At 39.8% G+C, this 72,089-nt stretch overlaps 1 protein-coding gene across 3 annotated transcripts; it reads right to left on the reverse strand.

The window, feature by feature from the left end:
- Positions 1–24,045: 24,045 nt before the first annotated feature.
- On the reverse strand, positions 24,046–60,132 carry macir (macrophage immunometabolism regulator). Of its 3 annotated transcripts, none has more exons than XM_039758889.1 (2): positions 59,971–60,132; positions 24,046–28,164 (listed from the first exon to the last, which is right to left on the reverse strand). In XM_039758889.1, exons 1-2 carry the CDS (start codon positions 60,101–60,103, stop codon positions 27,524–27,526), a joined length of 774 nt encoding a protein of 257 aa, XP_039614823.1. In that variant the 5' UTR covers positions 60,104–60,132; the 3' UTR covers positions 24,046–27,523. The 3 variants fall into 3 exon arrangements, with proteins under 3 accessions (XP_039614823.1, XP_039614824.1, XP_039614825.1); XM_039758890.1 differs by having other exon boundaries at positions 24,046–28,160; positions 59,971–60,042; XM_039758891.1 differs by lacking the exon at positions 59,971–60,132 and adding an exon at positions 59,429–59,788.
- Between the last annotated feature and the right edge of the window lie 11,957 nt (positions 60,133–72,089).

Consider the following 72,089-nt stretch of genomic DNA (forward strand, 5'->3'; position numbering starts at 1 on the left):
ACCTGGAGGTGAAGACCATCCCCAGAACAACAGACTCAAGGCACAAAGTGACACCATCTGGGCTACTGAATGTTTGTTTATTAAGGAGCCCTTTTCGCAGGGCTGCCTCATGACAAGGATGCATGGCTGATAACACCAGACTTGTTTCACTCCTGGCTCCGCTACTGTTTTCTGCTAAAAGGGGCTTCTCTGTCAGTAACCCAAAGTTTGCAATTTGATGTGGAACACCTTTAGGGTTTTATACTGCGTAATTAATCCTATTTCACGGACAATTCAATTTAATACAGCATATTCTTGTCAAGTGAGATAGATACACATTGGAAAGACTGTGGAACCAGATGGAGTCAGTCTTCAGGTTTTTAAGGCCTATGCTGACCAACTTTGTGGTGACCTCTGTCACCTGTTCAGTTGGTCCCTAAGGCAACTGCTGTGGAAAACATCCTACATTGTTCCTGTTCCAAAGAAGGCAGGCGCCTCTTCACCTAATGAATATAGACCAGTGGTACTTCATGAAGACCTTTGAGAGACTGTTCCTCTTGTGATGGAACACCTGGACCCTCTGCAGTTTGCCTATCATACAAAAACTGAAGTGGAGGATGCGATTATCTATCTGCCCCACAAGGCTTATTCTCACCTGGACAAAGCTGGTAGCACTGTGAGGATTATGTTTTTTAATTTCCTCAGCACCTTCAGTACCATCCAACCATCACTGTTAAGGGATAAACACCAAGATATGCAGGTGGATGAGCCTATGGTGTCCTGGATAATGGACTATCTGTCAAGCAGACCTCAGTTTGTGAGACTCGAGGACTGTGTTTCTCATATGGACGTGAGCAACAGTGGAGCACCACAAGGAACAGCCCTGTCTCATTTTCGTTTCACTCTGTACACTCTGTTTTTTCTGTCTCCATACTCTGTCTTTCCTGTCCCCCCTGGCCATTGGACCTTACTCTTATTCGATGTTAATTAATGTTGATTTATTTTGTTTTTTTTATTGTGTCTTTTATTTTTCTATTCTTTATTATGTAAAGCACTTTGAACTACTGTTTGTATGAAAATGTGCTATATAAATAAATGTTGTTGTTGTTGTTGTTACACCTACGACTATGAATATAACACCAAGTCATGTCACTCTGCACTTATGGGGTGTACTTATAAAGGAGAGGAGACAGAGTATAGGAGTCGGGTGAAGAAGTTTGCTTCTTGATGCAAAGAGAATTGTCTGCATCTTAACATCAGCAAAACCAAGAAACTGATTATTGGCTTTTGCTATACCAAAGAGCCTCTATGTCCAGTCACTATTCAAGTAATGGATGTAGGGGTGGTCCTCTCCTACAAGTACTTGGAGGTACACATTAATGATAGGTTGGACTGATCTCATAGCAGAGAGGAACTATATAAGAAAGGGCAGAGCAGGCTCCGTTTCCTTAGCAGACTGTGTCCCTTTAATGTGGGAAGTGACATTCATCATATCTTCTACAACTCTGTGATCACCAGTGTGATTTTCTATGCCGTGGTGTGCTGAGCTGGAAACATCACTTCAAGAGAGGCCCACTGAATCAACAAGCTAATTAAAAGGGCAAGCTTAGTCATAGGACACCATGGAGGTCGTAGCAAAGCATTAAAACAAAACTGAGTGCCATTCTGAACAACACTACACGTCCTCTGTCTGACACACTAACACTGAGGACTTTCAGTCAATGAATTATTCAGCAGAAGTGGGTCAAGAAACGCTACTGGGCCTGCCAAATCAGAAATTTTCTTTCTTTATAAATTTTCTTCCTTTTTAGCCATTCTGATGTGTGTTCAGACAACATAGTGTGCATATACCTGATATATATATACTATATATATATATATATATATATATATATATATATTTATTATCTATGTATTTATTTATTGGAGCTTCTGTAAAAAGCCAAATTTCCCCCAGATAGATAGATAGATAGATAGATACTTTATTAATCCCAAGGGGAAATTCACACAATAATTACCAATATAAAATTAAAAAAGAAGAATTGGAACATCTAAGCAAAATATAGTGTGAAAACAGGATTAGAAAAGCAGTATATAAAACTAAGATACATAATGTACTAGCCAGAGTGCCTGTCGCAGACAAATAACAGAATAACTAAAAAATATTTGCTCTTTCTTGCCCTACGTGTATCTTCAGCACCTTTCCTCTGTATTTGCATGTGTCTGAACATCTCTTCACCAAGTGTGTTCCCGTAAAGCCTGCTTCTCAGAGTCTTATCGTTTTTTTCGAGACACCCATCTCACCTCCTGTTCGGTTTTACACTATCTGGCTTTGAAGGTGACTCTCTCAGTGTGTGTACCTTTACTCCTCTTCATGGGTCTCAAACTCACACTTCCTCCTGTGTCACATCACCAAAGCCAGCCTACCAATCCCAACAATCCCAAGCTGATCAATCAGATTGCTTTGAGGGACTGGACGCAAAGACCTTATTGTTTCATTATACAGTAGATTATGTCCACATCTCATAAATGCAGGTATTAAGTCCAATCGTCAGAGGAAAGCATAACAAATAAAATTAAAAGGTGATAAAATGTGTGCTTATTATGAAATTAGTAAGTTTGCAAGTTTGTATTTGTATCTGCATCTACTCTCAGTGAAGAGAGCTATAATATATAAATGAAAAAGTATAAATGAAATGAATAAAAGAATTTAGCAGGGTGGCATTGTAGTAAAATTACCAGCATGGCTCCCTCTCTCATTTAGCATCCTGATATTATCTAGAGTTTGCACTTCCTTCCTGTATCTACCTTTGTTTTCTTCATTTTTTTCTCTCACGTCCCTAAAGATGTGTACAGTATGTCTGTCCTTGAGATGGGCTGTTGCCCAGTCCAGGTGGCCTTCTGCCTTGAGCTCAGTTCTGCTAGGATAGGCTCTGGATGCTAATGAGTAGGTTCGACAATATTATTAAGTTAGATTACGGTGAAACAACAAAAATGGTTGAGAATTCCGCTACAAGGAGAGATGTTGTAAGACATAATGGGTTACTGTGTGTGCATGAATGTGTACGTGTATTTAGTTATATTGTACCTGCAAACTGCAGCTATGAATTGGACTAACCAGACATGGGAGTCTTACAGTATATATGTAAAGTCAATCCATTTCAACCTCACCTATCCCAGCAGCACCAGATGTGGAGCATTTCATTTGATTATTCTATTTAATTTAATCATTTATTTTACATTTAATAATTTAAAGAGGAAAACAATTTTGTCATGGTTTCATTTGCTCCGATATGTAAAATACCCCACAGTAATCAGAGGGTCCTGTTACTGCCACAATGTTGGAATATTCAAGAAATTAATTAAGAATGCCGTTTCTTAGGAAATGCCTATCTTTAGTAGACAACTTGCATCATACAAGGATAAGCACTACTCAAACAAAAGCTACACCACCCTGTATTAGCGACAAGCTTCACACAGAAAGGCCTTTTTTAATGAGACATATACATTTTGACGCTTTATGTGACAATTCTGAAATTGCTGTTTCAACATGTAGCTTAAGGTAATTTAGTGCCATGAACTGATGTGTCACCCAGCCGCATTAAGAGCACAGAAGACATAAACTCGGTATTTGATGTGTAAAGCAGTGTTAACTGTTGACATGAATTCTGTCAATATCTCAGTATCAGCGCTCTCCATCATTTTCTACGTGTCGCTATCACACTCCTCCTCAGCATCACTGAGAACCTGGCAAGCCCTGACAACCATGTAGGGCTACTTTTCCTTCACCTCTCCTTTTACCTGAGCCCTCCTGAGGCCTATCCTAGGATGAACTCTTCTTCATTGCTGAACAGGCTACTGCCACTCAAGCGTCAGGTCCAATCAAGCCTGAGAAGATCTAAATGCTAATTAACTACTACAACGCTTTTTCACTGTACCAGACATTCACTGACTGATCTAGAATACCACAAATACATTTTCAGAGATTCCCCACCAGTTTGATTTTCAGGCTTTCAGGTGTCCAAAGTGTTCATTAGGGGGTCCTTGACCTGCTCCTTCCTAATTCCAGAGTGTAGTACTCACTCCTTTCTGTAATAACCAAGTGACTACATCATGTAGTTTAGTATGTAATGCAAGAAAATGGGGTACCTCTTTCAGTTAAGAGCTGCCCAGGGGACCCTTAAAAATGGGGGCCACTTAGTCACTTAGTGCCACATAACAAATTCAACAAAGGCTGAGCTGGTGTTTCATATCAGAAGTGACTAACAGTGAACACTCAAGGCCCCCACTCTGAATTGTTCCCAAAAATGGAAGAACTGCTGTGCTCAAAGAGAACTCCTGTGTACTCAGCAGTGTCCATGTCTCACACGGCAGCAGCTCCTGATTTTATTCTGTTTAGATTTTCTTACCCCACATAAACGTCGTTTTGAATACAACTAACTGGCAATGTTTTGTAAAATGCCTCTGAAGTGAATGTTCTTTATTTATTTGCAATGTAAATGAGACTGTTTATTATAGTGGCACAGCTGCTCCATTGTTTCGTTTGCCATATTGGTACTTACTAATTATTTGCCAAGCTGCACTGCTATACAGCTAACAAACGTAGGCAGAGATAACACTTCTTATACACGTCTGTCACATTTTGGATTCAATTCAATTTACTCTTCCACATCATATAAGTACACTTAAAATAAGAAATATCAGCAGAACAAAAACAAGAAACACAACATTGAGAAGTAACAAGAGCTAAATTACATATAAATATAACAGACATAACATTTTCAAGCCCAATAAATTCAATTGTGGGCTGCATGGAGGCAGGCAGCTGGTGGACCCACTGATGCACACACCTAAATTGGGCCAACCTTCCAGCACGTCTTTCTGAGCAGACACAGAAGAAGGTGCAAATCAAGGACCAGGATATATGATCTGTGAGGCAGCAGCGCTAACCCCATCATTATGAAAACGGACCTGCAGCCACTAATTCCCACCTGCCAACACTGCAAAGTGAAAACCGGAAATAATTACATGGATCATTGAAAGTTCCTCTTAGGGCACCTTTGCTCGTTTTACTGCCCTGCACTCCTCTCAATGACTCGGCCAGATAAAAGGCTTCTGTTAAAGTTGGGTGACTGCATTTTTAAGATGCCAGGCTAGGGCTCAGCAGGCGTGGAGGAGGAGCCAGAAGTGGGCATGGCCACACACCTCTCACTCAGAACTGGTTTCTAATACAATGAATGATGACTGCTGCTCCCATATTCCAGCTCCTCAGGTTTGGCTGGTGTTACCAGATAAAGTGTGCTCGCCTGCATCGGGCTCATTTACTATGTTTACATAATATAAAGTTGTTATTGATCTGTTTTCATGTTCTTCATAATAAAGGGCGAGCTAAAAAGAAGTACCATATTTCAAACATTTATTTTCCAAAAAGCTACAAGATAAAATAAATTTCATTATGACACAAGAAAGGGAGTACAAGTTGATTTTTTTCACTGTGTTTTAAAAATGATGTCTTCAAGGTGGTGGCCATCATTAGCGATACAGTCTTCGAGACGATTTCTGAAGGCTCGCTTGACTCATTCGGCCATTTCAAGGGGAATAGCAGCGATTTCATGGTGAATAGTATCCTTGAGGGCTTCAAGGTTTTGATGTTGTTATGTATACCTTTGACATAAGATAACGCCACAAGAAGAAATCACATGGAGTGAGATCTGGCGAACATGAAGTCCACCCAACATTGCCGCACAGAGAGATCAGCTTCCCCAGAAGCATCTCCCATAAAACTTGCATGAATCTCCATGCCGTATAAGCTGTTGCTCCATCTTGTTGAAACCAGGTATCCACCACATCCATTTCTTCCAGTTGGGGCTGCAAAAACTTCTCTAGCATTTCAATGTAATGTTCTGAAGTGACGGTTACCATTGCTTCCCCCTCCTCAAAAAAGTAAGGGCCTACAATGCCAAATTCTGTAACAGTGCACCAAACTGTAACACTCTCGCTGTGCAGGGGTCTCTGATGAAGTTCACAAGGGTTGGTTTCAGCCCAACAGCGAAAGTTTTGCTTATTTACGCAAACATTCAAATGTAAATGTGCCTCATTGCTGCACACAACAATGGCATCTCGATGAATGATTTGGAGAATGTTCGTGCACGACTCTTTACGACTCTCCCTCAGTGAGTTACTGCAGTACCATCATTTTGTATGGGTGGAAATTAAGGTTCTCATGCTAAATCCTCCTCAAAGACGTGTTGAAAATGCCTAAGGCAGAAGCATGTTTGTGCACTGAACGTCTAGGAGACTTCAAGATTGACGCCCTTACAGCTTGGATGTTTTCAGGCGTTCATACAGTCTGAGGATGGCCCGGAGATTTTCTGTTCAATGCTGTATCTGCCTGTCTAAATTTAGCCACCCACTGAAGAATTGTTATCTGATTTGGGACATCACCGTTAGGAGGAATGCTGGAATGAATTTGAAAGGAGAGTTGCGTAGTGATGATGTATTTGTTGTTTGTGAGGAATGCTTTGACAGCAAAACCATGGTGCAACTACACAGGTGGAAGCTGTATATTATCCTGTATATTATCCCAATTGAAACTCCATGGGGAACACGCCCTGGTCTCTAATCTAATGTACAATTAGCATTATACTCAAAACTCAAAACTGAATGAAAACATTATCAAGTAGAATGTTTGCTTCTTATTCATGGATATCTGAGGTGCTTTAACAAGCAGAAGGTCAATTCAGTGGTGCGGATCCACAAACTGCTGATGAAAAACACAGAAATACGGAGTTATGGCTTAATAGGCAATGAATGAGGGGAGAACCTGGCATTCAGTTTAAAAGGTCATTCACATTTGAGCACAGTCCCCAGCCAATTATAACAGGATTTTCTGGAGGTGGTTTATTTAACAATATTTTAGCAAAAAGCACGTTTGGAAACTTGTGAGCGTCACACATATAGATTATATGGAATGAGTAAGTTAAGATTTTTTTCATTATAATGACATCATTTGCTGTTTGCTCCATTCTTGTCCACAGAACTCTGTTTTGTCAGGAATTTTGTTAATAATTTACTTGACCGCTACAACAAACAGCATGGGGTATGTAACAGAAAAAAATATAAATGTATCACTTCTGGGTGGAGTATATTCCTTTAATGCAATAACATCAGTGCTGTGAAATATCATACTTACTACGCTATGTGCCTGACATTTTTACACTGATGTTCAATTCAATGCTGTGATGTCTGATACTTTGCTTTGCTCCTGACGTCCAGTGTTCTGCACAGAGACATGAAGATTTGAGCTATACGGAGTCCCTAAATTAGGGTTAGGATTAGGGTAGGGGATAATAGCCCGAAGGCTATATCAAAAAAGCATTGGTACACATCACCCCGTTCATAAATCTTTTATTTTGCAGTCCCCACCCATCCTACCAATTGTAAAATCACAAATTAGTTAGGAAGTCTATTAATATGTTCAACAATATCTGAAACTAAAATTTTAAATTGGTCCAATAAATTACTAACATTATTTTAAAATTCCATTTTTCAAAAGAGGGTTAAAATTATTACAGAATTGGAACCCTCTATTGAAAGTAGTGGCCCCCAGAACAGTTTTGACATTTCCATAGTAACTGAGGGAAAAAAATGTAATTTCTACAGGTTAACTATGGCAAAAGAAACCTGAACTTTAACATATGCAGCAGCTCCATGTATAATGCAGTATCCAATACTGGAATAAATAATTGCATATTCAGTACATGTATGCTAATGCTACTTTTCCAGTTCCAGTTTTATTTTGTATTAGCTATGCAACCTGCCAAAGACAAGTAATTGAATGAATTAATAAACATTTGATATCTCTTGCTCTATGTGTACCTATAGCACTTTCTCTTGGTATCCTCACGGGTCATAACCTCTCCTGACCGGGGCTCCCTCTCTTGAGAATGTTCCTATAAACCTGCTTCTCAGTCATTTCGCAATTCTCTGCATTTATACTTCCCATCTTTAAAGGGGACTCTCAGCATGCCTCCTATGCCTTTACTTATATGACTCATACTTACACTATCTCCTGCAATCATGTCGCCAAAGCCAAACTGACCATTCACACCAAACTCCTCTAAGGGACAGGACACATATACAGACCTTTAGTGTTTAATTATAAAGTAGATATAATTTCTTTATGAAATTTCACAGCTCACTTAGTTGCTGCTCAGCCTATGAAACCTACATCAATAGCATTAGTTACTACAAAGCTACTATGACACACTCACCGATTGTTGTCAGCCTCTGTCATAAAGCAGATGATAAGATTGAAGCCTTATTAATGTCGTTGTTTGGGTTTTGTACAACATTTCTCTTTTTAAGCAAAATGGAGCCTACAGCATGCTGGGTTACATACAAAGGCTGGACTTTTGGTGATGCTGATGTAGAAACTTTGATATATGCCTGTTTTGCTCCAAATGTTGCTACCTGATGTGATTATTTATTGCTCTGTGTAGCCCCACTGTCTCATCATTCATTCATAAACGTGTTACACTGATGTTATGAACACCCATGAAGCTTTCACAAGGCATGTAGGTCACATAATGAACATTTAAATACAAAGCATCACGTAGGCATCCCCTTTATCTCTTGTTTTGGTCCCACCTTAATCGGATCTTTAAAGTATATAAAGTCTAAAGTCTGGTCAGTTGTGATCACAACAATCTGGGTGCATCTCTTGTCACGATCCAACCCTGGAAATCTCTTGCCTTGCAAGTGTGATTACTCCTTGTCTTCATTACACCTTTGTTCCTTAATGTATATTGTCCGCTATGTACTGATTTGTAAATCACTGTTTCTTATTTACTGGCTTTGTTGTTCACTTGTAAATACTGGTAAGTATATATTTCAGCCTACAATGGGGTACATTCATTAAAGTCCATCAAGAAAGCTCACCTTTGTCATTTTATGTGAATGTGCCGAGTTGTGGCCGCACTGTACAACAGGGGGAATTCACAGACATGGCGCAGAGTGGGTAGAATAATGCCAAGGTATTTTCTTGTGGCTACTCAAAGATAGTGGATCAAACGAGGATCATGTGCAGCATAAAATAATGGAAAGAAAAAATGAGCATAGACAGTAACAAGAAGACACAGAATCACAGACACTTCCTCCATCTCTCCCATATGGGTAAGTACACAGAGACCCTCTGCTTACAATTACTGCAATTACTCACAACTGTATTGTGTATTTACTCAACAATAGATAACATTAAAGCCCATCCCTGGCCCACCTCTCAATCCCATACTCACTTTCTCCTGGTGCCATTCCTACCTTCCACACCTCTTAAGGGAATTTCTAGTTTAGCAGGTTGAAAGAAGATCAGATGAACAAATTCCTGCACTTGGTCAGGGTCTGCATGGGTTTCCTTTACTCTGTTAGTTTATTTGGTGACTATAAATTGGCCACTTGCAAGGGGTTTTCACCTTGTGTCCAGTATGATCAGAGTAGACTCTGGTCGTCTGTGCTCCTCAAGTGGATAATCAGTTTGAGGATGTAACAGGTAAATGAAGGAACATGGCAAAGTTCAATTTTGGAATACTGGCCTAACCATGTTCTAGGTCCTCTTAATCCTGAGCAGGGTCTTGGAAGTTGGGGGGCTGGAGCCAATCCTATCAAGCATTGGGCGCTAGGCAGGATCGATCCCCTGAAATAACAGGGCAAAAGGCCATCAATGAGTGGCCATACAAGCACCACAACACACACACACGAGCCAATCCATCATGGACAGTGGCAGAAAACTGGACCACTCGAAGGAATCCCACACAGACAATGGGACAGAACATTCAAAGTTCACGTAGGAAGGACCAAGGACAGAATTCTGGTCTCCTTATTGCTACCAACACCGACCACATTTGGTGAAAATAAGACAAATCCAGAAAAACTGACTGCAGATGAAGCTTAAGCAGTTCTGTCTTTTAATGGGGTCGGATTTTCTTGTTTATTTCAACTGAGATTACAAACGACAGGACACAGCATACAGATTAAGAAAGATCATTACGTTTTCCCCCTCCATCTGCAATAAATGTTTACTTCTTGTTGGTTGGTTTTCTGATGTTTATGATATACTTTAAACCCATAAAGAAGATCTACACAGTTAAAAAATGTGTTGTAAATACATTTTAAATGTTCTTTAAAAAGGCAAGAGGAGAGAGCATTAACAGTTCAGTTTCTCCCTGTCAAGACCCGCAGTGTGTGTGAGTGAATGGGCAGAACAAAAAAAACGTGCAAAATATACATGACGGGCCTGAAATAACTAATATTTATCAGTTCAAGTGGTTTGCATTAATGAAGAACAGCCATTTAGGGTAGTCTCCTGGAAAATGGAGAGAGCGCTGATAGAATATACAGTAATAATCATTTAGAATTTGAAATAAATATAGGTAAAGGACCACCATCATCCATTAATCCAGGGTTCATGTGTGCCAACATCAGGCACGATTCATTACCTGCCCCTGAAGAGGCCACAATTATTAACACCGGGCCACCTACTAAACCTGCCATAATGCCCTGGATAGCCTGTAAAATTTGTTTTCTCATCTCACACACACACACACACATAAGTTCAGGTTTGAAGCTGCTGCACTTCCGGCACTGATATCAGAACAGACTAGCTATGGCAATTTTCACCCGATCACTTCAAGACGTGCCCAGACTTACAGTAAATGACACAAGTCCCATTATTCAAACATTGTGCCAAAAGTCAGCCGCTAAAAAGGAGAAGAGTTTCAAACTATATGTTTCAAGCTACATCCACAATTACGAAGGTAAGATCTGAATGTGTCAAAAACTTGTGTCTACTATAAAATTACAAATATGTGATTACATTTGGCTTCATTACTTTATTCAGGGACTTGGGAATATGTATGTAAGCGTACTACTGCAACAGTGCTGGACAAGTTATATAAGCCAGGGATGAATCACCAAAATACTGAGCTGGCATTACATCATCAGTAGCAGCAGGAGCGCCTATAAAAACATCAAATCTGAACAGTCACACACATTTTTTCGAAATAGTCCGGCAAAAGGCAAGTAGTCCTTTTAAGGGTAGTGAGCCACCTCAAAGAGCCATCTAAAGGGCAGAGAGTCCATCCATCGTGGCGCTCTGTGCCGATGCTACAATACCTAATAACATGATTGTTATTTATCAGTTCAAGTGAACATTTTAACTTATAAAAAAGTGAATGTCTCTGTCTGAGCCAGGAAAACAGTGAATGCCAAACTGGGGCTTCACTGTAAGGGTTTTAGTTTATTTCCTCAACTGACAATCTCCTCTTTGAGAAACATGTTTTCATCAAGCACTAGGTCGACAACTGCCGGACCTGGAGCTGAAGCAGAGTCATGGTCCTACAGGATTTTATCATACTCCTCCTCACCCTGGTGTGTCATTCACCATCGGTTGCTTTCTATTCTCCCAAATCCCTGGTCTTGACAGTGGAACGGAGAAATTGTTCAACTCAAACAACACAGGTACTGCCCCCTTCTTCAACAGTTGCCACCCTGGCTCAGACCTTGACTCACAAAAAATCTCCTTTTTAAAATGCCAGCTACAAACTGGGGCATGGGGACTAATCGTAAAGCTCTCTCTCTGCCTAGTGATGATCCATTTACACTGCATTTCTGAATAGGAGGGAAAATACTTTGTTGTACATAACTGGAAGCGCGACATAAAGGTACAGAACAATGTTCAGCTGTACAGCTATCCATATGATGAAATTTAAACTTCTTTTTCTCTGGCAATCTCCCCAGTGAACAAAAATCACAACTGCAGTACAGACAATAGAAGTGACTGGCTGGGCTGTGATTTCACCGGAAACATGTCAGCACTTCCGTGTACATGTAGCCTATTAAAAATCTTTTGGGATATGGGAAAACAACCAGAAAACTCAGAAGAAATATCACACAGAAAAAAACGAGAAAATGCAAACTCCATGTGGATGTTGACTGAGCAGGGGATTGGAACACAATGATAGCTACAATTATTTCTTGTATAGCCCAAAATCACACAAGGAGTGCCTCACTGGGCTTTACTTGACTCCCTAAAAAGACAAGACAACACTCCTAAAAACACTTGTAGGGAGAAAATGGAAGAAATCTTGGGAAAGGCAAATCAGAGAGAAACACCTTTCCAGGTATGTTGGGCGTGCAGTGGTTGTGAAAAAATGGGGTATAAATACAATACCCAAAACAGAACGCAAGTTATCTTCTTTACAGAACTAGATGGCCAATCTGTCATTGCCACCACAGGAATACAGAAAAATGCAAGAGTAGCTTATATCACTCACTCACTAAATACAGAACTAACACATATGAGGACACAAATTTGTTCAGAGTACTGGAGACCTCGGCCAACAAGCTGCCTTCCCTTTACTGGCCATTCCATAGCTGAGTCAGTACTGGACCTGCTAATCTGATGAAAGGACACTTCTACCCGATGAATCCAGTGCTTCTTTATCAGAGATGGCTTTTCCATCTTCAGGCAAACAACTTGGCACTAGAGCAGTGGCACCAGCTGCCACATGTGTGTACCGAGAAGAGAAACAGAATAGGCGAGTGTTAGTAACAGGTTATAAATATCATATTACTTATGTTTTAGTACTATTGGCTAACAACAGAGATGCAGCATGCGCAGCTAATCAGCAGCTCTAGTCAGGGTATGCAAAACTGAAGTAGTGAGTCTTTAGCTGGAATTTAAAAGCTGAGACTGACATAGGGAAGCTGGGCCACAACTTCACCCCAAATCAATTTACAGTCACCAAGTGACCTAACATATGTCTTATGAGGACCCTGGATGAGGCCCACAGTACCCGCAGAAAGAAATACAGAGTACATGGCCGCTGGACCCAAGAGAAAGCAATGCTAGCCAATGGGCCACAGTGTTGCCGCAAGTTGAGTCAATTCTTAAAAAGAAAAGTAAGAGACTTTATTTGCAGCACATACAAGGACAGAAATAAAAGAATAGACCATCGAATGTCCATAACGGCCAGCTCATCTACAGAACTGTAACTAGCTGCATGAGGAAAATGAAGTGGACTGTTTTGGGGTTCATTTGTCTCAAATTATTTTAGCCCATTTTAGGGGTCCTGGCAGAAGTTTAAGAAAGTGATGTGGGATTGCAGGCGTGTGTAGAGACAAGTTCACCATGAGTGTTGAAGGACTCTTTGGTACGGTAAGAAGAGCGTCAGTTTTGCTTTCTGAGGATACTTTAGTTGCCAAGATGTCACACTTATTTAGAAATGTGAGCAAGAAAAAAACAGGATCAACTTTCTCTACCTGCGAATCTCATACCTTAGAGTCATCACTGTCTTTGTAAGGGCTTACCTGCCTGTTGTTCGTCTTCTTAATCCCACTGGATTTGCTTCTGTCCTTCAGATCTGCTGCATGAATTTTATTCTACTGGTTGAGACCGAAACAGAACAAAAAACTAGCTAGCCGCTGAAGAATCATTCATCTTTCTTTTGTGTTTTTAAGTTGCATTGAAGGGCTCCACAAATTTCTTACAATCCACTGATTTGCAGTTTTAATTGTGCAATATAAAGCCCAGATGGTGACGACATTTACAATTACCATAACTTTCATAGCTATCTTTAACTCTTTGAGGGCTGAATATTCTTTCCAAAAAACTCAGTTTTCTGAAAAGCATACAATGCAGTGGTTTCACACATAAAATCGACATAAAACGTTTGTTGCTACGTGCTGTGGCTGCTTTTGTCACCTGTTCAGCATCTCTGGCAGCAGTGGCTGCACAGGAGTGGCTCAATGGTCAGCAGGAATGCATGGCTGGCCGGATACCTGACTGTCTTCGCACAGCAGGTGGGCAACGTAGGTAGTCGTAGTGTGACGCAATATGGTTTGTACCTCTTATCATCAAAAGTGGTGGTCCTCCTAGGCAAACGCTGCTGTAGGTGTATCAGCTACATGAACGCGTTCAGCACCACAATCAGCTGGGGACCGATAGGCTGATGCTGGCACTTTTGTTTTCGATATACATCTCCAGGGGCCTCATGTATAAACGGTGCGTATGCACAGAAATGTTGCGTAAGAACTTTTCCACGTTCAAATCGTGATGTATAAAACCTAAACTTGGCATAAAGCCACGCACTTTTCCACGGTACCTCATACCTTGATGTACGCAAGTTCTCCGCTTGGTTTTGCAGACTGGCGGCACCCAGCCTCAAAGCAGTGCTACTGTTCCTGTGTGGTTACACCTTATTTTCCTGACGCAACTTTATAAATACACTGAAACTAACCGCATATTGTTTATTAGTGTAATGCATCTGATTGTAATCAACTTGTAACAATATAATGGTCCAGGGAACAGCCATAGTATTCCAAATGCCATAACTGCTTTAGCGTTGTTACTCTAACTGCACCTTCTTCTTCTTCTTTCAGCTGCTCCCGCTAGAAGTTGCCACAGCGGATCATCTTTTTCCATATTGCTCTCACTGCACGACTCGGAGTATTTATATCACTGTATCTGAGTGTGAATCACAGCAGCAGCGGATCGGAAAGAGAATTATCGGTATACTGCTTCAAGGACATGCTGTGTCAGCCACGGCAAAACGTTTCAAAGCCTTTCCTGTACGGACCTCACGGTTCTGAAACAGTTTCATCCCAAGAACTTTGAACGCACTCAATCAATTGTTCCTTGTAGAACTGTTTGTACTTATAAGTACAATCATCTCACTGTAAACTTGCACTACAGTTATAATATTACACAACCTGCGCCACTTTATAAAGCGTGTATTTACATATGATGACAATATCATTTTTAAAGTGAAATGCAGCAAAATATGTTTATTATATTATACAGATAAAACTTTAACTTCATTTAAATAATCTATATTCTTCACTGGGAGTGTTGTGAAGGACATAATAATTAAACATGTACTACAAAGATATTTCAATGTTCCTTAAACGTTTTGAAGAATCGGCGCTAAGCTTACAGATGGCTTAACTTCTATTACAGAGCTTATTGTGTGGTGATTGGGTATTTGGGGAAAGAAAAGCAAGGACTGCAGGGGCGGCTACGTCAATATATATTGAATATAAAACAGAAAGAGAAAATAACAACACAGCTAAAAACGCAGCAACAAATTTCGGCAAAAGTTAAATGCTTGTGTCATGAGCACAAGGCGGCTATGCAGTGTCTGCAACGGACGTGGCCATCCACCGTGCATAAGCTACCTTACTGACATTGGCGGGCGAAGGAGCCACCGATTCTTCCTCTGCCCAGTGCCACCACAAGCCTAGAGTCTCCCTGAGTACTGCTGCAATAAATTATTTCATCGAAGGTCTCACACAATCACTGCGCCGTGAAACTCATGTTTAATAACGTGCTTTAACTCCTATCATCATGAAAATGATATCACGTATACATCTCAGTATTTTAGATATTCAGAGAGCTATAATATCACGAATGTAATGGATTCTGTGTCCAGTTGGAGGAAGAGAGCCGGTTTAAGAAGGAAGTAGTGATTCACACACATAGAGCACATAGAAAATTAAATACAAAACAAAGCATTTAACGTGCTACTTTAATTACGATGTGATTTGAGAAACTGGTTAATTAAACGATTTTAAGATGAAGTTTATGATGTTCTACTTTAATGACAAAATAAACTACGTTATTAAAGTAGAAATGTCGAGATTGAAGTTGACATTTCGTGCTTTTTCCCCACCGTGTGCCTTTTTTTTCTCTGTACCCTAATAAGCTTTCATATGATACTCAGACAGTGGGCTACAACTCGCCTTTTCACGGCGACTTTGATATGTGACTTCTTTTTTATTTCCGGCACTGTGCGATTTTGTGAACGTGAGCTTTCAAGTTTCTCCAACACACTATGTCACTCGATTAACTTCCTTTTGTTGATTATACCACGGTTTAAATCAACAAATAGTATGTTTTTCCTTTGCCTCCACTTGGTATTCGCTGAAATTCTTATATTTTCCCCTGTGCTTTTCCCATTGTCTTTTCACAGAAGGCTGCGCTTAAGGGCGATTTATATTCATTTGCATATTCAAAGAGGCGTAATTCTGGGAGGAGTTGGGGCGTTACATAAAGCGCGTGCACAAGCGTTACTTTTCACGCTGATCGGGATTTATGTAGCAGAAGAACGTGGAAGTTGGAGTACGCACAGATTCCTGCATCTGGATTTTTCTGTGCGTAAGCACATTTCGGCTTTTGTGCTTACGCCATGTTATAGTGCGAGTTCTACGCACGGCGTTATACATGAGGCCCCAGATCACTTGCATCAAACTCAGAGTCCAAAAAGTCAGAGTCCGATTCAGCGATAATACGTAAAACATCCATAGAGTATTTTGCTTTGCACATTTGCTTTAGTCTTGCCAGATGTCGACGCCATTTTAGAGGCTGTTTACTCTTCACTACTCATTCACGTGTGGGGAATCGAGGTCAAATCAACAAAGCTACGTAACTTTCCTTCAAGCAAAGAGAGTCAAACTAAAACGTAACGGTGAGTTTAGTCGCAGTTTACAGCCGATTACCATCCTCTACTCCTGAATTTCGACAAAAGTCAACAGCCCTGAAAGAGTTATGGTATGGTATGGTATGGCTAAAAAGCTTATGGTGATACAGTCCATGATCCTATCAGAATAAGGTTAACACTGTGAATCATACCGACTTCATAGTAACTAACATCCATGTCACATTAGACGACTTTTCTAGCGACTGTCAGTCATAGCCTTGATTTACATAATCACGTCGGTTTGCAGGCCGTGTGCTCCCATCAAGCCGCAGCGACGAGAAATAAGGAGCATGGTGTTTAGGACCTCACAAACAGAAGAGAAGCTCATCTGTAGGATGGCTACTGTTTTATGTACCAACACAGAATAGAAAAAGACAAGAAAGTGACGAGATTACGGCTCAATTTGCCATACACTCTTAAAAATAATGGTCCTCTAAAGGCATTTTTGGGTTGTGTACTTCTTCATAGAACTATTGCATGAAGGGATCTTTAAATATGAAGTTGGTTCTTTGTGCTTTGAAAAACTGCTAATATGTAATAAAATAACTGCAATCTTTCATATATGGTAGGCTACCTAGCAGGCCACTAACAGATTAAGAAAAAACACCTAATATTTTGTATGCAGTAATAGTCCTTTAAGATCACTGGTAATTCACAAATCTGTGTGCATATTTTCCTTTTTATTTACTGTCGAGGCCATTAAGGATCTAAATATATAAAGCGGATGAGTCTTCTGGGAATCAAAAATGATTCTGTATGGTATTGCTCTGAAGGACCACCTCATTTTTTAGAGTGGAGTTTTTGTTTGTTGATCATGTAAACTGACACGATTTGGCAATGAGGTCAGCAACTGCGGTCAGTAAATCTGAAATATCCCACGACTAAAAGTCACGTAATGAGACATTGGGTTAAGGCACTCTAACATTCCCATGCCTACTTAATGGGCCATGGGACATTGAAGCCTTTCCAAGGTGGGTGAACAGGGTGGTACCGGGTGCCACAGGGTCCAAGTAATTGGCACATGGGGATGTGGAAGAAAGAAAAAAAAAAAAACAGGCCACTCTGAGGACCACCCACACAACACACAAGAATATAAAAGGACTCAAGCTCAGGATACCAGCAACCTGTCACCATGTGAATTAACTGAAAGCTACAATTGTGGAAACTTTTGTATATAAATTGCTTAAAAAAATTAAAGGAACACTTTGAAAACTCATCAGATCTCAATGGGCAAAAAAATTCATGCTGGATATCTGTACTGACATGGACTGGATAATGTGTTAGGAATGAAAGGATGCCACATCGTTTGATGGAAATGAAAATTACCAACCTACAGAGGGCAGATTTCAAAGACACCCTGAAAATCAAAATGAAAAAATGATGCGGCAAGCTAGTCCAATCAAAACCATACTCAGTAGCTTGTATGCATACCTGACAACGTCGGTTGGTTGGCTGGCGACGGGGGATGCATGCTCGTAATGAGACGATGGATGGTGTCCTGGGGGATCTCCTTCCAGATCTGGACCAGGGCATCACTGATAAACCAAAACATAATGTCCCAGAGGTGTTCTATTGGATTTAGGTCAGACAAGAGTGGGGACCAGTCAATGGTATCAATTCCTTAATCTTCCAGGAACTGTTTACATACTCTTTCCACATGAGGCCTGGCATTGTCGTGCACCAGGAGGAACCCGGCACCCACTGCACCACCATAGGGTCTGACAATGGGTCCAAGGATTTCATCCTGATACCTAATTGCAGTCAAGGTGCCGTTGTCTAGCCTGTAGAGGTCTGTGTGTCACTACATGGATATGTCTCCCCTGACCGTCACCGACCCACCACCAAACCAGTCATGCTGAACGATGTTACAGGCAGCATAACATTCTCTACGGCTTCTCCAGACCCAGTAGAGGATGTCGGGCCCTCAGGCCACCCTTATGAAGTCTGTTTCTGTTGTTTGGTCAGAGACATTCACACCAGTGGCCTGCTGGAGGTCATTTTGTAGGGCTCTGGCAGTGCTCATCCTGTTCCTCCTTGCCCAAAGGAGCAGATACTGGTCCTGCTGATGGGTTATGGACCTTCTATGGCCCTCTCCAGCTCTCCTAGAGTAACTGCTTGTCTCCTAGAATCTCCTCCATGCCCTTGAGACTGTGCAGGGAGACACAGCAAACCTTCTGGCAATGACACGTATTGATGTGCCATCCTGGAGGTTGGACCCACCTGTGCAACCTCTGTAGGGTCCAGGTATCGCCTCATGCTACCAGTAGTGACACTGACTGTAACCAAATGTGAAACTAGTGAAAAACAGTCAGAAAAGATAAGGAGGGAAAAATGTCAGTGGCCTCCACCTGTTAAACCATTCCTGTTTTGGGGGTCATCTCATTGTTGCCCCTCTAGTGCACCTGTTGAAACTGATTAACAACCCCCTCTGCTACTTAACTGACCAGATCAACATTCCAGAAGTTTCATTGGCTTGACGCTATACTCTGATTAAAACGTGCTCCTTTAATTTTTTTGAGCAGTATACACACCAAAGGTATTTTAGTTCTATAGAATTTTCTCCTGTCACTTCATTTTTAGTTTGGATCTATGAAAATTTGATCATTTCTCTTTTGGTTTTTATTTTTTCTGACTTTTCATAAAATTATTATTTCGGTCTAGTTTTTGTTTTAGATTTTACAGTTGGTTTTACAATGAGGTTTAAGACAAGAACGCCATTCCTGCTTAGCAAAAGGCTTGTAGGAATACACAGATATTCCCTTAAGGGACCCCAGGAGGCCATCTACACACTGAGTTATCTTCTGCCCGCTTGATAAAGTGTGTCACGCATCTGTCCAAGGAGCAGGCTGTTTACGTTGTGTCAAGAGCTCCAGAGTGCCCTATCACGGCAAGTACTTCACACAATGATGAATGGTGCCAGAGCTCCTCATCTTTTTAGGTTTGATTGACTGAGTTCACCAGATGGCAGCTTTCTGCACAGGCAAAAGTTAAGATTTGTAGGCTACTGTAGCGTCTCATTCTACCTTCTTGTGTTGCCTCCTTCCAACCTGTCAACTCTTCAGAAGGAGACACTAACATTTACTAGGATATTCTTTTTAATATCAATATCATTAATTTAGTAGCAGGATTCATAGAAATAATTAAATAGAAAAAGGATAACAGCAGCCTCAGCCTACACATACAAGCTTACTAAAAGTTTAAAGAGCCAATCAGCCAGCATTAATTTCGAAGAACATTGTACATGAAAAATTCACCGTGTAAAACTAGCAGTTGAACTTTTTGTTATACTCCAGAACATAATATTCACCATGGCTATAGTAACACGGCTGGGGTTACAAAACATTCAACGAGACTTTCTTTATGTCTCTTAAGTTGGTTCGCTTCACGTAGCAGAGGCTGCCTGATAATGTAGGAGTCAGTGCCAGGGTGCTCTGAGCTCGGTCTGGTCTTACCCAGCTTTTCATTTCTCCCCCGAGTTTCCAAGTTGGAAATCCGACTTAAGGGGCCATTCCGTTTGAGAATTCAAAAGGAACGCAGCATTAGTACATATTTATGGTAATAAGGCTAACTTTCAGAGCAGCAGTCTGTTGCTGAAGCTGCTCCTCTGTCTGGAGATGATACTGTTTAGTGGATGTAGTGAATTCTCCATGATTGACAGGAGCCTGCTCAGCAGCCGTCGCTCTACCATGGATGTCAAACTGTCCAGCTCCGTGTTTACAATAGAGCCTGCCTTCCTCACCAGTTTGTCCAGGCGTGAGGCGTCCTTCTTCTTTATGCTGTCTCCCCGGCACACCACCGCGTAGAAGGAAAACCGTCTTATAGAACAACTGCAGCATCTTATTGCAGATGTTGAAGGACGCCAGTCTTCTCAGGAAGTATACTCGGCTCTGACCTTTCTTACACAGAGCATCGGTATTGGCAGTCCAGTCCAATTTATCATCCAGCTGCACTCCCAGGTTTTTATAGGTCTGCACCCTCTGCACACAGTCGCCTCTGGTGATCATGGGGTTCATGAGGGGCCTGGGCCTCCTAAAATCCACCACCAGCTCCTTGGTTTTGCTGGTGTTCAGGTGAAGGTGGATTGAGTCGCACCATTTAACAAAGTCCTTGATTAGGTTCCTATACTCCTCCTCATGCCCACTCCTGATGCAGCCCACCATAGCAGTGTCATCAGCGAACATTTACACGTGGCAGGACTCCGAGTTGTATTGGAAGTCCGATGTATATAGGCTGAACAGGACAGGAGAAAGTACAGTCCCCTGCGGCGCTCCTGTGTTGCTGATATGAGTAAATGTGTTGCATGAAAGAGCACGAGGTACCACTGAAATAGAAAAATGCAGGCATTACTTTTTTCTTGCATATGCCAAGATATCCAGGCGCCCACCCAGGTCACACTGATGATAAATCCGCCCATCAGTTACAGAGACACAATTATGCTTCAGATATGATTCTACTAAAGTTGACCTTCTGTTGTGATTACTTTCCGTATGAGGATTTCAGGGCGTTTTCATATGGTCGAAGTGAATAACATGTACAATAATGACAGCAACACTCATTTTGATCTAATATAGCTTAACAATTGTAGCCATTCTTTAATAAGTTTACATCTCTTATACGTCTCTTTAAATTGAGAGGAATGTGTAGCAGCAACTCGTTAATTGAGAGAGAGAGAGCGAGACATTAATCACCGGCGTGACATTATTAACAGGCTGGTGAGCAGAGCAAACTGAGGAGAAACACGAAATGAAAACAAGACTAACTGCGCATTAGTTAAACTTGAGATGCATTTTGTTCCGTGGTTCACTTCAACAGCACTTAGACCTGAGCATCATCTCCTTTAATGTAATCCACAGCTAGTATGGTACTACTGTATTTCAGGTACACTGCAACTGAGCAGCGGTGATTTTCAAAGTTTAATTTTTGTAGCTCCCGTCTCTATGGCTTGACTATTCAAAATAAACAGCATGGACTGCTCAGGCTATCATGGCAGATAATGGAGAATTATTTAAAACTAGCCAACCCGCGGCGTACCATACACCGCATAATCAGGCCTGTTTTTTAAAGATTTTTAAGCACAGGGAGAAAATTAACATTCGAAAAAAATCGGTAATGTAATAAATCAGCAAGAAAAGCAACATTGTAACAATGCACGAAACAAACCAACACACAATCGTCCGTGCGGCGCTCAGGCGCAGAGGGTGGAACGGGAGGACGACGTCCATCTCACTCCCTCCATCATGCTAGTCTGCCGATTGAAAAGATGGAACTCTGGAGAGAGCAAAATACAACACAATAGTGAACCCGCGGCATAACAAACACCGCGTGGCTCAGACGTGCATGTGGACTCAGCACAGATGAAAGGGACTAATTGGGTGGTCCGTGAGTTTTTGCATCCGGGCAAATGGGCAGACAGTGTGAATGCCTAGAGAGCGAGGGTAGACGCCGGCCGGTGAAAAAGGAGTGTTGGTGGGCAGGGAAACGTCTTCCGTGTTCCTGCAGGAGTATCTAAGAAGACGCATGTTTGTCGCGGATGTGAATAGCTGTATGTAGCGTGTAAAACAGTTTGCAATGGTCCACGCGGTCGTGAGTCGTAACCGAAAACTCGGTTTTTAAAGACTGCTTACTTCATTGTGCTTTAACCTCAGTTGTAAAGAATTGTTTTAAGGATCCCAAGGGATACCCCTCGCAAACCGTTTACACGCTGTATATGGCGATTCACCTCCGCGAGAAACATGCCTCTATGAACAGTCAATGTAGCTTGGATGTGCATGTCATGCACATGACATTAACCTGACCTGCACTGTATGTGGCCTCTACGACAGACGAATATAAATGACGCCATTTTTTCCTGTGTCGTCGCGTCCAAGTTGGTGGACGTGGCCATGCGAGTTGTCGTCGTATCCAATGGTCTTGGAATTGGTGGGCGTGGCCCCTTCCTGGGTGCGCCATAGGGGTTTCACTTGTCGGTGGCTTAGTGAATCCACGCCCCTTCCGGCGTGCTTTTCATGGTTGTCTTGCCTTAGTGAATTATATATATAGATGATACTTTCTGTAAACCCCAAAATAACCACCACTACAAAATGATTCCAAATTAATTTGAACAATCGCAAGTGTGAACATGCAAAGTAAATGGTACAGTCGAACACTGAATAAAAGCAAATTTTCAGAAAATGTTATCATCTCTTTACCTTCCTAGTGGATATTTTAATAAAATGAAAGGCTACTGAGCTTTGTAAGATTTTGTTTGAATATGTAACCATATGGCATCATCTATAATAATAAAAGGCAAAGCCCTCACTCACTCACTGACTCACTCATCACTAATTCTCCAACTTCCCGTGTAGGTAGAAGGCTGAAATTTGGCAGGCCCATTCCTTACAGCTTACTTACAAAAGTTAAGCAGGTTTCATTTCGAAATTCTATGTGTAACAGTCATAACGGTCAACCACGTCAGCCATGTTGAACTTTCTTATTTATGGCCCCATCTTCACGAAATTTGGTAGGGCGCTAACCGAAACCAATGTACATACTTATTTCGGTGGTATGACGCCACTGTCAGCCACCATATTGAACTTTCCAACGTCACTAATTCTCCAACTTCCCGTGTAGGTAGAAGGCTGAAATTTTGTACTTATTTTGGTGATATGATAGGAAAGTTAAGATTCATTGGTTTGAGTGAGATTCCCTGCGCTCATGTGAGTAGCAAGGCGCACACAATGGCAAAAATGGCAGTGACATCTGGCGAGAAATCAAAGCAAATGCGAAAATGGACGACATCTTGCCTATTATCTCTGAACTGGACTATGACTTGTTGGACTCAGATTTTGATACAAGTGATCGAAATCGAATGCGAGGTTCCAGCTTCAGCTGATTAGTCCCCAGCTAGTTGTGGTATTAACAATGTTCGCCAGGGAGGACTGCCACTTAACAATCAGAATGTAATGCGCTGCGACCGTGACTGCCGCTGCTGCTGCCCCAGCCACACAAAGGCAGCCTGGCAATAAGCCTGCCACTCATTCTTGGCAAACTGGCAGCCACAGCATTCAGCAACAGACGTTTTATGTTGATTTCTGTGTGAAACCATCGATTTAGCCCTCAAAGAGTTAAAGGAATCTCAGTTACTGTAAAATAAAATCTGAAACACAAACATGGAGACACAGTTGGAAACTTGAGGGCAGACTTTGCATAAATGTTAGAAAGGCTATCTTCATGCAAAGAACTGTGGACACAAAGAATAAAATTACCAAGTAGTGCGGTAGAGAGCAGGACATTAGCGACCTTGGAAAATACACAAGAATGGATGAGCTTGAGTTCAATGGCCTGTTGTCAGAATGCTTGTAATGTCTAGCTGCAAAATAAATGGAATACTGCTAACCAGAAAATAAAATCCTTGGAGAGAAAAAAAATGTTAAAGCACTGAGAAGACAAACAGAACAGCAAAAACAACTAAAATGGTTCAAAGACTCCATTTATGGTATAATATTTCACAATTAAAAACAGAGAACAAAAAAAAACACAAACTGGAAAGGCCAAGTACTGTTGTAGTGTTTTAATAGGATGATTTTTTTTTTTTTTTTTAAAGATCACAAAAAATAAAACACATGTACAGCCATCCATACAGTGGACCAAACAATATACACACTCTTTCAGCAAAATAAAAACCACTTCACTTTTTTCACATATTTTTTCCCCATTTTTTTCTCCCAAGTATCCTACTATAATCTACTTTGTAATACACATTATCTTAATTACTAAAGATTATCTTCAGCACAATTTAGGATGACAATTAAATAAACCCTTGATATTTACTAAACCATGAAGGCAAGAAAAGCACCAGTGAAATATTACATGGGGGGGACAATTTCAACACGATCTCCTAAGGTGAAACAAATGAACATCACCTTTCTGTTAAAGAAAAAAAATAACAAATAAATAAATTAAAAAAAAAGTTGTAGATTAACAGGAAGAGCTTTAAAATCCAGCTCCAAAAATAGCATTTAGCATATATACTGTAAGATGCACAAAACTATTACATAGTACAGTTTTTATATTCTCATTAAATAGTGCAGTCTTTATTCCAGTTGTTTTACTTTATAGCATTAAATAGTAAGAAAATAGATTATAAATGCATAGGAGGACGAGAAATGGAAACGGCTTAAAAATATATAAACCTTGCAAATGAAATGATAGTCTTTCAATTTATATATACTCCACAAAAGATGCATAACCAATAAATGAATATGCTAAGAAGTATTTTGATTGGAGCGGAAATTCTCAATATCTGCTTGACTACACACTGTTGCCAAGGGTCGCTTTTAACGGCAAATTCTTTAAAGAAATCTGCTTAAGCAAGGCTGAACTTTACCAAACATTGATGTCCAATGCATTAATTCCAGTTGTTCTCATCCAAACAACACATATTACATTATTTTTGTAATCTGGGATTAAAAAGCCATCTGTCTACAAGAATCATTTTTAAAAACACGGCCTGTCTGATCAGAGTAGATGGAGACGAAGTATTGTGCAATAGACTGCTTCTTCCATTCTCGTCACTTTAAATAAACTCTTGTATAATAAAAGTAAACATACAGTACTGACAATAAAATATATTTTTAATTTAAGTTGCTTCCTTTCCCCAAGATAGGTTGTTGTCATGTTATTTTCCATCAAGTTTTCTAAATGATCTTTTAAGTTAGTGTTTTATTATAAAGGTACCATCATACATTACACCACATTTGAGGCTGGCCATTAGCTCTCTATAGAACGGGCCAAAGACAAATTAGGGAAACCACTTCCAATATTTCTAGATTTTAAGGGCATTATTTACAGAAAATGAGGCTTTCATATCATTTATGCATGCTGCATATTATAGACCGAAACTACAGATTACAAAAAGTCTGCTTTGTCCTATTAAAGAAAGCAAAAACCAGTACCTACTATATATTACAGGCTCACTCCATAGCAGCTGATGCTTGACATTATTCAGATAATTTATTGTAAAATTTGCCCAGCCTTGTGCTGCACCTTTTGGTTTTATTTACCCTGCGCTGCCTTCACCCTTTGGTTTCAATAGTGTGTACACAATTTGAGGAATCAAATCTCAATTACTACTATAGATCAATTCATTAAACCTAAATGAAATGTCAGATAAATACGTAAACACAGAACACTCACAAAGATATTTAATAATGAAAAAGTAACGATGCAAAAATATTCCAAAGTGGTAAAAAAAACTGAAATGATCCTATATGTGCTGTTTTACTTTGGCTCAGAGAATAATTCCGCTGTAACTGTTATCTTCTCTATCTAAAACTGAGCTTGTGTCAAATTCTCCAGACCACAAAAGTGGCCCAAATATATCAAGATCAATGCAGCTATCATTATTTGGGACAAGCTACCCTTGATTGCTTGCCATTCAGTGCATTTTAAAATGTATATAAGGCGCTCATTCTCAAAGCCAGCCAAGCAAACATTAAGAGAGCTTCAACAGTGCTTTCTGAACAACAAGAGCAGGCTTTATTGTAACTATATATAAAAATAATCATACAGCAGATGTTCAACGGTTTGAAGGTTCAGAGGATGAACGGTAGCCATTACCTTCATAAAGTTTAATGAATGATTCCCTCCCACCCCACACCACCAAGACCTTACTATCAAAAAGCAGCTTGACAGTACAACAAAAACTGCTCGGGAGAAAAGATCAAAAACGAGTGCAACAAAAGATCTCAAAGAAAGACAAAACGTGATTGGACAGAGCACACGACTTAAAATGGCTGCTCTGCCTTTCACATTTCTTGTTTTCAAGGGGGTGGGAAGAGAAACACAGTACAACGCCATGACTTTGGTTGATTTATGATTTAGCAGTCAGAAAGATCCAGTTTTGTTTTAAAAATTAGCAAAATCTTATCATTCTGTTAAATATCAAAAATACTAACCAAGCGTTTTTTTAGATTATTCAAAAACTTTAATTCTTTCTCTTTCTACCAAAAATGTAATGAAGTCCAAACATACATGTTGGTTTAATTTTGTTATTTTCGCTTTCCTTGGATATCAGTGACATGCACCCTTATTTATCCAAACTGCAGTTCATACTTATGACTTTTGTATTATGAGTCATCGAGGTCTGCCACTTTAAGTTTAGGATTATTATAACATCCCAATTTTAATCAGCTATTGTTAATGTCTCTTTTGAGACTTAGCTAATAGAAAATACATTTGAATTGCTTATTAAAAAAAAACTCTTAATTCAATTGTTTTTTACTAGATTATGAATAATGTGCACATATGCAAGTACATTCACAGCTTTAAAAACGATTCAGGAGTTTTTTTTATTTATACAAAAGTAGACCTTTCTAATAACTATATAAAAGTTTTATTGTTCCAAACCTTCAATAACTACTTTGTCAAACTTTTAATAGCAACAGTTTTTCTGGCAGCCGTAAATCTTACTAATTGATAATTGAAAATGTTTTAACTTATTTAAGATCAGGACAAACATAAAGCTAAGCATTTACAGATTAAATATTCGACAAGAATGTAGAAATGTACTGTACTCGCAAAGGGTGCATGATGTCATGGCAAATATTTAATAATGATATACAGTGCAGTCACAAAAGCCAAAATAAGAGTATAAAATGTGCAATTGGTGCATTTCACAATATTCCCATTACCAAGTTACAGTTCCAAAACTCGCACTGGGTTACATGATCAAGCACAAAGGTTATTGCTAATTATAAGGTTTTCCATTTTCCTGTTCTTTTTGAGTAGAACCTTCTATTGATCGCACACACTATTTATAAAAATTTGTGTCATTAAAGAAATTCATTTAAGTTTCAGTATTACACAATACCTACCAGCTGACAGCAGCCTAGTTATCTATTGATAAAGTCAACCAAGTTCCCCTTTATACTGACATACATCCTTGGTCATTGATTTAAACAGTTTGCTGAGGAGCGAGGCATATCAATGGCTTCAAGATACTCCTGATTAAACAATCTAAAAAGAAATCATTTTCATGTTTTGTTTCGAGTAAATACCCGCTCCCCTCTTAAGGTAAGATGTTGCAGTTGATACTGTAGTACCTCTGTGTCAGCAGGCTCCTTAATGTTCATTTTGTCTAGATTGAGGTAGTCCAATGATTTAGAGTGAGCTCTCTTACCCTTCAAGAGACAAAGGGGCAGAGGACCATGAAATACTTTGCTGGGTTCCAAAGGTAGAGACTTGATGCAGTTGTCACCTGAGCTAGGCATCCTTCGCCTCCTTCTTCCATTCACAGCTGGAATGTCATAGGGCTGGTAGTAGCGGCTCTTTGTTTTGTAAAGACGTGCTGCCCGATGGAGACCCAAATCATGCTGCTTTGTGCACTGACTCGGAATGGACTCTCCAGAAGCCTTCTCTGTGTTTGACCATTTATGAGCAAGTTTCAATAACTCCTCACCAGTGGTGAACCCCACAAGATAGTTGGAGTCCATGTGAAGGATCTGATAGCCTGAAACAGTCCTTTTTATAGGTGAACAGGGTGTGCTTGAGCATCGTGGCTTTTCTGGTTCACTTTTAGACTGTGAGATACCATCCCCTCCAGTGGGAGTAGAAAGAACAGGCACTGCAGTCCTGGAAACACCACTAACATCCACCTCCATGTTTAAAAGGCTGTCTAAGAAAAAGCAGAAAATGGTATTAGGTAAAAATTATGGAAACAGTCAGTCAAAAAAACTAAACCCATCATATCAAAATCCTGTTCCACAACTATTACATCAGTGGCAAAAGATGGCTCTAAGATCATGTTTGCTTGAAAGGGAATGTGATTAAACTATCTACTACTCATCTATTTTCAAACAAGCATTTCCATTGTACAGTTTTATGGGAGCAGTAGACTATCCTGACAGAATCAGGAACAAATATTAGGGAGGGAGGGAAAGAGACAGACAGAGACTCGTACCAAGACAGATTTGACTAAATTTACCCAACAGATGTCTTTTGGATGTGGGATGACAGATAAAATTGTGAAAGTGTTCTTTTGCCATAATGTGACCAAGCACAATAAGATACTAGCATTGAAACTCCAATAAATATTTAAGAATTTCTAAATATTCAAAACTCAACAAAGAGGTGTATATAATAGAGACCATTAGTGAGGACACTGTCTTATTAATGTATAGAATGATCAATGTGCATCCCATCTACAGGCGTGTAGCAATGCTATAAACAGATATGGAATGACTATGTGTCATCTTCTGAAAACACATTACTTTAACATGGCCTTCTCATAACTTCACTTTAACTTAATACTGATACTCTGTATGTTCAATTCTTCATAATAATTATTCACAGTGGCTCTAAAATCCATACTGACCCCTACTCTCTCTTCTGTTTCTTTTTCCTGCCTGCGCCACCACCACCTACTCAAAGCATCATGATGCACCAACATTGATGGACTGAAAGCCAGAAGTCTACGTGACCATCATCATCAGGTCCTTCCATGAAAACCCTAAATACAAAGAGGACTGTTTGACTTATGTTAGGTAGATTGCCCAGAGGGGACTGGGCGGTCTCGTGGTCTGGAACCCCTACAGATTTTATTTTTTTTTCTCCAGCTTTTGGAGTTTTTTTTTTGTTTTTTCTGTCCACCCTGGCCATCGGACCTTACTCTTATTCTATGTTAATTAATGTTGACTTATGTTTATTTTTTATTGTGTCTTCTATTTTTCTATTCATTTTGTAAAGCACTTTGAGCTCCATTTTTTTTGTATGAATATGTGCTATATAAATAAATGTTGATTGATTGATTGATTCTGTGAGATTATGTTCACTGTTGTTGCTGCCATTTTTGGACCCGTGCAAAAAATACGCAAAGGGAAGTGAAACTTATGCCAGATGGTACTCTGCATCATGCTAATTTCAACATGAGAAGTCGCATAAAAAGCCACCGGGAGACACACAAACCAAAATTGTAGACAACAATGAGAAACATCACCGAATATGCTAGAAACAAACGGAACCATTGACAAAGGAAAAACACCCTAAGACCTCATACTGACAAGAAACCTAACAATGTGCAAGAACTCGTTTTATGGGATATGCAGCAACAGTTAAGAATAATGATTTGTAGCGCATCACTGTGGTATGTGTATTTAATATGGTTTGGACTTCAATAAATAGCATGCTTATATATTTATTTATGATTATTATTATCATAATAATACAGTACCTTTTTTTTTTTTGCATTGCATGTATTTGTTTTTATTTCTTGTACTGTATGAGAAAGGATTTATCATACTTTGCTGGGATGAAGGCAGTGTTTTGCTTTAGAAAAATTTCCAGTAAAGGAGTTACAAAAGTCAGAGTTAGACCTTGACTGGTTTGTATAACAAAATATTATTATACTAATGTTAAAAAAAAAAGTGTTACTACACCCTACATCCAATGCCGGACCTTGGGCTTGCTGGAACAACAGAGCTGCTTATTTGCCCAACACAAGCACTCCTGAATTGCTGTCCTCTGTAAATATCCACCTTCACCCTTCTGCATACTCTTACAACATCTGGTGCAGGTAACTACAGAAGCATATCAGCTGACTGCTGAATTCCTCTCCTTGTTGCACACAGAATGTTAACACACGTTAGAAGGTACCTATACACCAATTGGTTTTCTTCAGCAAGTTTAGTAAATACGCTTTAGACTTCTTCCATGTACAGCTGCACACTGTACCAAAAAACCTAAATTTCAAAACAGTATAGTAACAGCTGTTCAGGATTTTCAGTACCAGAAGCCCAGCCCACCACCTTGAAACTGCTACTGATTACGAAAGAAGTGGTGTGTAGTGTGGAGGCTGGAGTAAGATGGGTTTTGGAGTTACCTGTTATTACATTCGGAACACTTCGTAATTTTAGTACCAATCCAACACTACTCCCAAGGCAAAAACCGTAAAACCCATCTTCTTAATTCAAATCAGTCTAGACATCCTGGAAATTATCAAAAAAGTGCAACTCTAACTAATTTTATTTCTTTATTCACTTCTGAATTTTAAGCTTTTGTATGAACAATGGCACTGGAAATTATTTTTTTTAATATACATTTGCCTCATTGTATGCCCAACTGCTCTATTTCAGCCCCTCCAAGATCTTAAATAATGCAGAAATTGTAAAAATGTGTGGTTCATAAATTAACAGTGCAACTTTGAAATAAGAGCTGTAGATGAAGTTGAATACTTTCTAGCGGAGGCACAAGTGTCATGCTCTATATTTTTCACATACTGTATATACATTTAAAGAATTGGCATTCCTATTATAAGAGTGCAGTAGAGCACATTACTTCTGCCTATATACTTGGAAACAAATTATTAGTTTACTTTAAATGTTCACATTTCAAAATTATTTCTAAAGAAATCCAAAAATAAAGTACTGAAGCATATGCATCAATGTAATGAAACACTTAATAGATCATTATTAATATACATAAACATGTATTTCACTAGACAGAGTGACTTAGCGACTTTGGCACTGAACTTTAAACCACTAGTGCCAGTGTTAAATACTCATGGCTCAAGCTGTGATCCTTGGCAAGTTACTTCACCTGGCCTGTGTTCTAATCAGAATTACATGTTAACAAGTGTAATGTATTCTCATACATCACCTTGGATAAAAAGGCATCTGCCAAGTTAGTAAAATATATCTCGGTTCTCAAATTTTAAAGGGTGGAGTGGCGGCTCTGAGGCTAGGGATCTGTGCTGGCATTTGGAAGGTTGCCAGTTTGAACCCCGCAAACAACAGAAGTGATTCCTCTCCGTTGGCCCCTTGGGCAAGGCCTTTAACCTTCAATTGCTTTGTACCAAGTATGACGGTAATTTGCATCCAGCCCTGCAAGCAGGTCATCCGACATACATGGTAAACTTGGGGCTGGTGACAGGACTGGCACTCCAGCCACCGTAAAAAAAAAACGTCATGTCACCTGCTGTACTCTGGTCCCAATCTGGGTGGTTCATTGTGTGGTGGGTGCGGCAACATGCTATCAGCTCATGCTCCCCACCTTCTCTCAAATTCAAAAAAATGGAAATATTAAGCATTTAATGATACTGATTATTAAATTTCAATCCATTGTTCTTGGATTCACAGTACTGTACTTACTTAAAGCTTTATTATACAGTCCTTTTTTCAAAGCACACCCTTGTTTACAAATGTGCAAGATGTCAAGGTGTTAATTCACCAGCTGTGGCACACCTTTATTAACAAAGTCAACAGATGAAAGTCCAAACAGTTACTATTATTGCATTTTAAACAAGCAACTAAACAGGAAAATAAAAAGACAGAAAAACCCATTTGTGGATAATTCATTTATACTATTTAAAAAAAAAAAAAAAAAAGCTCCTGCTCTGCAGCTACTACTAGCTAAACGTGCACTTTAACTAGAAGGAGGTTTTCAGGGGTTTCAAAGTAAATGATGGTACCTTGAAATCCATGAATTCTTCCAGTCAAAAGCCAACATAGTACAATTGAAAAATAAATACTCTCCAAGTTATTCAAAGGGTGGTCTAAAAAAAAAAAAAGACTCATTTCTGACAATTTATCCCTTTCCAAACGTATAGCATCATCTACTGATGAGAAATCTCTGTGGCAGTGGATCATTTTGTAATATTTCTGCATTTAAAAAAGTAATTGAAATAAAAAAAAAAAAAACGTTCTAAATATCCTGCAAACTTTGTTATATTAAAATCAAGTTCTCTCATACATAAACTAGGGCTATCTTCAACTCCATCAGACAAAAGTGCCTGAAAGCTAATTTGCAGTGGATTGTGAATTCACAAACTGAAGTAATCTTATAGAAAGTACAGAAACAAGAAATCCTAGCTAAAATCAATTGGGACTTTAGGCTACAGTGTTTTGATATGCTATGCAGGCACTTTGTTTACTTCTATCATGACTGGTCAAAGTGCATCACCCTGTGAGCTGAAATGGTGGTTTATGTCTAGAGGGAAGAGGGGAAAAGAAAAAAAATCAGGACATTAGGAGGGTGTTTCTTCAAGGTTAACAATCATAGTAGTTTTATCAGACATTCAGCACTGAAAACTGCTCACAACCTATTTTGTTAGTGTATGAAAGTATAACTTATTTTGAAAATAGCCTAAATTAGGGGTGTCAAACTCAACATCAGCAGGTTAGACATATTAGCATCACACTTCATCAATATTCAAAAATATATAAAACAGACAGCCCACAATGACCTTTAGTTTTTCCAAAGACCCCCTTTAACATGCATTACATATATAAACACACTGTTTCAGCAAGATTCCAAGATATGACATGAAGAAGATGGTAGCTTGACTTGACACTCTGATGCTGCCACTGAGCTGACAGGGTCTCGAGGCTGACCACCCTTCCAAAATTTACCTGACTGCTGTCACCACCCTACATCTTTCGCCTTTCCTATAGATTTGATTGTTATATATGGGTAGAAAATGCACTTGTAATTCTACCCTACTTTATTCTTGCTAACTCTGAATGTGGTTTTGTGTTCCATCATCAGCAGATTTGAAGGCTGCCTTCTCCCAATATCTTTTGCTAGTCTTCAGATTTCATGATGCATTGCACACAGTCAAGGCATCCAGTGCCAGAGGCAGCAAAACATCCCAAAAATATCTTAGAACCTCCACCATGTTTGACTTTAGGTACTGTGTTGTTCTTTTTTTCGTAGGCCTCTTTCCGTTTTCTGTAAACAGTAGAATGATGAGCTTTACCAAACAGCTCTACCTTGGTCTCATCTGTCCACAAGACGTTCGCCCAGAAGGATCTTGGCTTCCTCAAGTTCATTTTGGCAAACTCCAGTATGGCTTTTTTATGTTTGTGTCAGCAGTGGGGTCCTCCTAGCTCTCCTGCCATAACGTTTCATTTCGTTCAGATGTCGATGGATAGTCTGAGCTGACACTGTTGCACCCTGAGTCTGCAGGACAGCTTGAATATGTTTTGAAGTTGATTGGGGCTGTTTATCCACCATTCGGACTATCCTTCGTTGCAGTCTTTTATCAATTTTTCTCTTCCGTCCACGTCCAGAGAGATTAGCTACAGTGCCGTTTGTTTTGAACTTCTTGATTATGTTGCGCACAGTGGACAAAGGAACATGAAGATCTCTGGAGATGGACTTGTAGCCTTGAGATTGTTGATATTTTTCCACAATTTTTGTTCTCAAGTTCTCAGACAATTCTCTGCTCTTCTTTCTGTTCTCCATGCTTAGTGTGGCACACTCAGACACGCAATAGAAAGGTTGAGTCAACTTTTCTCCATTTTAACTGGCTTCAGGTGTGATTGCTATCTTGCCAGCACCTGTTTCTTACCACAGGTGAGTTCAAATGAGCATCATATGCTTGAAATAAAACAATTTACCCACAATTTTGAAAAGGTGCCAATAATTTTGTCCGGCCCATTTTTGGAGTTCTGTGTGACTTGATGTCAGATTTGGCTTTTGTTCTGTTTTTTTGTGTTTTTCCAATGCACATAAATGAAATAAACGTGTGGATACCAAAACATTTGTAATTGCAACTATTTTCTGGGAGAAACGGTGCATTTTCTGGGAAAATTCCAGGGGTGCCGATAATTTTGGCCATGATTGTATGTAGGCCCTAAACATTTAAAATGCACTTTTTAATATATTTTAACAATATATTTAATATCAAAATATATTACTGGATGACAGTCCTGTGAGAACAACAGGGTATAATTATGACACCTCTGTCAGAATTAAATTTAAATAATTATCCAGAGTGTGTGTGCTATTGGCATGCAAAAAATAAGATTTAAATTAGATCAATTCAGTCAAAGCTTTTCCTTATTAAGTATAATAGGTTGTTACATGTTTACCTGTATGGATAGGATTTCAACTTTAAGGGATTAATATATTGTAATACATCGTCAGGATTGGTGTGCAATACTTGACAACATTAAAATGCAATAATTTATTATATTATGTGGAGTAGGGATGGTAAAATCCAAGAAACCAGGTAACATTTAGCATAAAGATTCAAAAACAAAGCAAACATTCACAAACAGAATTCCAAACTTAATGACAAATCACAGCAGCTCAGAATTTGCAGGCATAATTTGTAGCATGTTTTTGCATTTTATGCTGAGCACTGAAAGGCTAGTTGTTTCAGGTTTTATTAAAGTTTAATCAGTGAATGCTAAATGTTGGGAGGTGAGGTTTCAAATGTGCAGCATGGACCTCCTGTCTGTTACCAGGATGCTTCTCTCTATTTCCTCCATTATCGCTCTCCCACCCTGTCCAGCACAACAAAATGAAGGGGAGGTTTGGGAGATGCTTGGAGATTCTGTTGGTTTCCTCTCTTTTAAATCCTTCAGCCTCAACTCAAAATTGTTAAAAAGGGAAAAAAAAAAAAAAAATATGGTGGTTTAGGGTAAACTCAAGTAACATAAATAAGATCCACTCACAACAACACAGACCCCAGTTTTTAGTTTACACACACACACACACACACACACACACACACACACACACACACGTGTGCACATCTTCCATTACCAGAAACACAAAGATCTAAAATGATCTGTGCAAGAAAAGGTTGGACTTAGAATATTTAATCTCGTCAAGGTCAAACAAAAGTCAAATAAATACACCGCGTCCAAATACAAGATTTGCTTAATTAATATGGGAACAAAAACACAAAACTGCATAAAAAGTAAACACTGTACCACCAGGGGCTAAAATGAAAACCTGTACCCACAGTAGTGCTTTAGGACCAGAGATGGAGATCCCTGCTGTACACAAAAGTTGGGAAACCATAAGGCAAACCATTCGCCAAGAAAGCATGAAAAAAAACCAATTCAAATACGTGAAATTAAACAAGTTCCTCAATATATTTATCTTAAATTGCTACCTGAAAAGCAACACCTTTTAATTAAGTAAGAAGAAAACGGAGGTTTTGAATGCAGTCACATTACGTGAGGATCACTATACTTGATAAAAAGAAAATTAAAGCACTCACCTGTCCTGGATGCCTTCAGTAAAAGAAGCGCTTACATACCAATTTTTAAAAGATATTAAATATTTGAAGGAAGAAAATTATGCCGATTAACTCATCACACATTCAATAATGTCACAAGCTGCTCAGTAAAATTTCAAAAAAATTGATAAAAGTCATGTTCAGTATAAAAACAAACAGTAACAAATTGTGGCATCTGCACCATACTTTATGATTAAGTATTTAAAATCTTTCCAATACAGATTTATCTCTATATATAATCTTCATTTGGATCTTGATCTTTCTTTGTCCGCGAATGCATTGGAAGAAGCTAGATGGCAGTAGAGAGACAGCTAAAACATAGGCATTGCATTAAGAATCTCCTCCAGGCTTATACTACTGAAGACTGTAGTACGCTAGTCACACCTCAAAACACAGACATTCAAACTAAACAAATTGTTGTGCTTTAAATTAACTAAAGAGATCTTCATATAGATCTTGATCTTTGTTTGTCCACGAATTCCACGCATGCGTAGACCACCTTCCTATTTAGTATGTTGTTGTTACTCACTGATGTCAACAATGTGCCAGAATAACGAAAGGGGTGGTGGACAGTGTTACGCTGGTTAGCTCCTGAGGCCGGGTTAGAGAATGAGATTGCCGAAGATAAAAGGTACGTGCCTATGTAACATATGAATGAAAGAAAGACAGTGGGTAAAATGAATGACAACGTAACAGCACGTTTCGGAAATTTTATTATTGTTACGTTGTAGCTGGCGAGTGCTGTGCGTCTCACAGTTGTACCGTGGCTTGCTCACATGTCAGTGAAGTGATCCCTATTTATGCTTTAAAGAGCCTGGTTACCTATGTCCCCCCCCTTTTATAATCATTGCTCCGTGTATATTGCCTTACTCATTGGACTGCCACAAAGCAACCTGCGAGATTGGAGAAAGGTTGAGAAGACATCGTGAGAGGAAACGATAGTGTCGTGAAAACGAGAAAGACTGAACAGACAGAAGCAGAAATGCTTCTACACCACCACATAATTACTATTCGGACAGTGATTCCGAGTAGGCAGTTCCTATCCAATCAATGTCCAAGGGTTTTCTTTTGTAATTTTGTTTCCCTTATAAAAAAATCATAATGCTGTGCGACGAAGGGCCCAGTTCACGACTGGCAGCCGCGTTCAAACAGGGAGCCCTTCACAGACAACTCTAACATGCGCAACGTAGTTGGGTGCACATGGCTAGTAGCTAATATTGGTGATTAATTCTCTGCAGTCCTGCTTTACTATTCTTCATTGACTACTAAGGTGGTAACTTTCAAAAACAAACCAGGTTCATAATTAGTTGATATCAACTAACAGTTTGTGTCAGAATTAACTGAAAGTAACAGATACTAGTTCTGACTAACTGATATTCACCTTTAACTGGACTAACACATGTGTAACTTTGATACTGTACAGGTATATTGTACATTTTCGCAAACTGCAGTATTTTGGATTTTAATAGGCAACACAGCAAAAATGCCTGTCCTAGGTGCTTTTCAAAAATTTTGTCTCATTATTCTTGTTCTTCCACTAATTTTAAACTTTAACTCTACCAAAACAAAATAACAAGGATACAAGACAAAATAAATGTTAGCCTGTTATATAGACAATTTGTTTAGGTCGCACATTCCCAGATGTGTGTGTGCCAGTTTAACAGAGCACAAGTATAATTTGTTAATTCATCAGCCTGACTGTATATAGTATCTGTGTGCTAGCTAATTGATTTTAATTCCCCTTTTCTTCTTGAATTCACTTCTTAATATTTTTGCAGTACAGCACATTACCAGAAGAGAGCTGCTGTATTAAGAGTTTGCAAAACATGCAGGTTGAAGGCTGACACTTCAAGACAGTGGCTACTGAAAGGTTTTTATTAGCAAGTTCCAATTAAAAAACACTTTAACAGTATTTTTAATTAAAAAAAAAGTTTTATATCTATCTTGGCTTCCTTAAATGTGTCTATATGTTTGGCATATTCTGTTTTTTTCTTACTTTCACAAACATCTGGACTTAAAATCCATTCATAGAAGTGTTAAGTTCAGATGTGCAACGTAGTAGTAAGTTTGCTTCATGAAGCCAGAAAATGAAGTGCTGTCCTCAGTATGGACTATGGAGTATGTATGGCAGTTCAAGTGACAGAATGCTTTTATTTTAATGTCCTCTGTCACGAGGATAAATGCTTTCATATACTGTATATCTGATGAATTAGTAATACTACATCTTAAACATTAAAATTCATTCTTCGCTAAAGATTTTCTCTTGTGTCTGGTGAAGTGCAGCAATGTCAATTTTAATACGCTTTTTTCTTACAAACTTATTAAATACAAACTTTTTTTAGTATGTGCTAATGCTTTGTGTAATCTTGAGCTGCTGCTGGTGGACAGAGCTTCCCTCTTTCTAATGTTAATGCTTGACAGTAATAAAAGGAAGATACAAGTATTCACTCTCTCATTTTAAACATACAAGAGCCTCTTCACAGCTTACTGCGCTAATCCCCAAATCAGACAAGAATATGTTTGGCCATCATCATTTAGAACTCATGGCCGCTAAGAAAGGAGTTAAGACTGGGTTGAAAGGCCGAGGCCAGTTTTTCAGATTTAGAACACATTATACCATTAACCATCAGGACAGTGCATTACAGACACTTGACAATTTAAATTACTTAATATGTCTGCATTTAATTTAGATGTCTTTCATCTAATTTTGGATCTCACACACTTGACATTGAATATGAAATATTTTGAGTTTAAAAAGTACTTTTTTTCTGTCAACACGGGGGATGGCCTATGGTATTTATTTCAGTACCAGTATCATCAATTTAGAGATAAGTTATGAAGATGTTTTTTTTTTTTTATTTAAGATATGAATCAGTTTCATTCATAAATAGGTATGTGGATCATATACACGGTTTCTAATATGGAAAGGTGATTTGGATTCATTACTACAACTGCATAAATATCTTGTGATCACAACCTCTCTTTTACTTTGAATTATAATGAATGTTTCTCCACTTTTCTTGACACTATTTTATGCAGAGGTGGGGTCTTTAATTTTCCCCAATTGTAACACCTTACTTAATGATTTTAATTTTCATCTTGTCTTCATTCAATTCACTTATCTCACTGACAACTTACAACATTTATAATACGATTGGTTACATGCTTTTTCCAACTGGAGTACAAGCAGGTCAAGAGACTTGCTCACAGTCACGCAGTGTCAGTAGCGGCTTCTGAATGCACAACCTCAGGATTTGAAGTCCAAAGCCATAACCACTCCACCACAGTGACGCCATTTCAGTCACTCACTGATAACTTGCCAGTTTCACAGTTGCACTTAACGCCACCTTTCTTTTAGTTCAGAACAATTCATTAATTCTCCACAAGAGATTAAACTGATTTTTAAATACAGTGATCCCTCGCTATATCGCGCTTCGACTTTTGCGGCTTCACTCTATCGCGGATTTTAAATGTAAGCATATCTAAATATATATCACAGATTTTTCGCTGGTTCGTGGATTTCTGCGGACAATTGGTCTTTTAATTTATGGTACATGCTTCCTCAGTTTGTTTGCCCAGTTGATTTCATACAAGGGACGCTATTGGCGGATGGCTTAGAAGCTACCCAATCAGAGCACGTATTATGTATTAACTAAAACTCCTCAATGATATGCGATGTGCTTCCCCGAGCGGTGCTTGATGGTTTGCTTTTCTCTGTATTTCTCTCTCTCTCTGACGTTCTCTGCTCCTGACAGAGGGGGTGTGAGCAGAGGGGCTGTTTGCCTAGAAGATACCGACGCTACTCTAAAAATGCTGAAAGACTACCTTCACATTGCTCCCTTCTGTTGTGGCTGCTTTATTGCGGTGCGCATGCTTAAAAGACCAACAACACATATTGATTTTTTGATTGTTTGCTTTTCACTCGCGCTGCGCTCTCTCTCTCTCTGACGTTCTCTGCTCCTGACGCCGCTCCTTTGAAGAGGAAGATATGTTTGCATTCTTTTAATTGTGAGAAAGAACTGTCATCTCTGTCCTGTCATGGCGCACAGTTTAAATTTTTGACTAAAGGGTGTTATTTCATGTCTAGAAGGCTCTAATGATATAAACTCTCCCACACTGTTAACAAGGGCTTAACATATATAAAAATAACCATACAAACATATGGTTTCTACTTCGCGGATTTTCACCTATCGCGGGGGGTTCTGGAACGCAACCCCCGCGATCGAGGAGGGATTACTGTAGAGAGTATTCTAAAACATTTGTACACCTGGCTGATAAACATACTCAGTATGAAAACAGACTTCCTTCTTACTCCATCAGATATTGTTAATTATTGCCACTAACTAGTATGATCCTTGACCTATTCTAAATAGGCAAATGCTATTCATAAATCTGAATTAACACACGCTTCACCTTAATCCATTACTCAAAACTTGTTTATTTAAAATTTCCACATTATCAAATCTGTGAGTTCAGTCTATACCACACATGCAACACGTAACCCACAACATTCCATTCAGTTTGTACAAACAGGGGCCTACAAGGAAAAGTTTGTTCATAAAGCAATACTGTAGGCACCCCTAATGGTGAGATTACCTTGAAGTGCCAATGGTGTTGTGTCTACTTATCAATTTGTCATTGCCCATTTTTTTATATTGGAAAAATGTTTCATAAAGTTAACACTTGTATAGTTCAGCATAAACTGAATATCCATAATGTGATACAAATCACAGCTTCACATCATTTTACATAGGCTTATTATAGTTTAGCTTACTTGAAATATACTGCCTTGGAGAATTTCCACATCCAAGAAAAGGTCATTATAACAATCAATCACTATGCCACAAGTCCTTTTGGACATTTGCACTAAACACTCAGAACCCCACAGGACTCAACAAATCAACTGAATTATATATTTTTGACATAGATTACTTGCTTGGTCACTGTGACCACTGCGAATTTTGCTCTCACTTCCTTCTCCTTAGTGCTGAGCAGAGAGCGCTCTGATGTTTTGACACATAAGCTAGTTTTGTGAACTTTTCTTTAACTTGATGATCTACTCTGGCTCATTTTTTAACCAGTTTGTGTCATTCTTCTATACCTCAGAATTTCATGACTTAAAGTTTTAAATGTTTCAATACTCCTGAGCTCCTAGACCACATTGATGGCTACTTACTGTTACCGCCTAGAACTTACAAAGTAATCAGCTATTTAAAAAAAAAAATTCTCTTTTTTGCTTTTTCTCCATTTTTACTATCCTCACTTATTTCATCCATCCATTATCCAACCCGCTATATCCTAACTACAGGGTCACGGGGGTCTGCTGGAGCCAATCTCAGCCAACACAAGGCGCTAGGCAGTAAACAATCCCAGGGCAGGGCGCCAGCCCACCGCAGCCTCACTAATTTGTCTCAAAGTTTAGGCTTGGTAAATTACATAAATAACACTCACCATAGTATATAAGTAGTTGATGTGTAATTAACTAGAGCAGCTTAACAAGAGTACTATTGGGGTACTAACGTACGGTGAGGCTTACATTTCTATTCACATAATTCTTTAATAATCCAACTGTGATTATTAGGATTTCAAATTTCACCATGGTATTCATTGTTTCCAGTCTTTCTATATCTTACATCTTAATAAGGAATTATAAATTTGTTTTGACTGCTATACAGGTAAACAAGGCTGTTATGCTTATTATACATATATTTTTAGTTGTACATACTAGTTCTAAACAAGCTGAACATTCACTCAATGTGTATAATCTGCATTTGCTTGTCTTTGCATCATTAGCATTACCGACCCAGCGTAAACCTCAAGCCCTTAAGGAGGAGGAGTGTCTCGTGAACTATGTTGGCAAATTAGTTAACTGCATATTTGGACTTTGATGGGTTCGGCTAAAACCCTCTGTATTACCACACAGGTTAAAGACTGAAACCCCAAAAAGAAACTGAAATTACTTGAAATGATTTCATCTATAGATCAATAACTATATACTAGCAGTAAAAATTTTTAGATCACCTTGGTTTTTCTAGTGTTTCTTCAAACTGAATCAGTGGAAATGCAATGAATGACTTAAAATGGTAAAAAGGTAAGCAGTAACCTGCTGCCAAAGGTTTATATTTTAAGTTCAGGTTAGCAAAAACTAAAAAAAAGGAAGTTTCAGAATATTACAAATGGGCCTTCTTCAGAGAACAACTAATTGGTTACAACATACAGATATTCTGCAGCAAATAATGTAGAGAAAAGCCTTGCAATTTGCACAGGTATCCCAACATCTGTTGATTACTTAAAAACCCTTGGTTTATCTTAAAGCAGAGTTGGAACAGACTGTTTTTATACCCTGTGAAGTACTACTTGGAAAATATTACACTGTGTGTGTATGTACAGTGCATCCGGAAAGTATTCACAGCGCATCACTTTTTCCACATTTTGTTATGTTACAGCCTTATTCCAAAATGGATTAAATTAATTTTTTTCCTCAGAATTCTACACACCCCATAATGACAACGTGAAAAACGTTTGAGGTTTTTGCAAATTTATTAAAAATAAAAAAATTGAGAAAGCACACGTACATAAGTATTCACAGCCTTTGCCATGAAGCTCAAAATTGAGCTCAGGTGCATCCTGCGTCCCCTGATCATCCTTGAGATGTTTCTGCAGCTATCTGGAGTCTACCTGTGGTAAATTCAGTTGATTCGACATGATTTGGAAAGGCACACACCTGTCTATATAAGGTCGCACAGTTGACAGTTCATGTCAGAGCACAAACCAAGCATGAAGTCAAAGGAATTGTCTATAGACCTCCGAGACAGGATTGTCTCGACGTACAAATCTGGGGAAGGTTACAGAAAAATTTCTGCTGCTTTGAAGGTCCCAATGAGCACAGTGGCCTCCATCATCCGTAAGTGGAAGAAGTTCGAAACCACCAGGACTCTTCCTAGAGCTGGCCGGCCATCTAAACTGAGCGATCGGGGGAGAAGGGCCTTACTCAGGGAGGTGACCAAGAACCCGATGGTCAGTCTGTCAGAGCTCCAGAAGTCCTCTGTGGAGAGAGGAGAACCTTCCAGAACAACCACCATCTCTGCAGCAATCCACCAATCAGGCCTATATGGTAGAGTGGCCAGACGGAAGCTACTCCTTAGTAAAAGGCACATGGCAGCCTGCCTGGAGTTTGCCAAAAGGCACCTGAAGGACTCTCAGACCATGAGAAACAAATTTCTCTGGTCTGATGAGACAAAGATTGAACTCTTTGGTGAGAATGCCAGGCGTCACGTTTGGAGGAAACCAGGCACTGCTCATCACCAGGCCAATACCATCCCTACAGTGAAGCATGGTGGTGGCAGCATCATGCTTTGGAGATTTTTTTCAGCGGCAGGAACTTTGAGACTAGTCAGGATAAAGGGAAAGAGGACTGCAGGAATGTACAGAGACATCCTGGATGAAAACCTGCTCCAGAGCGCTCTTGACCTCAGACTGGGGTGACGGTTCATCTTTCAGCAGGACAACGACCCTAAGCACACAGCCAAGTTATCAAAGGAGTGGCTTCAGGACAACTCTGTGAATGTCCTTGAGTGGCCCAGCCAGAGCCCAGACTTGAATCCGATTGAACATCTCTGGAGAGATCTTAGAATGGTTGTGCACCGACGCTTCCCATCCAAACTGATGTAGCTTGGGAGGTGCTACAAAGAGGAATGGGCGAAACTGGCCAAGGATAGGTGTGCCAAGCTTGTGGCATCATATTCAAAAAGACTTGAGGCTGTAATTGCTGCCAACGGTAAATCAAAGTATTGAGCAAAGGCTGTGAATACTTATGTACATGCGAGTTTTTTATTTTTACTAAATTTGCAAAAACCTCAACTAAACTTTTTTCACATTGTCTTTATGGGGTGTTGTGTGTAGAATTCTGAGGAAAAAAAATGAATTTAATCCATTTTGGTATAAGGCTGCTAACATAACAAAATGTGGAAAAAGTGATGCGGTGTGAATACTTTCCGGATGCACTATATATATAACTAGCAAAATACCCGCGCTTCGCAGCAAAGTCGTGTGTTAAAGAAGTTATGAAAAAGAAAAGGAAACACTTTAAAAATAACGTAACATGATTGTCAAAGTAATTGTTTTGTGTATTTGGCGGCAGCGTCACGAAGTTGTTTTCGGTAGCTGCATCAGAAAATGTACCACAACGTTTCTCACAGCTTGGATTGCTGCTGTTATAATTAGTTTGAGTATATATATATATATATATATATATATATATATATATATATATATATTATACAAACCGGATTCCAAAAAAGTTGGACACTAAACAAATTGTGAATAAAAACTGAATGCAATGATGTGGAGATGGCAAATGTCAATATTTTATTTGTAATAGAACGTAGATGACAGATCAAACGTTTAATCCGAGTAAATGTATCATTTTAAAGGAAAAATATGTTGATTCAAAATTTCACGGTGTCAACAAATCCCAAAAAGTTGGGACAAGTAGCAATAAGAGGCTGGAAAAAGTAAATTTGAGCATAACGAAGAGCTGGAAGACCAATAAACACTAATTAGGTCAATTGGCAACATGATTGGGTATAAAAAGAGCTTCTCAGAGTGGCAGTGTCTCTCAGAAGCCAAGATGGGTAGAGGATCACCAATTCCCACAATGTTGCGCAGAAAGATAGTGGAGCAATATCAGAAAGGTGTTCTATCATCATCAACTGTGCATAACATCATCCAAAGATTCAGAGAATCTGGAACAATCTCTGTGCGTAAGGGTCAAGGCCGTAAAACCATACTGGATGCCCGTGATCTCCGGGCCCTTAAACGACACTGCACCACAAACAGGAATGCTACTGTAAAGGAAATCACAGAATGGGCTCAGGAATACTTCCAGAAACCATTGTCAGTGAACACAATCCACCGTGCCATCCGCGTTGCCAGCTGAACCTCTACAGTGCAAAGAAGAAGCCATTTCTAAGCAAGATCCACAAGCTCAGGCGTTGTCACTGGGCCAGGGATCATTTAAAATGGAGTGTGGCAAAATGGAAGACTGTTCTGTGGTCAGACGAATCATGATTCGAAGTTCTTTTGGAAATCTGGGACGCCATGTCATCCGGACCAAAGAGGACAAGGACAACCCAAGTTGTTATCAATGCTCAGTTCAGAAGCCTGCATCTCTGATGGTATGGGGTTGCATGAGTGCGTGTGGCATGGGCAGCTTGCATGTCTGGAAAGGCACCATCAATGCAGAAAAATATATTCAGGTTCTAGAACAACATATGCTCCCATCCAGGCGTCATCTCTTTCAGGGAAGACCCTGCATTTTTCCAACAAGATAATGCCAGACCACATTCTGCATCAATCACAACATCATGGCTGCGTAGGAGAAGGATCCGGGTACTGAAATGGCCAGTCTGCAGTCCAGATCTTTCACCTATAGAGAACATTTGGCGCATCATAAAGAGGAAGGTGCGACAAAGAAGGCCCAAGACGATTGAACAGTTAGAGGCCTGTATTAGACAAGAATGGGAGAGCATTCCTATTTCTAAACTTGAGAAACTGGTCTCCTCGGTCCCCAGACGTCTGTTGAGTGTTGTAAGAAGGGGAGATGCCACACAGTGGTGAAAATGGCCTTGTCCCAACTTTTTTGGGATTTGTTGACACCATGAAATTCTAAATCAACATATATTTTTTCCTTAAAATGATACATTTTCTCAGTTTAAACTTTTATTCCGTGATTTATGTTCTATTCTGAATAAAATATTAGAAGTTGGCACCTCCACATCATTGCATTCAGTTTTTATTCACGATTTGTATAGTGGAATCCGGTTTGTTTGTATATATATATATATATATTTTATATACACACATACATACACACACACACAGGTATATATATGTGTATATATACACTCACCTAAAGGATTATTAGGAACACCATACTACTACAGTGTTTGACCCCCTTTCGCCTTCAGAACTGCCTTAATTCTACATGGCATTGATTCAACAAGGTGCTGAAAGCATTCTTTAGAAATGTTGGCCCATATTGATAGGATAGCATCTTGCAGTTGATGGAGATTTGTGGGATGCACATCCAAAGCACGAAGCTCCCGTTCCACCACATCCCAAAAATGCTCTATTGGGTTGAGATATGGTGACTGTGGGGGCCATTTTAGTACAGTGAACTCATTGTCATGTTCAAGAAACCAATTTGAAATGATTCGAGCTTTGTGACATGGTGGATTATCCTGCAGGAAGTAGCCATCAGAGGATGGGTACATGGTGGTCATGAAGGGATGGACATGGTCAGAAACAATGCTCAGGTAGCCCGTGGCATTTAAACGATGCCCAATTGGCACTAAGGGGCCTAAAGTGTGCCAAGAAAACATCCTCCACACCATTACACCACCACCACCAGCCTGCATAGCGGTAACAAGGCATGATGGATCCATGTTCTCATTCTGTTTACGCCAAATTCTGACTCTACCATTTGAATGTCTCAACAGAAATCGAGACTCATCAGACCAGGCAACATTTTTCCAGTCTTCAACTGTCCAATTTTGGTGCGCTTGTGCAAATTGTAGCCTCTTTTTCCTATTTGTAGTGGAGATGAGTGGTACCCGGTGGGGTCTTCTGCTGTTGTAGCCCATCCGCCTCAAGGTTGTGCGTGTTGTGGCTTCACAAATGCTTTGCTGCATACCTCGGTTGTAACGAGTGGTTATTTCAGTCAAAGTTGCTCTTCTATCAGCTTGAATCAGTCGGCCCATTCTCCTCTGACCTCTAGCATCAACATGGCATTTTCGCCCACAGGACTGCCGCATACTGGATGTTTTTCCCTTTTCACACCATTCTTTGTAAACCCTAGAAATGGTTGTGCGTGAAAATCCCAGTAACTGAGCAGATTGTGAAATACTCAGACCGGCCCGTCTGGCACCAACAACCATGCCATGCTCAAAATTGCTTAAATCACCTTTCTTTCCCATTCTGACATTCAGTTTGGAGTTCAGGAGATTGTCTTGACCAGGACCACACCCCTAAATGCATTGAAGCAACTGCCATGTGATTGATTGATTAGATAATTGCATTAATGAGAAATTGAACAGGTGTTCCTAATAATCCTTTAGGTGAGTGTATTTGTGTGTCTATATGTGTGTGTATAGCTTTGGTCACTGAGTGCAAGGGAAAAAATAAAATGTAGTCTATAAGCTATTAAACAGTAAAACATTAACGTTTTAAGAAGTAAAGATACACTGAGCACCAGTGGAGTGGTTTCGGGTAAGGTACATTTTAAAGCCGGTATAACACAACAGGTAAGTAGTACTAACAGCAGCTAAAATGTATATGGATCATCTCTTGGTAGTTGATCCCTTTTCAAAGGCGCTACACGACGGCTGTGGTATAGAAATTACATTTTCTATGGGAACGTCCAAATTTCTGCCTGTGGTAATGTGCCTTACCGGCATTACCAGCAATTAAAGAAAATTAGTTTTGTGTCCTCTGCAGTGTTAAGAGGGAAAGGCTTTGGTTGGGGATAAAAGGAAAAAAGGTGTAAAGAAAGGAAACTTGCCTTTTTCTTTAATATAGTGTAGAGAGAGGTCTTCGCTGACGATATGAGCGTCGCTGTGGGTCTCGTGTAGACTGGAGAGACGGCCCTGCCATTAACTGTCCGGGATGGCACTGTCGGTCCTCCACTCCTGTGCGTGTCTTCATAATCCGACCTGACGACCTCATAATCGTATACGTGTAAAAGAAAGTGCGAAGCGCCTTAATATTAGTTTGCCGCGGTCTAGAAATGGGATCCCATCTTTAGAGTTGTCTGGACTATAGCTCATGGGAAGGGGGAAAAAAATTATAAGTGTTTACTTTCACTTAAGGCAGAAGCGCAGTCAGCGTCTCAAATACCGGCACAGTTACGCGCGTGCGCCAGCTACCCGACTTTTGTAGTATTTTTGCAGTGCAGGAAACGCCACTTTTTGCAGACACGTTCACGAGAGCAAAACTCTCTGCGCTCTTTAGAGGTCTTGCTTTGTCTGCGTACTGCGTTCATAGTCAGTTCATGTGAGCCGCTCGGAGTAAATACATCGAAGCTTCTGAGCTGTGCCTGTGCTATCCCGTGATATCCACAGCGATATTTAATATTAGCTAAGACCCGGCACTTGAATGTTTCTTGCTACAGCAATTTTAACTCCGTTACAAAGTGATCCAAAGTCTCGTTTATACCTCGTGTCTTCTCATTAAGCTTGTATCTCGCGAATAAAATATTCGGCGTTTTTCTTCAGCGATCTTTGGGAGCTCTTCCTTCTTTTCTACGTACTGCGGTCACAGTCAGTTCACGTGATTACGTGGGAGGTGTGATGATGTCACACAAAACTCCGCCCCCACGGCCATCGAGCTCAACTCCATTACAGTATATGGAGAAAAATAGGTTCCAGTTATGACCATCACGCGTAGAATTTTGAAATGAAACCTGCCCAACTTTTGTAAGTAAGCTGTAAGGAAAGAGCCTGCCAAATTTCAGCCTTCTACCTGCACGGGAAGTTGGAGAATTAGTGATGAGTGAGTGAGTGAGGGCTTTGCTTTTTATTAGTACAGATATATATGTCTGCTCATTTTGTTTTCTCATAGAAAAAATGTTTTGGAATTTTAGAATATTTGGCAGTTAATAATTTAATTTTTTTATTATCTTTTCATATCTAATACTTGTGATTTTGCTGTCAGCCAATGCTACACATTCATCCTGTGTACATGTACACTGTGTGCACAATTATTAGGCAAGTTGTATTTTTGAGGATTAATTTTAATATGGAACAAACACAGTGCTATCAGTCAATCCAAAATGTTAATAAACCTGAAACCTGAATGTTTCACAACGGAAATGTGAGTGTGAACTTCATCAGGGGAATACATATGTGCGCACAATTATTAGGCAACTATTAGTGTGCAGATTTATTATGCAACTAAAGGAAAAATGAAAATTTTCCCATCTCACTTGTTTATTTTCATCTGTTATAGTGAGAATAATAAACAAACACCTCAAAATTTACAAATAAACATCTCTGACATTTCAAAAAAAAATCAATCAATCAATCAATGACCAATATAGCCACCCTTCTTTCCAATAACAGTCATAAGCCTTTCCATTCATGGAGTCTGTCAGTTTCTTGATCTGTTGACGATCAGCTTTTTGTGGAGCAGTGACTACAGCCTCCCAGACACTCTTCAGAGAGGTGTATTGTTTTTCTCCCCGTAAATCTAGCGTTTAAGAAGTGCCCACAAGTTCTCGATAGGGTTTAGGTCAGATGAGGAAGGGGGGCCATGTCATTATTCCTTCATCTTTAAGGCCTTTACTGGCTGGCCACGCAGTGGAGAACTTCGATGCAAGTGATGGAGCATTGGCCTGCATAAAAATCATGGTCTTTTTCTGTATCACTGTTTGAAGAAAGTGTCTTCGAAAAACTGGCAGTAGGTTTGGGAGTTGATTTTGAGTTCATCTTCAATGCAAAAGGTCCAACTAGCTCATCTTTAAAAATACCAGCTCATACCAGTACCCCACCTCCACGTTGGAGTGGAGCTCTGTGCCCATTACTGATCCACAGGTCCATCCATCTGGTCCATCAAGAGTCACTCTCATCTCATCGGTCCATAAAACCTTTGAAAAAAATCTGTCTTCAGATATTTCTTGGCCCAGTTTTGACGTTTCAACTTATGTTTCTTGTTCAGTGGTGGTTGGGTTTCCTTACCTTGGCCATGTCTTTGAGCACTGAACACCTTGTACTTCTGGGCACTCCAGGTAGGTTGCAGCTCTGGAATATGAAAGTACTGGAGGATAATGGGTTCCTGGTAGCTTCACGTTTGATTCTTCTCAAATCTTTGGCAGCTAATTTGCGTCTTTTGTTCTCAACACGTTTCTTGCGACCCTGTTGACTATTTGCAACAAAATGTTTGATGGTTCTGTGATCACACACCAATATCTTAGCAATTCCAAAAGTGCTGCATCCCTCTGAAAGACTTTTTACAATTTTTGACTTTTCAGAGTCAGTTAAATCTCTTTTTTGGCCCGTTTTGCCTGCGGAAAACTAGCTGCCTAATAATTCTGCACACCTTGATATAGGGTGTTGATCTCCTTAGGCCACACCCTCCCTCATTACACAAATACACATCACCTGACGTGCTTAAATCCAATAAGCATTCAAGTTAATACAGCTTGGAGTTGGAATATACGCATTAAAAATGATGATATGGTCAAAATACTCACTTGCCTAATAATTGTGCACACAGTGTATATGAGGGATTTTCCTCAAGTTTTCTTCCCACGTATTTCTGGAATACAGTGTAGTTTAATTGACAATTAGTGTTACTGTGGATGGACTGATTATCAGTGCAATGTTAGGGTTTTTTGGGGGATGCATTCCTGCCTTGTGCACAGTGCCCTCAGGACAGGCTTTGTCTAATAACTTTGTTCAATAACAAATACCTCAATTGAATTAGGTTAGCTTGAGAATGATCTCTCTCTCTCTCTCTCTCTCTCTCTCTCTCTCTCTCTTTTTCTTTCTTTAACATTAACTGTGTGCAAAATCACAAGGTGCTTTACAGGTTGATCTACATTATAATACAGTATCAAATAAACATCAATACAACAGCAACAAAAACATCTACAAAATTCATCAGACTCATACAGTATAAAATGTAAACCAGAGTTACACCACAGTAACAAAGTAATGGAACATGATAATTTACCAGTTTATGGATAACAAACTAAGCTGTTGTGAGAGTATATATAGTAGGGGGTGGTTTGAATGGATAAGTGAAAGGACAACAATTAAAAAGCCGATAGTATAGGCAGGTATTCAGTCAGTATGTCAAGACAGACAGTGGCTTATGACAAGAGCTCCAAATAATAGGAGCCACAAAGCTAAATTAGTATTGACAAGAATTATGAAATACAAATCTGTGGAACAATGAGACAACCATTACCTTTACAGTTTATATTATGTAAATCGGGGGAGACTGGTACTGTAGGGAGTTGGAATAAGCTGATCAGCCAGGAATGCAGTATCAGTTACTCAACTATAACATGATGTAGTCAAACCATTTAATTCAATGCAAGTCTAAGGAAAGTCACATTATGGATTTATTATAACCTACTGACACTTCGGACAAGAAAAATATTACAAACAATCTTAGCAACCCTAGCAAGGGACAATAAAACTCCTCTAGCATTTGCTCCCTCATAGTTTCATAATTAAAGTTCAAATATTATGCATGTAGAACATACATTTTTATATGTAAAGTACACAGCAAAAATCTCATATTTTTAAAAAGACATGGTAAATGCAGTGGGTCACATTAGATAAAGAAACACATTGTAGAATGTCTGAAATGTTACTTAGCTACAGTATTAGCACACATGCCATACTCAAACTGACTATTTTTATTAAATATCTAACTTTCTGCAAGCAAATTATTCAGTCTCATATTGAGGGAAGGGGTGGGAAACCAGAAACTCATCCCAGGAACTCTACGAGCAAGCCAGAAACCATCCATCACAGGGCCCACTCAAACACACACTCAAACTTGCAATCATACTGGGCCAGTTTGGAATGAACAGTCTGCCTAACCTGCACATCTTTGGGAATGTGGGAGAAAAACCCATTCCGATACAGGAAGAAAATGCAAAACACTACTCAGTCATCATCAGGGTGCAGAATTCAAACCTAGGACACTAGATCAGTGAAGGACTGGCAATAACTATTGTAATAATGTGCCACACCACAATTTGACTCCTACAACACTATGAAAATTAATATCTAAATAAAACTGTAAAACAAATACATTATCAAAATAACACACCCAATCCAATTCAGGTGTACATGGGGTGGAGCCTTACCCTGGCACAATTAGGATCAAGACAAGGAATGGCATCCCATTCCATCACAGGACTCATTAATACAACACACCTTTGGGCCATTGGGAACTGACAGTTAACAAGAAAGTCTTGGAGAACGTGGAACAAAAACATAAACAGATCTTCTTTCGGCTGTTCCCGTTAAGGGTTTCCACAGCTGATCATCTTCTTCCATATCTTTCTGTCCTCTGCATCTTGTTCCGTTACACCCATCACCTGCATGTCCTCTCTCACCACATCCATAAATCTTCGCTTAGGCCTTCCTCTTTTCCTCATCCCTGGCAGCTCTATCCTTAGCATCCTTCTCCCAATATACTCAGCATCTCTCCTCCGCTCATGTCCAAACCAATGCAATCTCGCCTCTCTGACTGTCTCCCAACCGTCCAACTTGAACTGACCCACTAATGTACTCATTTCTAATCCTGTTCATCCTCATCACGCCCAGTGCAAATCTTAGCATCTTTAGCTCTGCCACCTCCAGCTCTTTCTCCTTTTTTTTGGTCAGTGCCACCGTCTCCAACCCATATAACATAGCTGGTCTCACTACCGTCCTGTAAACCTTCCCTTTCACTCTTGCTGATACCAGTCTGTCATAAACTACTCTCGACACTCTTCTCCACCCATTCCACCCTGCCTGCGCTCTCTTTTTCACCTCTCTTTCACAATCCCCATTCATCTGTACTGTTGATCCCAAGTATTTAAACTCATCCACCTTCACCAACTCTACTCCCTGCATCCTCACCATTCCACTGACCTCCCTCTCATAGGCTCAGAGCCGATCCCTGATGTAATCCCACCTCGAACTTGAACGCATCCGTCACTCCTACCACAGACCTCACCACTGTCACACTTCCCTAGTACAACTCTTACGTTCTTCCCGACTTTCTCATACAATACCACAGCTCCTCTCGATGCACCCTGTCATATGCTTTCTCCAGGTCAACAAAGACGCAATGCAACTCCTTCCAGCCTTCTCTAAACATCCTCAGAACAAACATTGCATCTGTGGTGCTCTTTCTTGGCATGAAACCATACTGCTGCTCACTGATCATCACCTCACTTCTTAACCTAGCTTCCACTACTCTTTCCCATAACTTCATGCTGTGGCTCATCAATTTTATTCCCCTTTAGTTACTGCAGTCCTCCACATCCCCCTTATTCTTAAATATTGGCACCAGTACACTTCTTCTCCACTCTTCAGGCATCCTCTCACTTTCCAAGATTCCATTAAACAATCTGGTTAAAAACTCCCCTGCCATCTCTCCTAGACACCTCCATGCTTCCATAGGTATGTCATCTAGACCAACGACCTTTCAATTCTTCATCCTCATCATAGCTGTCCTTACTTCCTCCTTGCTAAACCATTGCACTTCCTGATTCACTACCTCCACATCATCCAACCTCACTCTCTCTTTCATTCTCTTCATTCATTAGCCTCTCAAAGTACTCTTTCCATCTGCTCAACACACTCTCCTCGCTTGTGAGTACGTTTCCATCTTTATCCTTTATCACCCTAACCTGCTGCACATCTTTCCCAGCTCAGTCCCTTTGTCTAGCCAATCAGTTCAGGTCCTTTTCTCCTCTCTTAGTGTCCAACCTCTCATACAACTCATCATACGCCTTTTCTTTAGCCTTTGCCACCTCTCTCTTCACCTTGTGCCTTATCTCCTTGTACTCTTGTCTACTTTCTGCATCTCTCTGACTATCTCACTTCTTTGCCATCCTCTTTCTCTGTATACTCTCCTGTATTTCCACATTCCACCATCAGGTTTCCTTTTCCTCCTTCCTCTTTCCAAATGTCGCACCAGGCACCCTTCTTGCTGTCACCCTTACTACATCCGCTGTAGTTTTCCAGTTGTCTGGTAACTCTTCACTGCCACCCAGTGCCCGTCTCACCTCCTCCCTAAACTCAACCTTGCAGTCTTCCTTTTTCAACTTCCACCACTTGATCCTTGGCTCTGCCCTCACTCTTTTTCTCTTCTTGATCTCCAACGTCATCCTACAGACCTCCATCCTATGCTGCTTAAGTACACTTTCCCCTGCCACCACTTTGCAGTCTTCAATCTCCTTCAGATCAACTCTTCTGCATAGGATGTAATCTACCTGCGTGCATCTTCCTCCACTCTTTTACGTAACCCTATGTTCCTCCCTCTTCTTACAATACGTATCAACCACAGCCATGTCCATCCTTTTGGCAAAATCTACTATCCTCTGACCTTCTTCATTCCTCTCCTTGACACCATACCTACCCATTACCTCCTCGTCTCCACTTTTCCCTTCACCAACATGCCGCTCCAATCACCACTTTCTGTCCTTTGGGTACACTGTTCATTCCTTCATCCAACTCACTCCAAAAATCTTCTCTTTCACCCATTGCACACCCAACTTGCGGTGCATATGCACTAACAACATTCATCATCACATCTCTAATTTCCAGCTTCATAATCAGTACTCTGTCTGACACTCTTTTCACCTCCAAAACACTCTCGACATACTGTTCCTTCAGAATAACCCCAACTCCATTTCTTCTCCCATCCACACCATGATAGAACAATTTGAATCCACCTCCGATCCAACTGGCCTTACTCCCCTTCCATTAAGTCTCTTGCACGCACAATATATCAACCTTCCTTTTCTCCATCGTATCTGCTCTCTCCCCTTACCAATCATACTGCCAAAATTCAAAGTTCCTACCCTCAGTTCCACTCTCTTTACTTTTCTCCTCTCCTCCTGCCTCCGGACATGTCTCCCCCCCCCTTCTCCTTTGGCCAATAGTAGCCCAATTTCTGCCAGCACCCTGTTGTTAACCTGGAGCTCGACCGATCCGGTATGGAAATTTATATTGTTGTCCGCATATTAATTTGGCAAAATTTTACACCGGATGCACTTCCTGGCGTAACCCTCCCCATTTATCCAGCCTTGGGACCAGCACGAAGAAACACACTGGTCTGTGCATCCCCTGTGGCTGGGCAAAACATGCACAGATAGGGAGAGAAAATGCAAACTCAACGCAGAAGGCAAACAGGTGCTAGATTCAAAGTCCATTGTTGAATCTATGAAGCAGCAGCAACACGAACTACTGTGCCATCAAAATGTAATGAATGACTAACAGTATGCAACATATGGAGGATGAGTAAAATATTTGTGGTTGTTGTGGCCTAAAAGCTTCAAGGATCTGATCAAAATCTTACTGTTAAAATATTAAAATTTGCTTTGCCAGAACAGGAGGAAAAAAATCATACATTGAAAAGGCAATGTAACCCTTTGAGTAACTTTTGCATACAGTTACTGCTGGAGGCAGATACACAAGTTAGCATAGCAGGATTTTGTTGTTGTAAACACAAATAACCTCCTAGTTTCACAAGGCAGCTTTCCATACAGGCAGCAGAGCGACACAGTGATTAGCACTGATGCTTCATAGTTTCAGGAGGCTGAATCTGAATCCCGGTCTTGTCACTGGCTGTGCAGAGTTTTGTCTCTTCTTGTAGCATCTATGTGGGTTTCCTTTTAACATCCATCCACCCTCTTCCGCTTATCCGAGATCGGGTCGCGGGGGCAGCAGCTTGAGCAGAGATGCCCAAACTCCCTTCTCCTCTGCCACTTCTTCTAGCTCTTCCAGGGGAATCCCGAGGCAGTCCCAGGCCAGCCAGGAGACACAGTCTCTCCAACGTGTCCTGGGTCTTCCCCGGGGCCTCCTCCCGACTGGATGTGCCCGGAACACCCCACCAGGGAGACGTCCAGGAGGCATCCTGATCAGATGCCCGAGCCACCTCATCTGACTCCTCTCAATGCGGAGGAGCAGCGGCTCTACTCTGAGCCCCTGCTGGATGACTGAGCTTCTCACCTTACCTTTTAATGCAATACAGAAATTTGTAATTTGTTAGTTACTTCTTTGTTAGTGTGGGCATTCATACAAATGTTTCCTGTCTTGTAGTTGATGCTGCCTGGTATACACTGTAGCAGGGGCTGGGAAAGAATACAACTAATTTTTTGTACATCATTCTTCACTAAGTGCAAGTGCCGAGTGCTGGCACAATATTTTCAGGTAAAATGCAAGTATAGATTATACAGATTAATAAATACAGGATTTGTAAAACACTCAGAGAACATAACCAGCCTGATGTTGCTTATACATGGAAGCCGAATGGTGAAGGTTTAGACACTCTCATTCAAAATGAGGTCTTTTAGCTACACGAGATGAGACAGTTTTTGTTATCAAAAGCCCTTATGTGTGTGGCAAGTGGGCACCATTTAGCTGGTGACACCACAGAGCAAAACCTTCAGCAGAGAGTGTGAAAGTGAAATAATATTGTTGCACACGAATCAACTTTATATTTTGTGAAACACAGTTTAACAATTATAAATGCATGTTTTAATATGGTGCATGATCTTCACCTTTTTTTTTTTTTTTTATATTCCAAATTGAAATCTGGTTATTTTTTATTATCATTATCACTACATTCATATTAGCTGGTAATTTAGTTTACTTTTATTATATAATGTGCACTACAGTGACACTACAATAAAGCTACTATACTAAACTCACAGTCGCCAAACGTTTACATTTTCCTGTGGAATAACACAAACAGATGGATGATCAGCAAGTATTAGAGAAATTATAGTAAACATGCAAAACTGAAACACAAAAGCTTAAGCTTCCCTCTGGTGACAGAATCATTTTATAAAACAGGTCAATTTATAAGCTGCTGCCTAAAGGCTCTAAAGGTAAGGCCAATACACCCTACACCATAACCAAGCACTGAAACTCATTGCTGAAGCTACTGGCACAAGAATTAACAGACAAAGAAGAAGTCTAACCAGAAATATATGTGCCACTTCAAGAAGGCTGGAGAACATCTGCCAGTGAGAATTAAGATGCTAGAGGGAGTCCTGGCAACTCCTCATTATTGGCAGCTCTTTGTGGATTTGGAGAACAGCCTAGCATTTCTGCAGTACTGTACATCGCCTCAGTTTTCATGAGGCCAGACATCTTCCTCATCTAAGAAACCACTAAGAACATCATTATTTTGGAGCGGATAGCCGCATGGGAGGACTAACTGGAGAAGACCCAAGTATGAAAATCTCGTGGTGGATTTCCACAGAGAAGGCTGTAGAGTGTTGTACTGTGTTAGCCATGGGCTGACAGAGGAGAACGTAGGTTACACCTTGCCTAATGAAGGGGCCTTAGCTGCCTCAAAAGCGTGCATTTGTAATCTATTTAGTTTCCCAATAAAAGGTGTCATTTCACCCTACTTTCTCCCATAGACAAGACAGAAAAGGCAAGGTGTATGCCCATCAAGGTTGGCTACAGGAGCTTTGTTGGGCAATCACTCTATCTACATATATAAACCAGTTTCCCTTTGATTTGGATAACAAAATAAAAATATTAAGAATAAAAAAAAAAGACACCACACAAAATAATTAAGAAAATGTTCGCTTTTTATCAACACAACAAACACACCCAGTGCTACCAGGACATACTCCCTCTTTAAGCAACCTGGCAAACAAACAGTTAAGTTTGAAGAATAGATACAAGGATATTTTCTGAATATTGTCTTCTTGAGTTTGGAAGAAAAAAAAAAAAAAGAGAGAGAAGTATTCATTTAGTGAATTGATAGGGCAAGTGAAATAGAAAACCTCAATAAAGAATAAATACATTTTAAACAGAATTTGCACTACACAAAAGAACTTGTAAAGAATGTCCGTGGGTGTAAATCTCTCAAATGATTCAAGTCAAAAACACTCACTATACAGCAGTTAGCACCATTGTGAAACAGTCAGCAGTTCAAAAAGAAAGCCTTGACTTGCAAATCGCCCATCTCTGATATCATACTGAATCTTGGAATATTATTATCTAAAATAGGCCAAGGTACCCAACTAGGAAGTTTCAAAGTACCGACAATGGTCAAACACAAGTGAAGAATACAGAAATGGAAACCAAGCTGTACACAATAAATTCTGCACATATTACTGTACAATGTCTAAGTAAATGAACAGATTCCCACAAACACTCAGCTCAGTAACTGAAATGGAAAATGTGTCAGTGGCATAGCTCAGTACTGATATTTGACTAAATATGCACAAGTTAGAATCTGAATATCTAGTGCCAAAACAATGTACAGTATTTCACTGACCAGCAACCTCAAACACACCAGTTTTTTCATTTCATACTCACTACACAACAACTCCTGTTTTCTCAGGAAGCTAAGGAGAGCTGACCTCCCCCAGAAGCTGCTGGTTAATTTCTATAGATGCACTATAGAGAGTATCTTAACTAACTGCATGATGGCCTGGTACAACAGCTGCTAAAGAAGCCCTTCAGCAGGCTGTAAAAACAGCAGAGGCCATTATTGGGACTGAACTGACTGAATCACTCAAACTCTTGTATAAGACTTGCTGTGTGAGAAGGGCCAAAAACATTCTCAAGGACAGAACTCCTCCTGGAAATTCTTTTTTTGCGCTCCTCCCGTCAGGAAGATGCTTTAGTTCAATCCATGTACGCACAAACAGATTAAATAATAGCTTTTTCCCATCTGCCATAAACTTTCTGAACTCTGAATCTCCTCAGTCTGAGATCATTTTTAATTGAACATGTGCAATAAGTTATATTGGTAATGTGCAATATACTAATGTAATACAATATATAATATGTAATATACTATTTATTAACAGGTGCAATAACAATTTACGCTGCTGTACTTTGAGCAATAGTAATTTACTCTGGTTACTTGATCACTTAACACTGTATACAACATATTTGGAATTATTTGACTTTTCTTTAAATGCACCATTGGGCTGTCACAAAAAGTAATTTTGCTGTGTTACACAATGACAATAAAGTGCTTGATCTTGAAATTACGATTTTAAAAGCCAGAGCTCAAGAGACTGGACATTAATAAACCTATGAATTTTAAAATGTGCAATACAAATACAGTAGGGTGTCATGCTTAAATATGGCGCTCAAGTCTCATCCATAAAAACCATTCTGAGCAAAACTCCATTCATTTATTGAACCAATTAAACCATTAATTCTAAGGTCACAGAATACCAAAGGCTTGGCCAATTTGTAATCACCACCGGATGGGATGCGAAATGTCTCCCCAATCCGCCTGACCAACGGTTCTTCGGGATGCGGAGGGAAATTGTTAATGGATTTCCCTTCTTTAAGCGTAAATCTGCCTAGTGGTGGAGGACCTTTATTTGCATTATTTTCGCGATCTGCTTTTGTTCTTTATTGTACTTGCAACTTCCACCCTGTCTATATAACGCACAGACATTACTTATTAGATTTATAAACATAAAACGTAATAAGTGTTAATGCTTAAAAAAAAATCAGTCATGTAGTTTGAAAACGTACGTCTTAATAATTACGCCATGTTTGGCACCGGAAACAAATGTCACTGAATCCGAAAAGAGAAGGACCAATTTGCGTGCGCCGCAACGGAATATACGGTAAAGATGGACATCTATGGACACACAGCAGACGTCGAACGGGCTTTCATGTGCCGCTTTTACCCATTCCTTGTCATGTTAAGCCCACCTAATTTCATTTATAATGCCAACGTTGGAAATGACAAACCCAGACGTATAAACTATTCAATTGTATTCGCAGTTACGTTATACTTGTAAATTCAAATGACACTGCCTAGATCGGATTGTAAAAAAAAAATCTCTTATGAGCGATATCACACGAAACAAAGAAGAGGGGCTTTGCGCGGCCATCGAGAGCGTGTTTGTGTTTCTAAGCAACGCGCGCGTGTGCACTCGGCGCGCTCCCGCAGGCCCGCTCTAAATCCGGCTTAACCCCCAACAAGAACACAGCATCTCTGCGAGTTTATACCCGAACCATGCAGACATTTCTTCCATTTTCGCTATAGCACAAAAATAATTCCTTGGATCGGCGTTACACGCCCTGATATCGGCATTTTTGTCATTGCCCATTCTCCAGTTCGCGGAAGGGCAAACGTGAAGGATGACTGCGGGCACCTTCTCAGCCTTACGGGCGTGTCTCACCTGTGGTCGTCTGGTAAACGATGCGGAAAAACGAAGGCGGAGAGAGAATGCAGAATGTGGGTCGCACCCCCGTGCCTCTGTCATCCGTCGCAAGCAGAAATTAGCACGACAGAGAAGGGGCCGATGAGCCGAACAAGCCTTCAGCAAAAACTACGAGTCATCGGGAACGCTGAGCCTCTTAGTCCGATTCCAGAGACTGCTTGAAACCCCACCCCGCGACGGTTACATTTGCAAGCGCCAAACAGGATATTGCTGCCACAGTAACTAGTTCGATATTCCCTGCACAAATAAATAAGTAAAAATGGACAAACTGTTAAGTAAAGCAGCGGCGTACAGATATTAAAAACTCGGCGACACGGAATATGGGCGCAGAAGTAGGTTTTTGTGGCGCCTGCGAGGCATCATTCCCTCTCACAACCTTGAGCTCCTTCGCGTCCCTTTAAATCACATAAAACCCGCGGAAATGCACCCAAAACGTCTCGCAACGTGCCCACAGCTGAAGCTGTAATGCACAAAATAAACAAAAGCAGCTCACTACTGACCTGACTCTGTAGCAATCATGTGCCTCACACGGCTCCAAAGGAAAGAGAAGCAGAGCAGCAAGCACAGGCAGCGAAAATACCTCTTCCGATTGTCATATGATGCAGTGAGGTAATCGGGGCAGGACCTTCCCATGCTGCAGCTGCGGCGAGCCGCTGCTCCGCGCTAAACTACGTGCAGGGGATACCGACTATAAGGCTCCTACAAGCAATCTCCGTGTGAGTCGTAGATATGTAATTTTGGGGCTTCATCAATGAAAAATACGACAATGAACATCAAAAAGATTTTAAAAAGTCATCAGCTATTTAGTATTTGTGTTGTAAGGGACTGGAAAAAAATATTAGCATAAACTATAATTGGTAGAAATAAACCACAAATATATATTTTTTTTGTTCAAAGTGTGCCACCTAAACAGGCAGCATGCACCCCAGCCCAGGATTAACGTGAGGGTGGAACGATTCCTGTTTGCTCTCCAGCACACTAGATATGTACAGTTTAGGTTAATTAACGGGGGATTCGAAAATGTCGACTTGAACGTGTATGCGCTTTGCGATTGACTGCCATCATACACGGGTCCACAGAACGGGCCTGTTTGATGCCCAAATAAAAATGAAACCAAATTTAAGGAACCAGACCCAACACATTATTATTACATATTACATATATTATTATATAAATGAGGTAATATGTGCAATTTACTTGGCTAGCATAATTATTACATTGTGCTTGATGTCCTATAAATGCACATAAACATCAGCATTTGGTTAAATAATGTTTTTTTAGTCAATGTGCATGTAGGTTAGTTTTGGCTGGATAAGGGAAGCCTGATGTCTTATCAGGCCGAGGGGACCATGAATTAAGGCTCCTTACTTGACTAACACACCTTCCAGACAGGGCAGGTTGTAGGCATTGTGGGGCATCAATACATCATTTCATATGCTTTCAATAAGGGGGAACCCTACCCTTCCTCCTTGGTTGACCACAGTTACGGATATAACAACGCAGATCTTGAAGGCGGACCCTCTATTGCAGGTCTCTTTTGTAACCAACTCTGTCTAAGTACCCTTAAGCCGGTCCTGCTTCCAGAGTTATACACAAAAGTGCGAGGATAAACTCTAGCTGCACAAGACCCTAAACAAAACATAACATTACTTTCTCAGTCAGGCTTAGTCCAAATTACCAACTTAGGGGCAAGCCCATCATAGGGTCTCATACATGGTGCCCACAGCTGGCCAATTTAGAGGGTGACCTGCATATCTCTGGGGAATTAGTTGGGAAACCTACACAGACAGTGACCTGGCACAGAATATAAACCCAGGTGCTTGATCCATGAGTCAAAAGTGCTTAGTAATGTGCCATCCTACACTAATAAAAAAAAAAAAAGAAAAGAAATTGGAGGTTACCTGAGGTCATCTTCACTCACTGCCCAGTGCATGTCAACCAAATCCTCAAATTACAGCAAACACAGTGAGATTACAACCTTAGGGGATAAAAGATGATGTTAGTTACTTGTCAAGTCAAGGGGGTTTTATTGTCATACCATCCTTACACATACCTTGGTATACAGTACTATATACAGTAAGGGTATGAGATTATGTATCCCAGGCCCACAGTGCAATAGTTACAGTAGACAATAAATATGACACTATAACAACACAGAGGGGTGGGTGATATTACATAAGGGGATGCAGAACAAGGAACAACATCTGTAAAAATCAACATCATTTTGACAAACAGCAATCAGTGATGACAAAAGATTTACAATGGACCAGGAATGCAGAGCAGAAAAGTAATTAGATTACTGCATATGATAAGTGTGCACAAGCAGGGATCAGGGATTTTAACATTGAGTTCAGGAGGTTGACTGCCTGTGGGAAGAAGCTGTGTTTCAGTCTGGTAGTGTTGGTCTACAGATTATGATCATTTCTGCCAAATGGAAGAAGGGAAAAGATATGGTGGGAGGGAAACCCCACAATGTTGGAGGCCTTAAAGATGCATCACTGTGTGAGCAAGTGCTAGATGGAAGGGAGAGAAATCAAGATAAAGGTCTCCACAGTCATATGCCCCTAACCCTTGAGTGATGGTGTGTACTTAACCCCCTCACTCTGACACTGCCCTCGCTTTCTGGTGTGTCTTATTGTCTACCTCAGACTATTGTATGGGACAAATTTGATATTTTTAAGCATTGGAGTATACAGGTACCGGTCATAAAATTAGAATATCATGACAAAGTTGATTTATTTCTGTAATTCCACTCAAAAAGTGAAACTTGTATATTAGATTCATTCATTACACACAGACTGATGTATTTCAAATGTTTATTTCTTTTAATTTTGATGATTATAACTGACAACTAATGAAAGTCCCAAATTCGGAAAATTAGAATATCAATAATGACCAATGCAAAAAAAGGATTTTTAGAAATGTTGGCCAACTGAAGGTTATGAACATGAAAAGTATGAGCATGTACAGCAATCAATATTTAGTTGGGGCTCCTTTGGCCTGGATTACTGCAGCAATGCGGCGTGGCATGGAGTCGATCAGTCTGTGGCACTGCTCAGGTGTTATGAGAGCCCATGTTGCTCTGATAGTGGCCTTCAGCTCTTCTGAATTGTTGGGTCTGGCGTATTGCATCTTCCTCTTCACAATACCCCATAGATTTTCTTTGGGGTTATGGTCAGGTGAGTTTGCTGGCCAATCAAGAACAGGGATACCATGGTCCTTAAACTAGGTACTGGTAGTTTTGGCACTGTGTGCAGGTGCCAGGTCCTGTTGGAAAATGAAATCTGCATCTCCATAAAGTTCGTCAGCTGCAGGAAGCATGAAGTGCTCTAAAACTTCCTGGCAGACGGCTGTGTTGACCTCTGACCTCAGAAAACACAACGGACCAACACCAGCAGATGACATGGCACCCCAAACCTTCACTGACTGTGGAAACTTTAACCTGGACCTCAAGCAACGTGGATTCTGTGCCTCTCCTCTCTTCCTCCGGACTCTGGGACCTTGATTTCCAAAGGAAATGCAACATTTACTTTCATCAGAGAACATAACTTTGGACCACTCAGCAGCAGTTTTGTCTTTAGCCCAGGCGAGACGCTTCTGACGCTGTCTCTTGTTCAAGAGTGGCTTGACACAAGGAATGCGACAGCTGAAACCCATGTCTTGCCTACGTCTGTGCGTGGTGGTTCTTGAAGCACTGACTCCAGCTGCAGTCCACTCTTTGTGAATCTCAAACACAGTTTTGAATGGGTTTTGTTTCATAATCCTCTCCAGGGTGCGGTTATCCCTATTGCTTGTACACCTTTTTCTACGACATCTTGTCCTTCCCTTCGCCTCTCTATTAATGTGCTTGGACACAGAGCTCTGTGAACAGCCAGCCTCTTTAGCAATGACCTTTTGTGTCTTGCCCTCCTTGTGCAAGGTGTCAATGGTCGTCTTTTGGACAACTGTCAAGTCAGCAGTCTTCCCCATGATTGTGTAGCCTACAGAACTCGACTGAGAGACCATTTAAAGGCTTTTGCAGGTGTTTTGAGTTAATTAGCTGATTAGAGTGTGGCACCAGGTGTCTTCAATATTGAACCTTTTTACAATATTCTAATTTTACGAGATACTGAATTTGGGACTTTCATTAGTTGTCAGTTATAATCATCAAAATTAAAAGAAATAAACATTTGAAATACACCAGTCTGTGTGTAATGAATGAATCTAATATACAAGTTTCACTTTTTAAATGGAATTATTGAAATAAATCAACTTTGTCATGATATTCTAATTTTATGACCGGCACCTGTAAACTATTCAAGGACCTGGAAACCTGCTTCTGGCCTGTTTTTTTTTTTTTTTAAAGGATGACTGCCATCCCAGTGTGCTAATCCAGAAACAGAAGTATTGACCTAACCTTCTGCACAATATTGAAGAGGTGAGATCCTGGCCAGATCTCATCTATCGTTACAGCCTAGCAGACACAGAAAGAAATTCAATTCAGTCAGTTGTCTGCTGGGCAATGGAGTTTAATCTCCTAACAATATCCTCAATCAAGGTCAATGCTTCCTAATCATTGCTTAGATCAGCCTAGATGATTTTTCCTCGTTGACTTCATCATTACTAAGAAATCTTCATGGCTTAGCCCAAACTTGAGGAAAAATAATCTATGGCATCTAATAAAAAAGAAAACTTGATTACTGGGTTGACTTGTGTTAGCTTCAGGTACTGTATATCAAAATGCAAATGGAATTAAGTGAGGCCATAGCTCATTGTGCCAAAATATCATTAACAAACTCCTGGAACACTTCAATTCTAGGTTTAAACCCTCAGGCTCTAGGTGAACTTTGATGTTCAAACCATGTGCATTTGTCCACTGGTGGGGATCATGGAGAGGGGTAGCTTATTTGTCTTTGTTTCAGTCCAGGAATTCACTCTGTGGCACTGCCATCCAAATGCCATAATTGGGTTAAAAAATGCAGAGAACCTATAACATGGAGGAGAGAAATAGAAGAACATGCTCCACCCTGCAAATAGGAAAGCTTCTTAGCTGCCAGTGGTGCCCTTCCTGTATGTGTTACCTCAGAGAGAGCTTTTCCCTGCTTTTGTGCAGGATGCCCCTACCCTGAGTGGTATAAAAATTGCCAGTTTCAATTTTGAATTAAAAGAAAATCTCGCAGAGAAAGTGGCTAATATGGTCACTTAGCGTGTGACGAGACATGTCCCACATAGCAGTTCTTTATTTCTGTCTCTTCTGTATGTGCTGTTGACCACAGCCTTCATCACATTTCCCTAGTGTGTTTCATGAAAGCTTTTGTAACCAAATCTTCTTCATTTAGGATACAGTCCCTAAGCAGGTTGTACTCTGGGCTAGCAGGATCCAAACCTGTGTGTACTGCGGACAGAGAGTGTTGTAAGCAAACTTAGCCAGTCGAGGTAAATGAGAACTCCATCTGTTCACATGATGAATTGGGCTTCTGATGACTCCAATTCACTCTTCAATTGTGGAATCGCACCCTCCACAGGCAGATGTTTCCCACACCACCTTTCCTTGCAGAATTGTGTGTTATGTGCTTGGCTGGCACTCCCCTTGCTCATCATTCCAAATGTGCTTTCAGGACATAACTTTGGACATGAACCCCACACGTAGTGCAGCCAACGACTGTCTTAGCCAGTCAAGTGAAACGAGAGCTCTGTCTGGTCAAGCGACTAATTTGGCCTTCAACTTTGGGGTGGTCTTATCTTTATATTGGGCTCATTCAGCTTGAGGCCCTCTGCACCTACACATCACCAAAGTGAAGTGTCTTGCATTTTGGGACTGGTCACCAAGCTTGAATAAGGTCGACCACAAGGATTTAGAGCTTGACCATGACCACATCTGTTAGACTGGAAAAGGCAGTGTGGTTTTCAACAGCAATAGGTATGAGAGGAAACATAAAAAGCAGGTCTAACAGTAGAGTAACAGGATAAACTTGAAAATGTCCATTACCTTCGCAGTGGTAGATTTGCATGTTCACTGTTTGGTGTAATGGTTAGTTTGTGCCCTTTGCTCTTTAGAATTACTGATAGAATATGTTTGAAGAATGTAGCACTGTACATCCTATATTTAAATTTGTACTCAGTGGTGCAGGGGCTACCTCAAGACAGTGTGGACTCTCCCCATTTCCTGGTTGGTCGCCATAGACTGGTATGTTCTCTTCATATACTTGCAGCTAGTGAAGCTTCAATTTTTGCTCCCCCATTCCAAGACTTGAAGTTTAGGTTGATGTGTTCCTGCAGTGCAACCTAATATGGATGTGTACATTCTATTGTAGATTGGTTTTCCATTAAAGGTTGGTTCCACTTTTGTGCCTGATAATGCTGGGCTAGCCACTGGATTACTCCAAATAGGAATAAGCAGGTTTGGAAAATCACCAAATGAGTGAGTTATATTTTATGGAAAATCATAAAATATGCTTGCTTTATGTCATGGTGTTCCATTCTTCTTCAGATAGTCCTGACTGATACAAAGAGAAGTTTAGAAATAGCCGGTATGGTCATTCCTATCTGCAAATATTTACAAACCATATTTAGGTGTGTACTGGTGTACAAAATACTCCAACTGATGACATACATAATTGTATACTGCACCTCTTCAGAGCATTAGCTTCTGAATGAGTTAAGGATGTCACTGTAATTGATGGAAACTCTTCTCATGTTGCTGCTTCTATTACACCAGAGCTTTCCCATAACCAGATGATGTGTAAGAGAAAGAAATTGTCACTTACACTGCTGGCTTCCACTTATTCAATGAGAGTGCAGGTGTCCTGCATTATCAACTTCACATTAAACATCTTTCATGCTGAGTGTTCACACTTGTGATAGGAATGCCCCTTTGACCCACGTTTTGATGCTGATCGGTCATTTCATTACCTTCAGTATTAACGTGATTAATGCATGGGCTGGAATAGAAATGTAACATGCTCGGAAAAGATGCCAAGTGAAATACAATTTATTTGGTTTAATTTATGACATGCAATTTATAGAGATAAATTGAGCATGCATCATACTGCACTTTAAACTGACACAGAAATTGTGTGAAAAACAGTCAATTATGATTGATATGTTTTTAATTGTGACACAATAAAACTACACTAAAATTAAATGAACCACATACATACGAATTTATTTGCAACGTGGTTAACATGCTAAATTGCATTTAAACTTGGCGCAAACAGTACTTCCTCGTGTTTGTTTCTTTAGCATATAAAACAATCCGATCTGACCCTCCCATGAATTTCCATCACTTAAGTCACTTCTCCCTGTTTTGATGAGGTGTGTTTTGTATGGAGGAGATGTTAACTGCAATTAATATTTCCATATATAACTTTCAGCATGTGTGCATCCATGATTTTGCTTGAACATTTCCATAACCACAACTTTTACTAATATTGTGCACTAGCACTATACAAATTGTAATGCCAGCCCTGCACCAAATTTGGGGTTGTTTCAGTAGGTATAACGACTACAACACTGATACAAGACAACAATCAAGGCTGGAAAGTAAAACTCCAAATTCAAAGCTGGTGAAAACAGATAAGACATAACAATAAAGCATAACAAGGATTAGACAAGAGCGGGCCTCTCAGTCCAACTTATTTGTGTTATATTTACAATTAATCAAGGTCTAGCTGTACCCTCAGAGCCTTGTAAAAAATCGTGAGTGTGCGCCCCTCGACTTTCTCGTATACTGAGATAGAGGAAAAGGTCATCAAAACCACTTCAGTTGTGCAGTATTTCTCAAATATCATTATCTCTTTGTTTCACATCATAACTAATTGATAATATGAATACACAATCATCCATCCATCCATTATCCAACCCGCTATATCCTAACTACAGGGTCACGAGGGTCTGCTGGAGCCAATCCCAGCCAAAACAGGGGTCAAGGCAGGAAACAAACCACAGGCAGGGCACCAGCCCACCGCAGGGCGCACACACTAGGGACAATTTAGGATCGCCATTGCACCTAACCTGCATGTCTTTGGACTGTGGGAGGAAACCCACGCAGACACGGGGAGAACATGCAAACTCCACACAGAGAGGACCCAGGAAGCAAACCCAGGTCTCCTAACTGTGAGACAGCAGCACTACGCACATACACAATCATTTATCTCTACTTTATAATCAAACTTTATACTAAAATATTTTTGCACTTTGGGAGGTTGAAAACGGTGGTGGAATTTTTTCGATTATTACATTTCGATGCATTACCTAGATTACGTGCAAGGTAACAAGAGTTATAATCACCAAAAATATGGCAAAATTGTTAGTATTATATATGTTGCAATAAATTGCTATAGGTAAAACTGCATTTATCTACATTTAATTATTATAATGATGGCGGAAATAAAAAAAAAAATGAAATATAATACATAGCTTATTGTTCCCATTACATCTGTACATTTACATGGCATGTTCAATGTTTACACATTATTGTTAAACTGATTATGTATAAATTAAAATAAAATTAATAATACAGGGCAGTTATATATGTTATAATGAATACAGTTTTTAGTATCATGTACACATCTATATTTCCATGATAAAAAATTCAGATGGTTGTTTAAATAAAATACTACTTCCGGTTGAGTAATTTTTCTCAAATTTCATATGTTTGCTTTTTATCATTATAAATACCTATTCAAAATTTGAGTCATCTATCTGTAATTATAACCATAGTTTACTTGAAAATTCACAAAAGTATTCAGTTAAAGTACCACTTCCGGTTGTCAGAACGGGCCCAAAAGTTGATAGGATTCTTTATTTTTGATATAAAGCAGGTGTTCAAAATGTCATTGACCAAGGTCAAAGCGTTTGAGTTATCCTGTTTACACACGAACATAAATTATTTCAAAAATGGTATTTTTGGACTCAGGAAGGTCTAAAACGTCAAGATTCATCAAAATCTCAAGTTAAAATTTTTTCACGATTCCTACATTTTCTGTATACAGGGTGGTCCAGATCTAATTATACAGATCCAGATCGTCTGGATGACTTTGATTTATGCGGGGACGATTCCAGTTCGGCATGAAGACGATTCTTCATGTCATCAGTTCGCACACTTCTTGATGGTCTGGGATTTTTCGGGTGATTTTCTAAGTAATAAACTTAAGTTATAGCGGAATAAAAATTGCATAATTAGATCTGGACCACCCTATACTATGTATATGAGAAAGTAAAAATGGGCAACTACTCAAACCTACTCACTTGTACTCACTCTCTTCAGTTCTAAACATTTTTATATCATGAACTCCAAAGAGAAAAATAGTTGCTCATTAGTGATGAACAAACTCCATGATATTCACTTCACCTTCAGTTCAGAGAAATCAAGAAATGTTTGCAAATATTGCAGAACTCGGCAAAATGTATTGATGTCAATGGGGAAAGACTGACTGAACTAGTTTTGACTGGATTGTAATGGTGCAATCATCTTTAAAATGTTCCTGTGGGGTAGTCTGCCAACTATACTGGACTGATTATTGTGGCCAAAAAGGTGACCTGAGCTGTGCGGCAACAGTGCCAACCACTGCATCAACATACCTGAGTGAAATCAAAGAAGAAAGAACCCAGAGATGTACAATCATATATTTCGTCAAAACAAAGTGGAAATGCTGAAATAGTAGTTAAAAGTCAGAAAAAATGCATAGGTCTTTTAAAGGCAGAAAATTCAAAGTGACATGTCATGATTGAAGGCGCTGGCTTCTTCTATTTTTTTTTTTCCCCTTTTATTTATCAGTTTTCCATTTAACAGCAACATACATACACATCTCTTCAAATACATAAAAATGCCAAAGGTATCGATAAACATTTTAGTGTTGACTATCAGATACGAACAATAAACCTATAATGCCTAAACCCCATATCCCACCCATAGGCCCACAAAAAAGATAAATAGGTAAAATAGATAATGATTAATTAAATAATTAAACAACAAGAAAGCAATTAAAAAAAAAAAAAAACACGCTAATACACAGGATGTTACAAAAAATAAGAAGATAAATAACTAACAATTAAAAAAAATAATAATAATAATAGTAATAAAATAGGAAATAAATGAATAAAGTTCAATCAGGTGCAATTGTTTCCAAGGATCTAAAATAAGAAACAAAAGGTTGCCAGACCTTCAAAAACCCATCAGCCCTCCCTCTCAGACTAAATTTGATTTTTTCAAGTTTTAAAAAGAACATAAGATCCTTCAGCCAGCGGGCCATGGTCGGGGGATGCGGAGCCTTCCAGGACAATAATATTCTACGTCGTGCTAACAGTGAAGTGAAAGCGATTGCATTCAATTGTGTACTATTAAAAGACGTATCATGATCTCCAGGAACCCCAAATATAGCGATCAAAGGACAAGGTTCCAGTCGGATTCCAAAAACATGAGAAATAATGTCAAAATAGGAGGTCCAGTATAACTGGATTTTGGGGCAAAGAAAAAACATGTGGCTTAAATTGCAGGGAGAGGAGTTGCATCGGTCACATAGGTCAGGAACTTTGGGATAAATTTTAGATAGTTTAGACTTTGACCAATGTAGCCTGTGTACTACTTTAAACTGAATAAGAGAAAGCCTTGCACAAGATGAGGAAGTACGAATCCCCTTAACTACACTATCCCAGTAGCCCTCTCTGAAGTCCAGACCCAACTCCTCTTCCCAATTTGAAATAGTTTTATTGTCAGAGCAACTGTCCATTGAAAGAACAGTATTATATATTTGCGAGGTAAGAGATTTCTTATGTGAAGAAAGTTCGAATAAGTCTTCCCAAGGGAGGGATGAAAATAATAAAGCGGGGAGAGAGGTTGAAAAACATGATTGAGCTTCTAGCTGACACCAAAATGCCTGAGGATCTTTTAGCCAATAAATGTATTTTTGGATGTTAGCTGCCCAATAATAAAACATCAAATTAGGTAAAGACAGACCTCCAACTGAGTCGGCACTTTTGTAATAATGGCTTGCGAATTTTGGGAGACTTATCTCTCCATATGAATGAGGAGATCATTTGATCAATAGATTTAAAAAAAGATTTGGGTAAGAACAAAGGAATGCACTGGAAAAGGTATAAAAATTTGGGTAAAACATTCATTTTAACTACATTAACCCTGCCCAATAGAGATACTGGCAAATTAGCCCATCTTTGAAAAGCTGACCTTACATGAGACAGTAGAGGAGTGAAATTAGCAGCCCGTAGAGCCTTAGGTGAGCTAGTCACATTCACTCCCAGATACTTGAAACCAGTATAACTCAGGTGGAAGGGAAGGTCAGTCTGTCTGAGCCGCTGCGCAGCTTTGTTTATAGGCAAGCATTCACTCTTTTGAATGTTAAGTCTATATCCAGAGAAGAAACCAAAATCTTTTAGTATTTCCATAACATGTGCTAGGGAATTAGTCGGGTTTGTGAGATACAGAAGTAAATCATCTGCATACAAGGCCACCCTGTGTTCTATATTTCCACGAGTCACGCCTTGGAACAAAGAGGAAGTCCTGAGAGCTATCGAAAGTGGCTCTATAGCTAAAGCAAAAAGTAAGGGGGAAAGAGGACAGCCTTGACGTGTGCCACGCGATAGAGGAAAAAAGTCAGAATTTATGTTATTGGTACAAACAGAAGCTAGGGGGGAAGTATACAAGAGACGAATCCAAGAAATAAATCTATCGCCAAAGCCAAATTTCTTCAGGACTGCAATGAGGTACTCCCACTCCACTCTATCAAATGCCTTTTCAGCATCCAATGAAATGATCACTTCAGGGAGAATACTATGATGTTTGGAGTACAATATATTAAAGAGGGTGCCAATATTAAAAAAGGAGTGTCTTCCTTTGATAAAACCTGTATGCTCATCTGAAATAATAGATGGGAGGACTCCTTCTATGCGAGAAGCTAACAGCTTGGCTAGAATTTTCACATCCACGTTAAGAAGGCTTATGGGTCTGTAAGAAGTACAAAAAGTCGGATCCTTCCCTTCCTTAAGTAATAGTGAGATAGAGGCCTGTCTCAGCGTCATGGGGAGAGAACCTTGCTCTAATGATTCCTCAAAGACAGACAAGAGTAATGGGGCTAATTTGGGATAAAATTTCTTATAAAAATCTGAAGAGAATCCGTCAGGACCAGGGGATTTACCCGATTGTAAGGATTTAATCGAAAATATGACCTCATACAAATTAAGGGGGGCATCAATTTCTACTGCTTTAACTGCCTCAACTGTGGGGATAACTAAACTGTCAAGAAACTGCTGCATATTTCCTGAATTGGGAGGAAACTCTGAGGTGTAAAGACTGGTATAAAATGCCTTAAAGACAGAGTTAATTTCAATTGGGTCAGACGTCAAAGTACCTGATGTATTTTTTATTTGCATAATGTGACGGGCAGCATTATGATGCCTTAGTTGATGAGCTAACAAACGAGAAGCTTTCTCCCCGTATTCATAATAGTTACCACGAGACTGTAATAACAGCTGCTCCACCTCACTTGTTGACATCAAGTCAAACTCAAGTTGCAAGTTAAGACGCTGCTTATATATTTCTGGAGAAGGCTTCAGGGCATACTGGTGATCAAGTTTAAGAATTTCTGTAGATAGGTCTTTTAGTCTGGATTTCTTAGATCTGGAC

This window comes from Polypterus senegalus, chromosome 7 (assembly GCF_016835505.1).
Source record: "Polypterus senegalus isolate Bchr_013 chromosome 7, ASM1683550v1, whole genome shotgun sequence".
Lineage (NCBI taxonomy): Eukaryota > Metazoa > Chordata > Cladistia > Polypteriformes > Polypteridae > Polypterus > Polypterus senegalus.

Coding starts and splice junctions, on each gene's coding strand:
- macir (XM_039758889.1), bottom strand. CDS start 60,103: ATGGGAAGGTCCTGCCCCGATTACCTCACTGCATCATATGACAATCGG. Junction 28,165..59,970: donor CATGATTGCTACAGAGTCAG/GTCAGTAGTGAG, acceptor GCTTTTTCTTAG/ACAGCCTTTTAAACATGGAG.